The sequence below is a fragment of the Sturnira hondurensis genome, unplaced genomic scaffold (assembly GCF_014824575.4).
Source record: "Sturnira hondurensis isolate 20B ecotype Veracruz unplaced genomic scaffold, ASM1482457v3 Scaffold0023357, whole genome shotgun sequence".
NCBI lineage: Eukaryota > Metazoa > Chordata > Mammalia > Chiroptera > Phyllostomidae > Sturnira > Sturnira hondurensis.
This window is the reverse complement of record NW_028095988.1, coordinates 65,507-137,595: the sequence shown is the minus strand read 5'-3', so window position 1 is coordinate 137,595 and position 72,089 is coordinate 65,507. Positions and strand designations below refer to the sequence as shown.

Below are 72,089 nucleotides of genomic sequence, written 5' to 3'. Positions count from 1 at the left end.
TGGTTTGGTTGTTGTGATGAGTGATGCAGACAGTAACTTCAAAAATGTCTTATAACCACTCTATAGGCAAAGAAGAGAAAAACAGATGATGTTTGGCAGTTCATGGTGGTACAATGAAAAATGCCCTGACCAGAGAGTGAAGAGGGAGGGACTCTAGTCTCACTTTAGTCCCAACCATTTATTAGCCAATATATTTGAGATATTTATTTCATATTTCTGAGGCCATCTCAAGTGTAAAAAGGACATAATCTTTTCTGCCTCATTTACCTCATACACTCTTGGGAGAAATAATGTTCATTCAATAAAGACAAAGCACCTACTATGTGTGCCGGCATTATCTAGACACCAAGGACACACCATGAACCAACTGACAACATCCTTACCCTCATGGCGTTTGCATTCTAGAAGAAAGGAAGATTGATAAAAACCAAGCCATGTAAATAGGTAATTTCAAAAGTAATAAATGCTATTAAAAAAATAAGACAGTTTATACAGTGATGAGGGAGGAGGTAACATTAGATAGAGACTTAAATAAAGAGAACAAGCTCTACAGTAATCTAGAGAAAGGGCCATCCAGGCAGAGGAAACAGAATTTGTTAAGTTCCAGAGGTCAGAGTGAACTTGGGGTTCATATGTGAGGAATAGCAGAAGTGAGTTTAGGGGGAGAGTGGTTGACGATGCTGGAGAGATAGGCAGGAGCCAGGTCATGCATAGCCTTGCAGGCCATGGCCCAGAGCTTGGCTTTTGTTATGCATATGGTAAGAAGATAGAGGCAAACATATGTAAAGAGCAACACAAATAGTAGATGAAGGGGCTGTAACATGGACTAAGGCAGCAATATGGTTCCCCTGTTACGAGGAGGCTGAGCTCTCTAGAGACTGCCTGGGTTGGAATCTTGGATGTACTGCACACATTGTGTGTAGCCCTGTACAGGTCACTTAATTTGTCAGTATCTCAATTTCTTTATGTGTAACATAGCAAATATAGTGATAGTAATAGCATTTACCATGTGTGGATTTTTAAAAAATATTTTATTTATTTATTTATTTTTAGAGAGAGGGGAAGGGAGGGAGAAAGAGATGGAGAGAAACATTGATCAGTTGCCTCTCCAAGAACCTTGACTGGGACCAAACCCACAACCCTAGGTGTGTTCTCTGATCAGGAATCGAACTGGCAACATTTCGCTTTGCAGGATGATGCTCAATCAACTGAGCCGCACCAGTCAGGGCCATATTATGGTTGTTTTGAAGATTGAACATTACGTATATAATCCTTAAAATTTCTAGAACAAAAGTGCTCAATAAATGTTAGCCATTATTACTTTTAGTTAACAAGTACAAATCATTGAATTCCTTAATCTAAATTCTCCAATCTAGAATCTGTGATTAATTTTTGAAACAAAATTTACATATAAAAACACTTTTAAACAAAAAAACTAAACATAGTATTTCTTATACATAAAATATTATAGCATTCAACCCTGACTGGTGTGGCTCAATGGGTTGGGCATCATTTCTCTTCCTTTCTTTCTCCTTCCCTTCTCCTCTCTCTGAAAATAAAAAAGACATTGTAGAATTAGACAATAAACCAATTAGCTTCTCCCCCAAGTTCCGAGTGATATAAAAGTGTTTAAATGTAAAGGGTTTAAATAAGCATGTTGAAGGGCTTTATCTGCGCATTATTCCTTCCTTTAGGGGACAGGCCCTCCGTCATCTCTAGTGATTCTTCTTGGTCCATCTAGTCCTGGTGATGAGTAAAAATGAGATCCAGGTCTGCCCCAAGTTCTCCATCCACACTCTACCATCTGCATCCCCACCCTGCCTCTCAAACCTACACACACAGGATTGTTCTAAGAAAGAAGAGCATAAAACCCGGACTGAATCAAATCAGAATCTTCCTTGGGATTTCCACCAAACTGCACAGAAAAGTCTCTCTGTCTCTGTCTCTGCCTCTCTCCATCATCTCAAGTCTCTAAGAATATCCTAAAACAGGTACTAGCAGCCAACTCTACCACTTGGGGGAGAGGATGAGAAGATGGGGCCCAGACAGACAGCAGTGGAGTCACAATGTGGGGAGGAAGTTGACCAAGAATTCAGCTGTAACTAACATCAGCTCTTCCTCTGTTATATGAGCTACAAATTCCTACTTTTACGAAGAATTTGGTTTCTGTCACTTGCACCAAAAGTGACACTCTCAATATATGTACTTTCTATAAAAGATACTCTGCTTTCCTAAGGTACCTGTAATAGCCTTTGTCTATACAACATTCTTTATGGAATGCCTCAAGAACCTGACAAGTTTTTAAAAATCAATACTGATTTTACACATGGATAAAGATGAAAGTTAAAGAACAAATTTAGCTTTAGCTGAAAAACCAAGGCACAGACCTTGTCAGTATTGTTGTCAACCCATGTTTTCCAATTTACAGAGGACCTCATACTAGTGTTGAAGTCACCTTAGGCATGATTTATGTCATATGAAGCTTTCACTGTATTTGTTATTGTTCAGGAAAAGTGATTTCAATGTTAGAAAACCCTAAATACATGTAGTGCCACTGTGGGGCTATGTCTGCCATTCTGTGTGATCGTGAAAAGGCATCATCTGTTTTCAATCATGTAATGATTCCATATTCACAAATTCACCTTCGTTCATAGTTTTATAACTTCTCCCTTACTTTTATAATATTTAGCAAAACCTGTATTTTGCTGTTTGAATGTAGGAAGGACACTAGAGGAATGCGTAATTAAAGCAAAGCAGGTTAAGAAAAAAGCTATTCTAAAACCCGGCTGCGAGTCAGCTACTCGGTCACCCACCTTACTTAATTTGTTCTTTTGGAACTGAAGAGCAGCCAGAAACAAATTCTCTTCAAACTGGATCAAGATGCACAGGGATAACAAAATTTTATTAATTAAGTCTTCCCATATCAATAAATAGCTTAAAAGGAATGAGAAGAAAAATCCCTGGGGATTTATGAAAATTTGGCAAGATGTTTATCAGTTGGCTTCTGTAAGACGCCATCCTGATAATAAATAAACATACTGAAAACGTTCTTGGGTAAAGCACAACATATTTCACTACCATTTGAAAAGCATATAAAAATGTTTTTGATTTTTAACCTTTCTAAATTCAGGCACCAAGTGCCTTCAAGAAGCTATTTTGGTAATGATATATTGTTCTGACTACTCATCCCTGAGTAACATTGATAATTCTGTTGAAATTAGCACTTTCATCTCTATGGACCCACATGTCACTAAAAAGTATAAAATATCATTGTCTTTTTCTGCTAATCAGCATTTGGAAGCAGACAGCTGCTCAAGCCAAACCTACTCCAGTCCTCTGAGAGAGAGACTATGTCATTACTATTCCCTATCTACTTTGATGATTGTAAGACCTTGAGCAAGGTGGGTAAACTCAGCTCAATATAAACTGAATAGATGTGTTTGTGGTAGCACAAATCCACTTGTTGGAATCTGCATATAGATAACTACAAGTGTGCTTGGAGTCCAAGATCTAGAGAAGAGAGGAAGGAAGAACAATGCAACTGTAATAAAAAAAAACACATATATCCAATAGGAAAACGGGTTTCAGGCTTTTAAAAATTGTTGTTCAAGTACTTTTCTGCCTTTCCCCGACACCGCTCCCCATCACCCTAATCCTCCTCACCTCTTTTCCCTATTTCCACCACCCTCGTTATTTTCCATGTGTTCTTTATGCTTGTTCCTGCAAACTGTTCACCCTTTCCCCCCATTTCCCCTCCCCACTCCTCACTGATCACTGTCAGCCTGTTCTGTATTTCAGTGTCTTTGGTTATATTTTGCTTGCTTGTTTGTTTTGTTGTTTAAGTTCCTGTTAAAGGTGAGATCATATGGTATTTGCCTTTCATCGCCTGGCTTATTTCACTCAGCATAATGCTTTCCAGTTCCATCCATCCTGTTGCAAAGGCTAGGAGCTCCTTCTTTCTGCTTCATAGAATTCCATTGTGTAAATGTACCATAGTTTTTTATCCATTCATTTACTGATGGGCACCTAGGTTGCTTCCAACTCTTGGCTATTGTAAATTGTGGTGCTGTGAACCTTGGGGTGCATAGGTTCTTTTGGGTTGTTGTTTCAGGGTTCTTAGGATATAATCCTAGCAGCAGAATTGCTGGGTCAAAAGGCAGATTCATTTTTAGTTTTCTGAGGAAATTCCATACTGTTTTCCATAGTGGTTGTACCAGTCTGCAATCCCATCAACAATGAACTACGGTCCCCTTTTCCCCACAACCTCTACAACACCTGTTGTTTGTTGCTTTATGATGGCCATTCTGACTGGTGTAAAGTGGTATCTCATTGTGGTTTTAATTTTCATCTCTCTGATAGCTAGCAATATTGAGCATCTTTTCATGTGTCTCTGGGTGTTCTGTATGTCCCCCTTGGAGAAATGTCTGTTCAAGTCCTTTGCCCACTTTTTAATTGGGTTGCTTGTCTTCTTAGAGTAGAGTCATGTGTGTTCTTTATATATTTTGGAGATCAAACCCTTATTTGAGGTATCACTGGAAAATGTTTTCCCATATAGTTGATTCTCTTTTCATTTTAATGCTGTTTTTAGCTGTGCAGAAGCTTTTTATTTTGATGAGCTCTCATTTGTTTATTCTTTCTTTTATGTCCCTTGCTCTAGGGGACATATCAGTGAAAATATCGCTGTGTGGAATATCTGAGATTTTCCTGCCTGTATTTTTCTCTAGGACCTTTATGATGTCATGACTTATATTTAAAGCTTTTATCCACCTTGAATTTATTTTTGTGTATGGTGTAAATTGGTGATCGGGTTTCATTTTTTCTGCATGTAGCTGTCCAGATCTTCAACACTATTTGTTGAAGAGGCTATTTTTGCTCTATTTTATGCTTCTTCCTCCTTTGTCAAATATTAATTGACCATAGAGACTTGAGTTTATTTCTGGGCTCTCTGTTCTGTCCCATTGGTCTATGTGTCTGTTCTTATGCCAGTACCAGGCTGTTGTGATTACACTAGCTTTGTAATACGGTTTGATATCAGGTATTGGGATCCCTTTTACTTTGCTCTTCTTTCTCAAAATTGCAGCAGGTATTCAGGGTCATTTATGGTTCCATATAAATTTTTGAAGTGTTTGTTCTATATCTGTGAAATATGCTATTGGTACTTTAATAAGGGTTGCACTGAATGTATAAGTTACTTTGGGTAGTGTGGCATTTTGATGACGTTAATTCTTCCAACCCATGAACATGGTATATGTTTCCATTTCTTTGTCTTCCTTTATTTCTTTCTTCAGTGTTGGGTAGTTTTCTGAGCACAGGTCTTTTACCTCCTTGGTTAGGTCTATTCCAAGGTATTTTATTTTTCTTGTTGCTAATCAAGTGGGACTTTTTCCTGATTTGTGTTTCTAATATTTCATTGTTGGTATACAAAAATGACTTTGATTTCTGAATACTGACTTTGTATTCTGCTGTTTAGCCAATTTCATTTATTAGGTTGAGTGGTTTTTTGGTGGAATCTATAGGATTTTCTCTGTACACTGTCTTCTGTAAACAATGACAGTTTTGTTTCCTCTTTTCTAATTTGGATGCCTTCTATTTCTTTTTCTTGTCTGATTGCTGTGGCTAGGACTTCCAGTACTATGTTGAATTGAAGTGGTGAAAGTGGACATCCTTGTCTTGTTTCTGATCTTAGTGGGAAAGTTTTTAGTTTTTGCCTGTTGAGGTTGATGTTGGCTGTAGGTCTCTCATATATAGCCTTCCAACATTGTTATGTTGAGAAATGTTCCCTCTATTCTAATTTTGCTGAGTGTTTGTATTATAAATGGGTGCTGTACCTTATCAAATGCTTTTTCTACATATACTGCTATGATCATGTGATTTTTGTCTTTCTTTTTGCTTATGTGATGTATTACATTTATTGATTTGGAGATACTGTGCCACTCTTGCATCCCTGGGATGAATCCCACTTGGTGATGGTGTATGACCTTTTTAATGTATTGCTGGATGCAGTTGGCCAGTATTTTGTTGAGGGTTTTAGTGTCAATGTTCACAAACAATATTGGCCTTAAGTTTTCTTTCTTTATTGTGTATTTATGTAGTTTGGGGATTACGATGATGCTGTCTTCATTAAAAGAGTTTGGGAGTCTTCCATCTCCTTGGATTTTTTGGAATAGTCTGTGAAGGATAGGGGTTAGCTCTTCCTTAAATGCTTTGTAGAATTCTCCTGTGAAACTGTTCTGTCTAGGACTTTTGTGTTTTGGGAGTTTTTTTTATTACTGCTTCAATTTCATCAGTTGTTACTGGTCTGTTCAGGTTTTCTGCTTCTTCATTCAGTTTCGGAAGATTATATTTTTCTAGAAATTTGTCTGTTTCACCTAGGTTTTCCAATTTCTTGGCATATAGTTCTTTGTAGCAATTTCTTACAGTCCTTTGTATTTCTGTGGTATCAGTTGTAATCTCTCCTCTTTCATTTCTGATTGTGATTATTTGGGTCGTCTCTCATTTTTTCTTGACCAGTCTACTTAAAGGCTTGGCAATTTTATTTATCCTTTCAAAGAACAAACTCCTGGATTTATTGATCCTAGAATTGTGCTTTTAGTCTCTATGTCATTTAATTCTGCTCTGATCTTGGTTCTTTCTTTCCATCCATTTTCTCTGGGCTGTCTTTGTTGTTGTTCTTCTAGTTTTTGTAGATCTAGGGTTAGGTTATTTATTTGAAACATTTCTATCTTATTTAGGTAGGCCAGTGTCACTATAAACTTTCCTCTCAGGTCTGTCTTTGCTGTGTCCCGTAAGTTTTGGGTTGTTGTGAGTTCATTTTCATTTGTTTCCAGAAACTTTTTGATTTCTTCCTTGATCTTATTCTTGATTCATTGTTTAATAACATGCTATTCAATCTCCATGTGTTTGAGTGTTTTCAAAATTTTTCCTTGAGAATGGTTTCTAGTTTCAGTCCCTAGTGGTCAGAGAAAATGCTTGATGTGATTTCAATTTTCTTGAATTTGTTAAGGCTTGCTTTTTGTCCTATCATGTGGTCTACCTTTGAAAATATTCCATGTGCATTTGAAAAGAATGCATATTTTGTTTCTTTGGGATGAAAGGCTCTCTCTATGTAAGTTAAGTCCATTTGATCTAGGATGTTGTTCAATGCCACAATATCTTTGTTGATACTTTGTTTGGAAGATCTGTCCATTTCTGATGGTGGGGTGTTGAAATCCCCTAATTCTGTTGCTGTTAATACCTTTTTTGAAGTCCTCCAAGACTTTCCGTATGTATTTGGGTGCTCCTGTGTTGGGATGTGTGTGTGTGTGTGTGTGTGTGTGTATGAATGTGTATATATAATTTACAATGTTTATGTATATATATTTACAATGTTTATGTCTTCTTGATAGTTTCTTCCCTTGAGTATTATGAGGTGACCTTTTGGGACTCTTTTTATGGCCCTTTCTTTGAAGTCTATTTTATCTGATATGAGTATTGCTACCTTGGCTTTTTTTTTCCTCTGTCCGTTTACTTGGAAAATTTGTTTCCAGCCCTTCAATTTCAGTCTGTGTAGGTCTTTTATTCTGAGGTGGGTCTCCTGTAGGCAGCATATATGTGGGTCATGCTTTCTTATCCATTCAGCTATTCTATGTCTTTGTATTGGAGCTTTTAATCTGTTTACATTTAACTTATTATTGATAGGTACTTATTCATTGCCACTTTTTTGTATTTCTCTTTCTTCCTCTCTCACTTTTTCTTCCTTTTCTTAAATTAATCCCTTTAGCATCTCTTGCAGAGGTGGTTTGGTGGAGGTGTATTCTTTCAGGCTTCTTTTGTCTGGGAAACTCCTTATTTGGCCTTCCCTTTTCATTGAGAGCCTTGCTGGATAGAGTAGTCTTGGTTGTAGGCCCTTGGAATATTTCTTGCCATTCTCTTCTGGCTTGGAGCATTTCCATTGAGAAGTCAGCTGCTATTGGGGCTCCCTTGTAGGTTGCTTCCTGTTTCTCCCTTGTTGCCTTTAAGATTCTCTCTTTGGCCCTGGCTGGCGTAGCTCAGTGGATTGAGCACGGGCCTGCGAACCAGACGATCGTGGTTCGATTCCCAGTCAGGGCACATGCCTGGGTTGCAGACCGGTTCCTTGCAGGCTAACTACCAGCAGGGGATGCACAAAAGGCAACCATACATTGATGTTTCTCTCCCTCTCTCCTTCCCCTCTAAAAATAAATAAATAAATAAAATCTTTAAAAAAAAAGATTCTCTCTTTGTCTTGGAATTTTGCCGTTTTAATTATGTGTCTTACAGTGGGCCTCTTTGGGTTCCTCTTCATTGGGACTTTGTTTCCTGAATTTGTGTGACTTTTTCTCCCATCAAATTAGGGAAGTTTTCTATCATTACCTTTTCAAACAAGTTTTCTCTTTCTTGCTCTTCTTCTTTTCCTTCTAGCATCCCTATTATAGACATATTATTATGTTTTATGTTGTTCTGCAGCTCCCTTGCCACCTGTTCTTTTTCTGAGTCTCTGTTCCTTTTCTTGCTCTTTCTGGGTGTTTTTTCCACCTGTCCTCCAGCTCACTGATATGATACTCTGCTTCATCCAGCCTGCTTGTAATTCCTTCTAGTCTGTTTTTGATTTCCAAGATTTTATTGGTCATTCTTCCTGGTTTTGTTTGTAGTTTCTATTTCCTTTTTCATACTGTTGTAATTCTCAATTATCTATTTGTAGTTGTCTGTGAGTTCCTTGAGCATCTTTATAACCATTATTTTGAATTCTATTTCTGATAGTTTGGGTACCTCCATTTCATTTAGCTCATTTAGTGGGGAGTCTTCCATTCCTTTTGAATGCAGCTTCGTTTTTGTCTCCTCATTTTAGGTGACTCTTTTTGTTTCTGCACTTGCTGATGTTTCATTTTGCTAGCTGTCTTTGTAGGGTGAACTTCTATGGTAGGAATTCTATAGGGTTCAGTGGTGTGGTCTCTCTGATCTCCTTGTCTGGACGCTCTAGGTTTGCCCTTTCTTCCGTGTGTGGGCTGTCTTGTTGTACTTGGGTTTTCACCTGTTGGTGGTTTTTGTCCTCCAGCAAGTACACTGATGTTTGCAGATCCCACCTATTCTTGTTTGTGATTAGTGGCAGGGGGTAAACAAAATAGATTAAGATAGTGGGAGAGTATTTTGTGGGATTTAAAATACCAGTAAGTATGGCTGGTGTTGGGGTGGGGGAGGGGTGGGGAGAAAATGCATACAACTATAATGGAACAAAAATAAAATAATTAAAAAGTAAAGTAGTTCAAGGAATGTTACATTAGATCCTGTTTACCCTGATGTAAGCTTTTTGGCAATTACAGCCAGAATCAAAGACAGGAAGCTTGAAAACAAGCTTCTTGACATCACAAAGCCTACATTCAGAAGCTGGTAACTACCCAGAAGCCTTAACCAGCATGTGAAGGCTTGGGGAAAACTTCAATGGGCTCTTGAGGGTAAGACTGTATTTCAGACACTACAATAATAGTGTCTATAAGAACCAACTGGAGTCAATAAAGATTATGTATGGGGTCCTTGGTTTGTGAATAATGGAAGATGCACCATTCTTTAGCAAGACTTACATCAAAAATGCTTAAAAGTTAAGAGATTTGGTGCTTGGGCTGAGTTTGGAAAAATTTTACTTGGGTGAGATTTTCAGATGATTCTGAATATGAGTTCTTAACTACCTCCACCCTGAAAAAAATATAACAAACAAACCAAGAAAGGGCCATAGCTTTTCAATCCCAGGAGAGATTTATTATGAAAATAAGGAGTCAGAGAAACTAGACCACAGTCTTTCCTCTGCCAAAAACCAGTTGGGTAATCTTGACTTTTCTAGATTTTTTTGAAAAACAAGGATATTAGACTCCTTGATTTCTAAAATCCTTTCCAGTTCTAATATTCACACATTAAGTATATAAGGATGCTAAAAGGCAAGAAAACTGTATTTGAACAATTAAATAATTTTTTTAAAAGGCAATAGGAAGGAAAAAGTAATCACTTATGAACAATTATCTATCCTTTATTCATTTAACCAACATTTAATGAAGCTTCTGTTGAGCTGGCCCATACAAATCTTAAAAATACTGAAGTAAGAAAACTCTGGCCTTCATGGAGCTTTCTATTTAGTGAGGAAGTCAGGCAATAGCCAAGCAAATCAATCAGATAAGAAAATAAGACTCTGAGAAGAATAGGAAACACATCTTTTAAGATAGGGTGTGTAGGAAATGGTACCTCTGGAGAAGTTATGTCTGAATCTAAATGATGAGAAGAAAAACCCTATGAAGAATGAATGAGGAGCATTTCAGATAGAGAAACTTTAATGAGTCTAGGCCCTAAAAAAGGGAAAAAAACCCTTTTGTGATTGGAGAAACTGAAAAAACAAAGTATCATTGCAGTGATGAAGCAGATGAGTGGTACAAGAAGATCTGAAGAGGTAGGTGAGGGCCAGTACAGTTTTTTAAGCTATTCTAAGAAATTTGGACTCATTCTTGAGTGTGGTAGAGAGATCACTACAGGGCTTTAAATAGGGCAGCAACATTTGCTATTATGGAAAATGGATTGGAAAGGGATATATGAGAAATGGAGAAATCACTTAAGAGTTTGTGACAGGGGTATAGAGAGAGTGTAATGGTGGCTTGATACTGCAGTAGGGATTGAAGAAGGAAAGAGATTTAAGATATGTCATGGAGGTAGAGCCAAAAAGTTCATTAATGAACTATTTTTTTAAGCAATCAATGTTGACAAATAATATTGTACTAAGTTATTGATTTGGGGAGAATGTTTTGGTGGGGGATAGAACAGTTAAGACTACTTGGAGGAAAAACAGAGTTCAGTTTTTGGCAGTGTTTGATATCTGTGAGACATCCTGAATCCTCTGTTCTCCTATCTTATGTTTTGATTTTGGACACAGTAATTACACACCTTTTCTCCCAAGAAAATAATTTAGGGATTACTAATATGGCAGCAGTAGCTTAATTTGCAACAATTCACAAATATACTTCAAGCTCAACTTCTGAAAGTCAAGATTTTAGATTAGGTTTTTTGTTGTTGTTGTTTTTTTAAATCACTCAGTATTTCTGATTTCTGTGGAATCTATTTTGCCTAGTAAAAATCTTGTGGTAGATGACTACAGATATTTTCCTTTGGTTTTTAGGGAAACTATATAAAAATCTGCTAAATAACAGTTTTGCTTATTATAATTAGCCCAGCCTTCCATACCAGAAAAGCCCCCATAGAATGGCTGGAGAGGATAAGTGTATTGCTTACTTCTTCCTTGTTCCTCCAAAACAAGTACTCTCTGCTCTGTATGTACATGAAAGTTTGAAATCTCTAAAGGAGAGTCTTATATTCATCTCTCCCAGTTAGCTTGGCCTGGTGGCCTACAATAAAAGTTCTTTACACCTGGGCATCTCTTACATATAGGGAGATGAATATATATTTTGTCTTTTAAGTCTTACAGTCAGTTATGTAAGAGATACTCAGTTTCCAGGGAGTAAAACTAAACAAGAGTATAATTAAACCTTCTTCCTATGTTTGTTAGGTCTGTTATTGGTGACAAATTTTCAAGTTGAACAATTTTTTAGACCAAGGCATGCTGCAAAGCTTCTTATAATGTCCTTTACCTAAAAGTGAGGTCAAATTATGTTAAGATACAAAAGACTGGCCTGCACAATCCTCTTATATTTCTAGTCAACACTCTGTCATCAATTCAAGAATTAAACAGACAACAAAAATTTATAGATGTTCTCTTCCAATTCCAGTATTTCCCACTGGTAATACAACTGAAATGCTTAACCCTCACTTGGCAGACTTAACTGAAAAATATTTCAGATTGGGCAGTTGGGATAAAATCATGACTAAACACTTGCCAATTCCACCCTCACTTACCTACTCTCAGAATTACCTCCCCCAAATAATTCCTCAAATAAAAGACTACATGAGTCAAACCCATATTTAAAGTGTAGGAGCCAAACCCCCCCACCCCACAAGCCACTTTGGCTGGGGTAGCTATCCAAGGCTTGGGAGGTGTGATCCGGACCAAGCAGACTTGCTATCTGTTTTTATTTTCCCAAAGAGCAGCAGATGTACTCGTCTGCCAGTTTTGCAAGAGCTGATCGGGAAGACAAGGCCTTTTGGAAAACTGCTCAAAGCAGCAAGTCTTTGAGCAATACAGGCATACCTCAGGGATGTTGTGGGCTTGGTTTCAGATCACCACAATATATCGAGTCACAAAAATTTTTTAGTTTCCCAGTGTTGGTGCCAGGTCTAGCCTTCAATTTGTAAACAAACAAACAAAGCAGTTATCTGGAAAGCACAATAAAACAAAGCATGCCTATAGTCTTATCAATACTACATCAGCTTATACCAACCACATCAACCACACCCTCATCTGTCCTGGATGTATATTTTAGTTTCTTAAATACGGTAGCAAAAATCAAGGCCTTATGCTTAGTAAATCATGTATAATCCATAAATATTGTGCAGTTATTTCTACCACGTCTTCTCTCTTTCACTGGCAAACTCATCTCTTCTTTTAGGAAAAAGTCCAACTTCAATGAGATTTTGGAGACCCTAGTATACCTCCCCTATTCCCATTTGGGATGCTACTTGAGGGGCAAGTGGTGGGGGGAGGGATGATTATGGTGAAATATGTTCAAAAACTGCTAGGTTAAACCAAGCTTTAAACACGTTCTTTATGCAGGATTTCTCAGCCTTTTACAATGGTGTGCATTATTAAGTGGGTAGGAGGATAAAGTATATAGTTTTTGCAAAGCTTATTGTTTACGGATTCCTTTTCATGGAACATGCTGTGGGACTGAAAGTTTCATGGACACACTGGGAAATGCCTGTTAAGGGATATGTTAGTTTTTATAAGCTAGCTTCATATTTACAAAAAAAATGTTCTGAGTTTAAAGCATGTTGCTTAGAAACAAACTTGCAGAATGAAACCAAATTATATACACTTAGACATCTCAAGAGATTTTTTTCCTAAATGGCACATAATCCTGAAACAGATAGTTTCCAAATTTTCCTATTACCACCCCCAACCCCAAACTCAAAACATGTAAAAAATGTTACTCCTAGCCCCAAACAGGTGGTTCATTTTGTGGGAGCATTGTGTCATACGCCAAAAACGTTGCAGGTTAGACTCCCAGTCGGGGCACCAACTTCAGTTGGGGGTCCAATCTGTGGTCTGGGAGCATATGGGAGGCAACTGATTGATGTTTCTTTCTCTCTTTCCCTTCCTCTCTCTCTCAAATCAATAAACATAACCCTCAGGTGAGGCTAAAAAAGTGTTACCCCTTAAGCAAAGGACTGAATCAAGAATCCAAATACAATTTAATTTGTAATTTAATTAGAATTCATTTCATTCTAAAATGAATTTTCTGTACCTAAAAAAAACATTAAAGGCCAAGAAATTTAGTTAAAGCTAGAATTGAATCCTGTAATTTAGCATGTATGAGACAGATATTGGGTCTACGGCCATACCACCCTGAATGTGCCCAATCTCGTCTGATCTTGGAAGCTAAGCAGGGTCGGGCCTGGTTAGTACTTGGATGGGAGACAGATATTGGGACTAGATAATTCGGCCAAGAGCCTTTTCCTCATTTACAAAGGATAAGAATAATTGCTTTACATGGCTGGTTTGATCATATATTAGAGACCTAGCAAAATGCTGAGCAGGAGCAAATGAAAGGTTCCCAAAATTGTATCTCTTGCTATTACTTCTTTTTTAGTATATTTTATTGATTATGCTGTTACAGTTGTGGCAATTTTTCCTTTTGCCCTGCTCCACACAGTACCCCACTTCCCTCCAGCAATACCCTCTTAGTTCCTGTTCAAGGGTTGTGCATGTAAGTTCTTTTGCTTCTCCCTTTCCTACACTATTGACATCCCCCCATTTTCCCCTTCAATTATGGGTAATCCCTATACCATTTCTCTCATTCTCCCTCTCCACACTACCAGCTGATAAACCTCCAGATGATCTCCATACCTATGATTCTGTTCCTGTTCTAGTTGCTTAGTTTTTTTTAAAAATTCAGTTGTTGATAGTTGTGTTTGTTGTCACTTTACTGTCAAATGACATTTTGACAAAACTATGTCTAAAACATAGTTTTGACCTTCTTTTTCTTAAAAAAAAAGTCCCTTTAACATTTCATATAATAAGGGTTTGGTGACGATGAATTCCTTTAGCTCTACCTTGTTTGTGATGCACTTTATTTGCCTTTCTATTCTAAATGATAGCTTTGCTGGATAAAGTAATCTAGGTTGTAGGTACCTGATTTTCATCACTTTGAATACTTCTTGCCAGTCCCTTTTTGCCTGCAGTTTCTTTTGAGATATCAGCTTATGGGAACTCCTTTGCAGGTAACTGTCTTCTTTTTTCCTGCTGCTTTTAAGATTCTTATTCTTTAACCTTTGGCATTTTAATTATGATGTGTCTTCATGTAGACCTCTTTGGGTCCAACTTGTTTGGGACTGTGTTTCCTGGACTCATATGTCAATTTTCTTCACCAAATTAGGGAAGTTCCTTCAATATTCTTTCAAATGTTTTCAATCTCTTGCTCTTCCTCTTCTTATTCTGGCACCCCTTTGATTTGGATGTTGGTACATTTAAAGTTGTCCCAGAGGTTCCTAAACCTCTCCAATTTTTTTTTTTGAATTCTTGTTTCTTCTTTCTGTCCTGGTTGAATGTTTATTTCTCCCTTTTATTCCAAATTGTTGACTTGAATCCTAGTTTCCTGCCTGTCACTGTTGGTTCCCTGTGTTTTTTACTTCACTGTGTAATGTTCATTTTCTTCATTTTTTGCTGTACTCAGTGGGTTCTCCAAGCATCCTTATCACCAGTGTTTCAAACTCTGCATTGGATAGGTTGGCTACTTTAATTTCATTTAGTTCTTTTTCTGGGGTTTTGTTCTGTTCTTTCATTTGGGCCACATTTTTTTGCCTCCTCAATTTGGCAGCCTCCCTTGTTTGTTTCAGTGTACTAGGTAAAGCTGCTTTTACTCCGTCTTAGTAGTAGTGTAGCAAAGGCACCTGTAAATTGTGCAGAGACTTAGGTATTGCCAGGGCAGGGCAACCTACCTCACTGCTCTGTAGCTCCACTTGTCAGGGGGCAGGCTGTAGAGGGGACAATGCTGCTGTCTGGCTTCTGGAGGTACTCCCAGGACTCACCCTATTTCCAGTCATTTCACTCACTTCCTGTATGTGATTAGTCCCCTTCCAGCTGCTGCTTTGGTGTTTTTAAATTCACACAGGCCTTTTACTAGTTGAAAATCTAGCAGTTTCTTTCACCACCTTAACCCCCACTGGTTTTTACAGCCAGAAGTACTGGGGGTTTATTGTATGGGTGCTGCAACTCTGGGCTGTGTAATCTGGCCTGGGACCATATGCTCCCAGGGCATCCTTCACAATTTTTTAAAAAAAGATTTTCGACAAGAGGGGAAGGTATGGAGAGAGGGAAACATCAACGTGTGGTTGCCTCTCACATGCCCCCTATTGGGGACCTGACCTGGCCTACAACCCAGGCATGTGCCCTGATGGGGAATCGAACCAGAGACTCTTTGGTTCACAGGCTGACACTCAGTCCACGGAACCACACCAGCCAGGGCTGCTTCACAATTATCGATGATGAGTGCATGCAGAGCAGTCTGTTCCATCACTGCCGCCTCCACCGCTTGTCCACAACACACCACCTCTTAGCCCCATCTCTGTGACTCCACCCTTCCTACCCATCTGGATAAATGTGGCTTCCTTAAATCCTTGGTTGTCAGAATTAAATACTGCTCAATTTTCTGATGATTCTGGGTGTTGTTTTTGAGATCTAGTTGTATTTTTTTAAAGATTTTTATTTTTAAAGAGAGGGAAAGGAAGGGAGAAAGGGAGAGAGACATCAATGTCTGGTTGCCTCTAGCATGCCCCCATCTGGGGAACGGGCCTGCAAGCCAGGTTTGTGCCCTGACTGGGAATCAAACTTGCAACCCTTTGGTTTACAGGCTGGCATTTAATCCACTGAACCATACCAGCCAGGAATGGCTATAATTCTTCCAATGGTTGTGCAAGGAGGTGAAGTGTGTCCACCTATGCCTCCATCTTGACTGGAAGTCCTGTGTCTTTTGCTATTATTTCTATCACAACTCAACAAACTACCCTATCACAATGTAGTTCAAGATCTTCTGGTATCCAGAACACTTGGCCAATGGAACATAATCCTGAGATAGCTGCGTAGCAAAAAAGTAGAATCCACATACAGGCAACTGTCACATCACCATATTTTATTACAATACGTTCAGTGTACCAATTTAAAGGGAAAAATGTAAACAAAATAAAAGTCTAGCAATAAATGGCACTTCACTTTAATCTTCAATTTATTCTTAACAATCTATTTATTCTATTTTATTTTATCATTAGGTTTTAGAGAACATCACTACTGAATTTCAGACTAAAAAACAAATGAACAGAGATGGTGAGACCAAAAGAATTAAACAGAGGAAGTGATAATGATTAAAAAGTTGAATGAAAAATCTACCGTGGCTAGAACTGAATATTGATTGACAGGTAACTTTCTCCAAAGAAAAATGTGTTTTGAATCATAAAGGCTTTTTTAATGTAGTCCAATACTGTGTTAATTAGGAACTCATGATTTGATGAAAAGTTTTACTGAGTTATATTCAACTACCTAAAATCCAACTGGGCATGCTAGTGGCCATGACTTACTCCCCAGGGATAACTATCGATACTTCTTAACATGAGAAATGAGTTTTTCTGTGATTGAAGTTTTAGGAAGTTGTAGAAAACACCAAAAGCAGCAGCTTTTAAAGGGCTTACCTTTTCTTTACTGTATAGCAGATTTTTCTAAGAAGAGTGTGTAGTTAAAATGAGAAAACCAAAAAGAGATCTGTGTGCATGAATGTATGTACAAACATACGCATAAGCATAAATGCCCCTAAATAGGTTTAAATAGGTAAGAAAACCTTAACATTCTACATTTGAAAGGCAAAGATAAACAAACATTGCTTTGTGGTATTAATAGCTACCATGGTATACAGTTAGAATACTATACCTGCAGTTCATAAGCGCTTTGATTGGCTCCCATTTTTTTAAAAAGTCATTCAAAATAATAAAAATATTCTTTTAAAAGCAAAGATTTCCCCTACTTTTTATTTATTTTGACATATGGATATTTCCATAAACTTGTAACTGGAAGATAAGCTGTTCAATACAAGCCATTTTATATATATAATATATAGAAATTATTTAGAAAGTCTGTTCATATAATGGATTCTTTGGGTACCAACAAAAAATTAAGATACAAATAATTGACTAAAAATGAAACCATCCCTAAACCAAGATAAACAGGAACTGCATTTCATTTCTTTTTAGAAAAATATTGGTTTATTTACTTATTTATTTGAGAGAGGGAAAGGGAGGAAGGGAGGGGGAGAAACATCAATTGTTTGCCTCTTGTAAGTGCCCTGACCAGGGACTGAACCTGCCACCTAGGCATGTGCCCTGACTGGGAATGAGCCTGTAACCTTTTGTACTGTGGGACGACACCCCACCAACTGAGCCAAACTAGTCAGATCATGCACTTCATTTCAGGGGTAAAAAGATCTCAATCTTGCTGTGTTAGAAGAATAAAGTACATTTGTCATAGTACATACATTATCATATTCCCTTAAAGCAGGGATTAAAGTTTTTAAGTTAAAAATTGTTCAGGATTACCTCTGACTGTATATTTAGGAATTATCATCATATCACAGTTACATATACCTTTCTCATCATGGCAAAAAAATCTCTCTTGTTTTCTAAGGTTTATTTAAATCAAACAATAAAACTAGTAATAGCAATTTAATTAGCAAGCTGTAAATCAGAGCAATGTAGAAATTCTGCAGTTGAATCATATTTCCTATCTATAAGAACTGCTATTAAATCTATTTTCTCCATGTATTACAAGAAAAAAATCATCATTGATAGTCAAAAATAAGATTTTCATTTTTGTAGCAAGAGTTCCTAACATCATAACAATCTTTATGACCCTTTATAAAAGTAAAGGATTACTGTATGCATATATGTAGAAAGGGGTAGGAAACAAAAGCAGGCGGTTAGGAAAGAAATATAAAGGGAATGCTAAGAGTATATTAGAATTATATTTGTTTAAAAAACTGTTCTTAAGGTCTGCCAATCAAATAAACAGAAAAAGTGCAGATGTTAACCCAAGTTTAACCTGATAATTTATTTGTGAATAAAAAAACTAATTTTGGTGAGAAAAAGTTTAATCCTTTCCTTGTAAACATAAAGAAATTCAAAAGTAATTTAAAGGTAGTAGGGTAGAAAATGCTAACTCTTACAATCCTTTTCAATTAAACAGGTAAACCAAATTGAGATGTGTGTTAAAAAACTTTTCAGTCTATATAATCTGTTGTTACAATTGGATTTTGATTAAAAATGTTTATAAGAGTTATCACATCTAGAAGTGAAGAAAATAAATTAGATCTCCTCCCCAAGATACTGTTAAACCTCTAAGCATAAAAAGCTATATAACATCTTATACAAATTAACCAGTGTTCTTACAAGTGACTTGCAGTTTTGGACTGATGGTATTATGCTGTATTTGTGGTGAAGTACTAGGCACAATTAAAGTATCAATTAAGCAGTTTCAGTCTAATCAGTCTCTAAAGTTATTTAATTCTTGGCAACATATAATAAGTGGTATGCATTTTTGTACTAAGTCATGAGTGTAGAGAACAAGAAGAAATATTATATAGTAACAGGGTTTGTATCCCACAATTACAGCGTTGAACAAATCTCTTCTATGAACTCTGTGATTTGTTTTGCAGCTGGTCACCTGTAGCAGATCCTACAAAGATAAAAAAAATCAGCATAATTTGTTTATCGTGTATTGCCAACCTTGAAACTTCCCTGAGCTAAAGTTCCCTTCTACTGCCATTGATGGTAAACAAATATAAAGATCTAAAAAACAAATAAGGTGTTTTTCATGCAGGCAAATTAGTCTGACATGAAAGAATCTGGCATGCCCTCTAAATATTCTGAAGAGCAGAACTAAAGTGTCTACGTGGTGACAGGAACAATAGGTTTCAGACAGAACATTTCTGTGAACAAGTCACAGGTGGATAGCAGAATTTACTACAACTCAAATATCCAAAGCTATAAAGATTTATATTTATGGTATGAAAATTATTAAATATTTCCTCAGAGTCTAAACAAACCACTTTTCTTTTTATAAAAACAAATAAAACAGGTCAGGTAAGAGGAAAGACAGGAACAATGCTCAAAAAATAATGGGTTCCATAAAATTTGGAGATTTTAAAAGCTGGTAAGATTTTTTTTTTAAGAACCATAAAGGGTAGAGAATATATAGGGCACTTTCTTCCCTGTGCCTTGTTATGTAGTCTTTTCTATCCTTGTGGACTTTATGAAGCTGAGTAGAATACACTCCTATGTAAGGAGTACTTCATCTTCACTGAAGAAAAATCACTGTACTGAGAACTAATGCAAATTTTAATCATTATCTTTAAGCAAAAACAATTTATGTACTAAATGTGTGAAACCTAATGTCTTACAAGTAGAGATACATTAGGCCAGAGTTCTTTTCAAAAGTTTTGGGTTAAAAACAGAAATCCCTTTAACCTATGGCACAGAGTTGCTGGCGCAAATTTCCAGTGGTGAATAAGGGAAGTATTCCCAGGGTTTGGCCAAAGTCATTTAAGAATTTTTTAAATGTATTGATTTTTAGAGAGAGGAAGAGGGGTAAGAGAGGATGGGAGAAAGAGGGGATAGAAAGGGAGAGGAGGGGAGAGGGAGGGAGAGAGGGAGGGAGGGTAGAGAGAGAAAAAGATTGATTTGTTATTCCACTTATTTATGCATTCTTTGGCTGCTTCCACCAGAGATGGAACCTGCAACCTTGGCATATTGTAATGAAGCTCTAACCAACTGAGCTACCCAGCCTAGAGACCTCAGAGTCATTAAGAACTGAAAGTATGAGTAGAATCTAATAAAAACTTACAACCAAAGAAACATTTATTTTTGAGGACATCAAAATAAATCACCAAGATATAGGTAAATGGGAAACAAAGACCAATTAGGAGATAGGTCAACTAAAAATGGATAATAAACTTTAAAAGAAGAGACATATAATAATTATTCAAAATAAAGTCTGTTCAAATTAAATATAAGCTAAAGAGACTATGGTGTATAAAATGGAAATTAAGTGCCATATAAAACAAACTGCACGAAAGGGTAAAGCCTAATATGAAATATCAAAAATACTATAATATTTTTATTATAATGAGAGTCATCAGGTTTATCACAGAATCACTCATATTTCATATAAGCTTACCAAGACAATAATATAGTAAGTATTTACTTTTCTAAGAGCCATCAAAGGTACAACAAATAAAGTTACATCACCACTGAAAAGCACCTTCATGGAATATCAAACATAAGTTTATTAAAAATAAATAAATAAAATCTATTTCCTATGATTGATAAAGTTGATAGGCAGATTGAGACTTAAATAAAATAAAAATTAGCCAAATAACCTGCCAATCCAACAGTCAAAAGAATCAAACATTAGAAAGATATATTTTGTCCTGGGTGGTGTAGCTCAGTGGTGAGCACAGGATGCGAATTAAAGGGTTGCCAGTTTGACTGCCAGTCAGGGCACATGCCTGGGCTGCAGGCCAGGTCCCCAGTGGGGACCATGTGAGAGGCAACCACACATTGATGTTTCTCTCCTTCTCTTTCTCCCTCACTTCCCCCTCTCTAAAAATAAATAAATAAAATCTTTAAAAAAAAAGAAAGATATATTTTACACCCAAAGGGACATTAAACAAATTTTTCCTATTAAAAACATGTTTCTTTAAAACAGTTTAAAACTTAATTATAACAGAGCAAATGATATAAAACCAATATAGCTTAACATGAAAACAAAACATCATTGCTTAAAATGAAATAAACCAAAACACACAGCAATATAATATAACATATAGTCTTATATTAACTCTGGCCACAGGCGTTTAAATTTTAAAAACTTCTGGCATAATTGCATGCCAGCAAAATAAGTGTATTATTTAGGCACAAAGGATCACAGGAATCTCGGGAATATTTCTGAAAGATCTAACCTTGATTTGATTCTTCCATATTCATATTTTCTCCAGCTGCAGTCTCTGACATTTCTTCATCTTCCTCATCATCATGTAGGTCTTTTGAAATTAACTGCCTAGCTAATTTAATATTCAGTCCTTCATTGTAGTGAAGTTTCCTTTTCATTTCAAACTGGCGCTTTTTTTCTGTAAAATACAGAAAAATAGGCTTAGACAGTCTTTAGTTCAAAAACTATCCTGTGTTTGTTGGTAAATATTATGGGAACAGAGTTATGCTCATTTGCTTTTGTAAACTGCTTATGGTTGCTTTTGTGCTCAAAGGTAGAGTCGAGTAGTGGCAACAGAGGCCATTAAGATGCACAAAACTGAAATTATTTACTTTCTAGCCCTTAACATGGAAAGTTTGTCAACCTTTGTTTTAGATGGTTCAAGTACATCTTAACTGGATTATAAGAATAAAGCCATTAGTTTTTCCAGAAAGAGATGAATAGGAAAGAAAGCAAGCTATAATACTGTGTGTGTGTACTGACAGAGTAGAAACTGATGAATAGTATGTACAAATATTATATATAAAGCCTACATGCATACATACACACAAAAAGTAAGACTTCATAACTAACAGTAGTTAATTCTGCATCAAGAATCTATGGGATAATTTTAACATTTTTCAAGTTTTCTCTTTTTATAATTAAGAAAAATTCTTATAATTCATTAAGTAATTGCTATGATTTAAAACATTCTAGTTTAAAACATCTCATTCCCAGGTGTAATTTTAAGAAAAACGTGTTATAATAGTGAAGTAATTCTAGACTATTCTTTCATTTATATTCTTCACCACAAAAATATTAAACTAGCAGCAAATAAACATAGCTGATCACATTTAATAGATGGCATTTTAAAGATCAACCGCTTATAAAGAAATAATTTGAAGATTTTAAAATTTCTTAGATTAGTAAATTAAAAAACAAAAAAAAGGTTGGTATAAAATTGCCAACTATTTATTTTGTCAAACAAGAGAGCACTGAAAGTCATTCACCACAGCTTTATTATGGTATTCATAAAAATATCTTAATGTCAAAAAGACATAGAGAAGCAAAGAGTAGAAATCTCTCATAATAGACCTATTCAAAGTATGTTCTCAATGTCCTCTAATTGCCAGTTTTTATCATTATGTATACCTATGTTTTAAAACAGGTGTTTAAGTTCACATCATCACACATCAATCACTTTTCAGGAAAGTTCTGAGATCAACATCCATTTCAGCATCCCATAAAGATCTTGCCAGACATATTTCTTCTCCTCTGCTTACAGATTACTTTTGTGATTTGTTTTACTCTTTCAGAGTACAGTATTACAAAGAAGAGTAAAATTTAAAAGAAAAAAGGGAGCATTACAAAGGCCAAGACCTCATGACTAAATTTTTAGTTATGCCTTTAAAGTATTCAGGTAATGTACAAGGCAATATACACAAAAGGTTTTAATTGCCTCCAATACCAGATAAATTTACTAAAAACATAACACTTTTTCTCATTACAAAGTAACACAGTTTCATGAGAGAAACAAAAATAAAAAATCACTCTTAATTTCCTCAGATATCACCATTAATATTTTATGACTCTACACTTTTTCCTAGAAATGTATTTTTTAATAAAAATCAGTAATATACTATTTTATATGCTGGTTTTTTTTTCCATTAGGATAACCATAAAATCCCAGTATGTCCAGGGAAGTCTTAGTTTATGCCTAGGTCTGGTGGAAATGTAACAGTGATCTTTTCTTTCAACCTTAAAATGATGCAAAGTTTAAACAATAAAAGTATATAAAGACAGTAAAATTCTGCCATGTACCTAGCAGATTTATATAGTTTTTAAATGTTACAAAGGTACTAAGTTATAATTCAACCCCTCACTCTTAGACAATAAAAAGATAGTAAAATTCTGCCACACACACTGCAAATGAATGTAATTTTTAAATGGTTATAAAAATTAAATGATTATAATTTTATCCCATATTCTTAGTCAAGGATTCCTGTTTTCTTCCTTTATATTCTTAATGTTTTTATGACGTAATATATATACATGTTTGTGCATCTGCTCTATTTTCTTGGTATTAACTACTGTTTTTTCAAACTGTGCCTCATGACTTTTTAGTGAGCCACACCTAGCATTAAGAAAAAAATGAAATAAAACAGAATCAATGCATATCACATATGTGTTGGAAAGGTGAACGCTCTTTTGTGAAATGTTTGTAATTTTATGTGTACATGTATATTAAGCAGGATCTGGTTAAACACGTTTTAAAAACATTAGAATAAACTCTGGGAAACTGAATTACTAGATCAAAGAATACACTTTGTAATAAAGTTTTTGGCTTATATATTGCTATACTGTACTCCAGAAAAGCCAAACCATTTTTCATGCCCACTAACAGTATATGAGTAAACTATTTCTCTACATTCACACCAAGGGAGATATGATCATTCTTTTTAATCTTTGTTGATCTGAAAGGATAGGAAGTACATAGTAAAAAATTTAACACTTTTACTATGTAGTTTCTTGTTCCTAGGAGTTGATAGTACAGTATTTTTTGTGAATTATATTCATAGTCTTAAGAAAATTATTTCTTTTTAATTCTAACAGATATTAAACTCAGTTTTGTTTGTTATAAATACTGTCTAGTTTTGGAATACTCAAAATTATATAATTTAAAAACACTGAATGTATTCATTTTATTTACAATCCTTGTATGGTAGAGCAACATAATGCAAAGAGTACAAGGTCATTCAGGTTTCATGCCCAGCTATAATAATAATCTACAATACTAGACAAGTGAATTATCACTTTTATACTTTCTTTTACCATTTTACAAAATAATGAAGAATATACAAATTATTTTAGGTTCTTAAAAGTTAGTATTTACTGAGAACTTGTAATATGCCAAGAACCAATGCTGTTTTAAATTCTTTATCTAATTTAATACTTATCAATGACTGAAATATTATTATAGCTCCCCATTTAAAAATGAGGAAATGGAGGCTCAGAGAAATTAAGCATATTAGATAAGTGACACGCCTGGAATATAAACTTAGATCTGTCTGCTATAGCCAGTATCTTAATTGTTATGCTATCAGTTACAAGACCCTTTGTTCTAAGAATTTCTGTCAATAAATAAGGATTTTTAGACATGTAATTTGTTTAAAAGGAACAAACATTTATATATACATAGCAGTTACTACTAGGAAAAACCAAGCATGGGAAAATGTAACTAGTCAATGGTTCCCCCTGCTGGCTACTTCACAGAAGTACAATTTGAGGAAAAACTTATTAATGAATATTGTCAATATAGGTTAATAATTCATTGTTCTCAGTAGATCATGTTTTTAGAGAATAATAAAGAAACAATCATCTAGAAACAATTTATATTTGAAACCTACTTCTAGGGCCTTTTGGGGTATACTTTGGGAAAATATATGTCTGGAAGTTACTGAGGGAAGAAGAGATAGTAAGACTTGAGATTATACTATCTGTAAAATTTCTGTTATAAGACAATTAGGCTTGCACCATCATAATTTCATTAAATAAGCTATTTTCTAAAGATGAGAGGAAGAAATAGAAAATTATACCTTATCAGCTACATATCACAAAAATTCGGAATTTCTTTTACAATATAGGTAAGTCCCTGTATTTCAAAGCTTCAAGTTCCATACTACTCTTATTTCTCTCTTTTTTTTCCTGTAAGGGCGTGCATGTTTTTCTTGCCTCTTTTTCCCCCTACACAAAGGCTTGTTATTTTCCTTTTAAAAATAGTTTAAAATAAACTACATAATTTTTAATTCTTAAGATTATATATTCACATGGTTCAAAAAGTATAAAAAGCAACAAGGTGAAAGACCTATCTTCCTTCTCTTCATACTTCGTTACTTGCAAAAACAGAAACAATGAGTAAGTAGCAATGCCTTAACTGTGTATGTGCTATATTGGCTACAAGAGCTTTTTCTATCCTTGTTGAGAGGCTATCTTTACATCCTTTCCTATGACACTATTGTTTTTTTTGTTGTTGTTGTTTGATGGGAGCTAATAAAAATCTTCATACTATGTCTATCCTGGATCATTAATTTTCACCACTGTCTTAAAACAGGAAAAGCATAAGCAACTGGGAAATCAGCTTTTATTTTTACCCACTTCAAAAGCATTCAAACATTTGATGACTCTAATAGCATTAATTTAATAAATAAATACTGTAAAAAGTAAAAAGTACTTTTTTTCTAAAAAAAGTACAAAATAACACCAATAATTAAAGTCAGTAATATCATGGGGCGGGGTGGGGGGGAAGTTGTTCTGATAAACCCACATAAGTAGAATCTGAATTGTAAAATGTTGAGAGAGACTAGATATAATCTCTCTCTTTGCAAAAAGAAAAACCATTTCACAATCTCTCAAATAATAAGTTCATTTCAGCAAAAATTATTAACATAATGCTAAAAGCATAAAGGGAAATAAACTACCTTGTTCTTCAGGTGAAAGGTCACTGTCTTCATCTCCACTGCTTTCTTGTTCATGAACCTGATACTTTGGCTCCGAGCCTTCAGCAGCAGCTAATCTAAACAATCATTTACAAAGAAATCAACACTGTGATATTCTTTTATCAGCTGAGTTGACCTCTTCAACTTTGAGTGTCATAAACATAAACACCTAAATATTATTAATATACTAGCTGATCTAATATATAATCTGATGAAGAAAATAAAAAGCAAGTGTGTGGGCATGGATGTAGAAACCAATAACAAGAAGAGTGGAGAGTGACAAATCAATGGACAGCAACGAAGTAGAGCTTTTCTTTAGGAATTCATGTATTTTTGCCTTTTTCACTTTCATCTTTAAAACTCAGGAGGTAGGATATTTAAAAAATCAAAAAAACACAATCTAGACTCTGATAATCAGTACTAGACTCTGATATTCTAATCTTTCTAACAACTGCATATCTTGATTTTAATCTAGAAACAAGACTATAAAAAGTTATGAAAAAAATCCAGATAAATTTAGCACATTTTTTATTAACACTCATACAAGTAAATACCTTTAACTGTCCAACTAAAAACAGCATAAGTGAGCCCTGGGTGGTGTAGCTCAGTGGATTGAGCGCGGGCCTGTGAACCAAACAACCGTGGTTTGATTCCCAGTCAGGGCACACGCCTGAGTTGCAGGCCAGTTCCCAGCAGGGGACACACAAGAGGCAACCATACACTGATATTTCTCTCCCTCTCTCCCTCTAAAGATAAATAAATAAAATCTAAAACAAAACAAAACCAAAAAAAAACCAGCATAAGTGAAAATGCTTTACAGTCATCAGTACTTACTTCTTAGCTAACATTTCCGGGGTCAGGGCTTCAGTGGTTTCTGAATCACTGAATGCATCTTCATCATCACCTACCATACTAGGATGACAAGAAGATTATACTATAATTTTTCAAGCAGAAAAACAAGGTAACAAAATTCTACTGACCTACTTAAAATAGCAACACATTTATAGCTCTGCTGTCATCTTTGAAATTTTAGTTATATTCAATGAAAACACTCAAAAGTAAGTTAACACTAAAAAGCCACTACTGCAACCATAAATACTGAAAACTCAAATCATCTGCAGGGGGAACCTACTTCAATTATTCCATCCAGGTAGGGGGCAAATAATGCAAATCTCACCTCCCCTGAAAAAAACCCCTCACTACCTGGATTTAAAATATGTTTTGCCACATCAACCTGAAGATGAGAGAAGATGAGAGAAAGAAATCTATGCAGACATAAGGTTGGGTAAAAGCACAAAATTGGACCCTAAAGACCTCATTCAGAAGTTTAAAAACTATTTAGCTTTCCTCTTCTACCTTCTAATGAAAAATCTATTCCCCACTTAATTGCAAAAATGGGCATCTTTAATTCTCAAGCCACTCCAAGGTGTATAAATCAGAATTCAGTTATGTGTATAAAAACTGCTGGTTTATACCTTTTCTGGTTAGTTAAGGAGGTGAGTTAAATATATGCTATAGTTTAGGTGATGCTCTTTTTTCCAAGGGAAGTTGAAATAAACTCATTTATGTTACCAGATATAATTAAGCAGAGTAGGATAAAACAATCTATAAATCTGTAGAACTCTTCCACAGAAAACTCTAGGTTATGTTATAAAATTTACAGATTAAGTATGTTTGTGTATATGTGCACATGCATAAAAGAATATATACTATACACATACACAAATACATACAGGATGGGGGCAAAACTAGATTTAAAGTTTTGAGGAGGTAAAACCATTTATTCTTGTTATTATTTATTGTACTATTTTCCATATGAACAGTACACCTACTTTTGCCCCACCTTGTATATACATAAAAGAAATAACTTTTTATTATATTAGCCAGTGAGATTCTTCAGTAGTATAACCTGATCTTTCTATAAAAAGCATCTTTATTTTTTAATTTATTGATTACGCTCTTACAGTTGTCCCACTTTTTTCTCCTGTTGACTCCCCTCTGCTTTATACCGCCCCTCCTACCATCATTCCCCCAACTTAGTTCATATACATGGGTTGTACATATAAGTTCTTTGGCTACCCCATTTCCCATACTACTCAATCTCCCCCTGTCTATTTTGTACCTACCATTTATGCTTATTCCCTGTACCTTTTCCTCCATTTTCCCTTTTCCACTCCCCACTGATAACCCTCCATGTGGTCTCTATTTCTGTGAGTGGATTCCTGTTCTGTTTGCTTAGTTTGTTTTTGTTTTCTTTTTAGGTTTGAATGTTCAGAGTTGTGAGTCTGTCGTCATTTAACCGTTCATAGTTTTGATCATCTTTTCCTTAGATAAGTCCCTTAAACATTTCATATAAGGGCTTGGTGATGATGAACTTTAACTTGACCTTATCTGGCTGGGAAGCACTTTATCTGCCCTTCCATTCTAAATGATAGCTTTGCTGGATAGAGTAATCTTGGATGTAGATCCTTGCCTTTTATGACTTCAAATACTACTTTCCAGTCCCTTCTTGCCTGTAAGGTTTATTTAGAGAAATCAGCTGACAGTCTTATAGGTACTCCTTTGTAGGTAACTGTCTCCTTTTTCTTGCTTAAGATTCTCTCCTTTTCTTTAATCTTGGGTACTGTAATTATGATGTGCCTTGGTGTGTTCCTCCTTGGGTCCAAATTCTTTGGGACTCTCTGAGCTTCCTCGACCTTCTGGAAGTCTATTTCCTTTGCCAAATTAGGGAAGTTCTCCTTCATTATGTTTTCAAATAAGTTTTCAATTTCTTGGTCTTCCTCTTCCCCTTCTGGTACCCTTATGATCCGGATGTTGGAACATTTAGAGGTGTCCTGGAGGTTTCTAAGCCTCTCCTCATTTTTTTGAATTCTTGTTTCTTCATTCTGATCTGGTTGAATGTTTATTTCTTCCTTCTGAAAATCACACTGTTGATTTGGGTCCCGGTTTCCTTCCTGCCACTGTTGCTTCCTTGTACATTTTCCTTTATTTCACTATGCATAGCCTTTATTTTTTTCATCTAATTTGTGACCATGCTCAACCACTTCTATAAGTATTCTGATTACCAGTATTTTGAACTATGCATCTAACAGGTTGGCTATCCCTTCATCACTTACTTGTATTTGTTCTGGAGCTTTGATCTGTTCTTTTCATTTGGGCCATATATATATATATTTTTTTTTCTTGGTGTCTGCACACCTGTTATGTTCTAAGGGGTGGGGCCTTAGGTATTTGCCAGTGAGATTGGCAGGGCAACCCATGTTGATGCTTTGTGGCACTGTATGTGGGGGAGGAGTCCAAGAGGTAAGTAACAATGTCATTTGCTTGGCTCTCGGTTGGCTTGCAGTCACCTCCTCCACTACCCACAAGCAAATTGGGCCCTTCTGGCGCTGATTACCAGCTAGGTGGTTTCGTGTACATTCTAGGACCCTGTGGGTCTCTCCAATGAATTCTCCTGTGAGGCTGGGAGTTTCTCCCACCATCCCAACACCCACTGGTTTTTTCAGTCAGAGGTTTTGTGGCTTTATTTCCCCACACTAGAATCCTGGGTTGTGCGGTCTGTTTCACTCCCTAGTTGTTCCTCCCAGTTTATCCACATGCAAATGCAGGACCACCCACTCAGCCAGCCACTGCCTTGCGGTGAGTCCTCTCTGTATTGACTGCTGGTCTCTGCCCCTCCTACCGGTCTGGATGAATGTTTCTTTAACTCCTTGGTTGTAGGACTTCCAAGTTCGATTATTCTTTGTTTTTAAATTTGTTGTCCTTCTTTTGGTTGTGTGAGGAGCAAAGTGTATCTACCTATGCCTCCATATTGGCCGGAAGTTCCAAAAGATTTAAAAAGCATCTTTAAAAAAATTTATTTTCAAAGCTGGTAAAACCGAGCACTGAATTAATAAAAGTTGTATGCATATTTCTGTATATACATAATGCCCCAATCATTTAGAGACCAAATAACTTTAGAGACTCTCAGAGGAAGAATATGGTAAGGTAAAGAAAGGAGAAAGAGCAGAATTAAATAACTGTTCTCACCTATATTTTACACATAAAGCCTAAAAAAGACAACAGATCTATTTTTTTGAATCATGTTTGATCTAAATTCTTTCAGGTTACCTCCAATCAACACAGAAAAGAGATATCTACTACTTTTATTTATTTTTATCTTTTTACTGTTCAGTTATAGTTTACTTTCAATATTATTTTATATTGGTTTCAGGTACACAGCATAGTGGTTAGACAATCGATCACATTTTGCACTTTACAAAGTGTTCCCCCTAAAATTTCCAATACTCACTTGACACCATATACATGGACTACAGTCCCTATACTGGATTTTATATCCCTGTGAAAGAGGTACAGTAATTAAGTACAAATTGGTAGTTATGAAACAGTCTACTACTTTTATTGTAAAAAAAGAAAGTCCTGACTTTGGCTTCTGGTACAATAAACATTTAAACTATGTTTTAAAGTACATATCTGTAAGAATATAAACTTTTTATAAATATACATTAATTTCTTCCCTTCAGTTTATTAGTATTGGAGTTTGAATGTCTGTACTTCTGCCCTGGCTGGTCTGGCTCAGTGAATTGAGTGAATTGAGTACTGGCCTGCGAACCCAAAAGGTCGCTGGTTCGATTTGCAGTCAGGGCACATGCTTGTGTTGTGGACCAGGTCTCCAGTAGGGGTTGTGCAAGAGGCAACCACACATTGATGTTTCTCTCCCTCCCTGCCCCTTTCTCTAAAAATAAATAAATAAAAATTAAAAAAAAAATCTGTACTTCTTATTTCATTGTTTCTTTCTACCCTGCCACAATCTTCATGATTATTCTTGTTTTTACTGTTTCTGCTATTATCACAACTTATTTTCTTCTAAAGCTTTATTTAGCTCATTGATTTAAAAGAGAATTTAACTTTTTTTTAACAGTAACTTCTGGATTTATGTTTTACTTCAAATTATTTCAGTCTGAAAATATTTACTTTTCCAATATAAGTTTATGTCTAACCTGAATTAAGTGTTTCTACTTTTTAAAAAATTTTATTTACTGATTATGCTATTACAATGTCCTAATTTTCCCCTTAGTCCCCCTCCACCCAGTGCCCTCTTATTCCCTCAGTTAGTCCCCACAACATTGTTCATGTCCATGGGTCATGTGTATACGTTCTTTGGCTGGTCTACTTCCTATACTGTACTTTATATTCCCAAGGCTATTCTGTAGCTACCTATTTGTACTTCTTAATATCCTCACCTCTTCACCCATTCTCCCCCTCCCCCCTTCCATCTGGCAACTATCTGGTAACTAACTTCTTTTCCCTTACTGCTTTTAAACCTCTCTCTTTTTTTAAAGAAGATTTTATTTTATTTATTTTTAGACAGAGGGGAAGGGAGGGAGGAAGAGAGGGAGAGAAACATCAGTGTGGTTGCTTCTAATGTGTCCCCAACTGGGGACATGGCCTGCAACCCAGGAATGTGCCGATTGGGAATTTAACCAGCAACTCTTTGGTTTGTAGGTCAGCACTCAATCCACAGAATCATACCAGCCAGGGTGCATCTCTATCTTTAACATTTGGCCTCTTAATTATGATGTGTCTTAGAGTGGGTCTCTTTGCATCCATGATAATTGGGACTCTCCGTGCTTCCTGGAATCAGTTGCATGTGTATTTCCTTCACCAAATTAGGGAAGTTTTCTTTCACTATTTTTTCAGATAGAGTTCCAATTTCTTGCCTTCTCTCTTCTCCTTCTGGCACCACTATGATGAAAATGTTGGACCTCCTTAAGTTGTCCCAGAGACTGTTCATGTTTTCCTTATTTTTTTCAGTTCTTTTTTCTTCTCGTTGTTTTGTGTGGTTCTTTTTTTGCTTCTTATGATCCAAATCTTTGATTTGATTCTTGGCTTCATCCAATCTACTGTTGTTTCCTTGAAGACTGTTCTTTATTTAAATCAGTCTATCCTTTGTTTCTAGCTGGGTCTTTTTTTTATGCTGCTGAGATCCTCACCAAGTTTCTTGAGCATCCTCATAAACAGTATTTTGAACTCTGCATCTGATAGACTGCTTATTTCCATTTTGTTTAGACCTTTTTCTGGATTTTTGATCTCTTCTTTCATTAGGGCCATATTTCTTGCCTCCTCATTTTGGTAGCCTGTGTTTGTTTCTATATATCAGGTACAGTTGCTTTGACTCTGTGTTTTGATAGTAAGGTCTAATGTAATAGGTGTCCTATAGTGTCCAGTGGCACAGACCCCAACACCCAAGCTGAGTAATTGAGGTGCACCCTTCATGTGGGCTGAGTATACTCTCCTCTTGTAGTTGGAGCCTTGGTTGCTGTTAGCAAATCAGTGGGAGGGATTTACCCATGCCAGTCAGCTGCAAGGACTGGCTTTGACCAATGACCACCAAGTTCCGCCCTCTGTTGATGATCAGCTGTGCAGGGGCAGGGTAGTGGTGCTCCAATGTGGTCTACAGCTGTCCACTGGGTGCACTAGCCCTGGGCTTTCCCAGGAGGTACAGGCCAAGGTCAGCCCCCACCTGTGTTTTGTCCAGGGCACCCTGCCTGAGCTATAAAGCAATCTGAGATGGCTGCTATTTGTGCTAGGCTTGGAAATTTCTAGGCGCAGCCAAGCTTTGAATCTAATCTGGGTGCTGCTAGGGCTCACTGAAGCCAGCTATTGGTTGTCTGACAGGATTTAGGAGCCAAGACCAGCCATTCTTATGGAAAAGCAGCCTGCGTGGGCCTGTAAGTTGGGTGGAACAGAGCTTCTGGGAATCTCCAAAATGGGTCAAACACTGTTAGCTAGGTTGATGGAGTCTCATATATGACACCAGCTTGCCAGCTCTGTGGGGAGGGTTTAGCAAAGAGACAATGGCCTCTGCTCACCTTGATGCCAGACACTTCAGTTTCTCTCTACATACCACTGGTGCCTTTCAAGGTGTTACCATAGTGGGGGAGGCCAGAGGGAGTGAGTCTGAGTAGGTGAGCCCATGTGTGGGTTAAGAGGAACTGTTTGGGGCTCTAGCAGTTTCTTCTACTGACTATTGCCACAGGATTTTGTAGCCAAAAGTTGTGGGTACTTATCTTCCTGACACTGGATTCCTGGGCTACGGGGCCTGGTGTGGGGCTAGGACTCCTTGCTCCTCAGATATCCCTCCTGAATTTTTATCCACGTGCGTGTGAGGCCAACTCATTTTATGTTCACACCCCTTTTACCAGTCTGGATGGACGTGGTTTCTTTAATTCCATAGTTGTCAGACTTCCACTAAAGTTGATTTCTGATATTCCAGAGTAATGGCTGTTCTACATTTTAGTTGTAATTTTGATGTGGTTGTGTGAAGAGATGAGACCACGTTGCCATCTTGACCAGAAGTCTTCTGTCTTCCGACTCTGGGGTCTGGCAAAGGGAGGGGCAGAGTGGACCAGAGATGCTTGAGGAAAGACTGGGGACAACACTTTGGGGAGAGAATTGAGAGATTAGCCTCTGGGATCCTGGTACTGAGTCATCCACCATACTGCAGTAGCTATCTTGCACAGACAGACCAGTATTTCTCCATATTTAGAATGCCATCATCTCAAAATGCTTATTGATATATTATTTTTGTCTTTATACTAATCACTGCTACACACTATTATTTTAAAATTTTAGCAAAACTTAAAATTGTGAACAATCACAATTTAATTATCTAAAACTACAATATTACGTAATTCAAAAATAAGGACATCAAAAAGTAGTAATGACCACTTGTATTTGAATGGGTTAAAAATATAGTTACCATCTGTGAAGTTATTTTTTGCAAAGAGACTGAGTAAGCCTCTGATATCTATTTCAGAAACAAAGAAGGCCAATCCTCATTTTTCTTTTTATAAACACAGGGTCCAGCACAAGAAAATGCCCGTATTTTATTACATAAAAATATTTTGTCACAAAATCAGAAACATGAAATTTTGTAACATAACAATATCATACTCAAGCACACCATATGACATTTTAGGTGAACTATTCAAATTGCCATCTATCTTGTGTGAGACATTCACATACCCTACCAACTACACTCAATGGTATTACTTCTTTCGGACCCTGTAGATTATTTTAAGGAAGACAAAAATCACTGGCCTGTGAGCATCACTGACAGGAATAACTGAGGTACAACAAATAAACACTTACTACTAAAATTATAATGTGCAAAATATACCCCCAAACTTAAAAGTTACATAGTAGTTATGTTATTACACAAAAATATGCAGTGGGGTTATTAATTAGTGCTCCAGTAACAAATATGGAAATAAACACAAATTCAAATCAGCTGTTATCCAGAAGTTCTTATCCAATGAAAAATGTAAACAAGTAAAGAAAATGAGTAATGTCTATAAAACATTACCTATGGTATGGAGTGCTTGGTTCATCTATTTTCATTAAACCATAGTCTTTGTCTGCAGGATGGTATGTTGCCAGGATATTCATTTCATCCCACTTCTGGGATTTTTTACTAAAAAAGAAAACAATTTTTCCTCAATGCAATAAAAGATAAAAAATGTGCACATCTAAAATTCACAAACATCTACACCCAACAATGAGTTTTTCTAGTTGACTGCTACCTTCTATTTTTTCAGCTACTTTATTAGAATAGAAAGTGGTAAGATAAAAGCTGTTAAGAAATTAAAGTTAAATCTCAGTATTTTATAAAATACTGTGGTTTAAGTATTTTATAATACTTAAATATTACAGAATACTTAAACACATATTAAGTATTAATTTTAATGCTTAATTTAATAATTAATGTGTTAATAAACATGTATTAAAAGCATATTATTTAGAACCTTCACAAGGCATTCAAAACACTATATGACATACTTATATTATAGTCTTCATCATGTCTACAAAATTAAATCAGTAAAAACTGAAATTTATATATTGTTTGATCTCCATAGTTGAGGATTTTGACCTACTATTAGTAACAATTTGATTAAAAAACATAACAAAAATATTTCTTTGGCCCAATGTTTTCAGAGATATCCGTAACAATCAAAATATAAAACTATGAGAAAAACCTCATTAAATCCATATACCACTAAATATTTAGGTTATAAAACAATAAAATTATAGCTTAGTTTTTTTAATCTATAAAAATAAGGTTTTGGTAAGAAATGGTGTATACATCAGTTCCCCCTTATCTGTAGGAGATACATTAAGATGCCTGAAATCACTGATAATACTGAACCCTATATATACTATGTATTTCCCTATACATGCATACTTATGATCAAGTTTAATTTATACATTAAAAAATAGCAAAATTTTACTGTGATAAGAGTTATATGAATGTGGTTTTTCTAAAAATATTGTACTCATCACCTTTCTTGTGATGATGTAAGATGATATTATGCTAATGTAAAGAGACGAAGTGAGGTGAACGATGTAGGCTTTGTGGCATAGCATTAGGCTACTACTATAGAGGTTGTTTGAACAAACGTGCTGTGATACCTCAACAGTTGATATGATAACCAAATGGCTACAAAGTGACTAATCTGCAGGTAACCTATACAGTGTGGGTACACTGGACCAAGGGATGATATTCATATTAAGATTTCATCATGCTACTCAGAATGGTATACAATTTAAAACTTATAAAGTATTTCTGGAATTCTCCATTTAATACTTTTGTTTTCTTTTAAAATTTTATTTTTCAATTCCAATGTTTTCATTCAATATTACTTTGTATTAGTTTCAGGTATATAGCATAGCAGTTAAACAATTATATACTTTACAAAGATTTTTGCCCAATATTTCTAGTACCCACCTGGTACCATACATAGCAATTATTTATTGACTATATCCCATATGCAGTACTCTACATTCCCATGACTATTTTGTAACTACCAATTTGTACCCAGTAATCCCTTCAGTTTTCCAGCCAGAACCCTAAACCTCCCTCCTCTGTGGCAACCATCAGTCTGTTCTGTGTATCCAAGTCTGTTTCTAGTTTGTTTATTTTGCTCTTTAGAGTCCATATATAAGTGAAATCATATATTTATCTTTTTCTGAGTTATTCCACTTGGCATAAAGGGTTAAGATTTCATTCTTACTATATAGTATTCCACTATATGTTATGTACCAATGTTCTGGGTCCAATTATCTATTGATGGGCACTTGCATTGCTTCTATATCTTGGCTACTGTAAGTAACAGAGTAATAAACATAGAGGTGCATATATTCCTTCAAATCAGCATTTTGAGTTCCTCTAGATATATACCCAGAAGTAGAACTGTTAAGTCACAAGGCAGTTCTGTTTTTTGTTTGTTTGTTTTTTTTTGAGGATCCTCCATACTGTTTTCCATAGTGGCTACACCAATCTGCACAAGGGTTCCCTTTTCACTGCATCATCACCAACACTTGTTATTTGCCGATTTACTGATGATAGCCACTCTGACAGGTGTGAGGTAGTAGCACACTGTAGTTTTAATTACTGATTAGTGATATTAAGCATCTTTTCATATATCTTTCAGCAACTGTATGCCTTCTTTGGAGAAATGTCTATTCAGTCCTCTGCCCATTTTTAATTGGATTGTTTTTTGTTGTAATAGCAGTTCCTTACAATTTACGATATTAACCCCTTATCAGAGGGGAAGGACGGTGGGCGCAGAGTCCACTTCCCCTGCATGCAGCTTGAACACCTGGCTGATGTTCTGAGGAACAGAGTGAACGGCCAATGGTATCTCAGTATACATGAAGGTTGCAGGCCAAAACTGTAGAAGACACTGAAACATCAGATGGTAAGGAGATTGCTTTGGGACAATTAAGGTCCCTGGCTGCTGCTAGGCCTGTTGCAGGATTGTTAGAAGAAAGGCAGGTCAATGGCTCCCTTCCCTGACAAACAGGGACGTTTGAGCAGCACTAGGATGCCTGAAGTCACTGTGGTGAATAAAGAAGTAAACAAATGCACAGGGGAGATGTGCTCCCTCTTGGACTGTGGACACTGGTGGGGTCATTACAAAGAAATTGGGGAGCCAGTGACACCTGGAAAAGGAAGAAGAGTTGGGCTGTGATGGACCCCAACCTGGACAGTTTCCAGTCTTGTTGGAAAGTTGGGCTGTGTGAGAGGCCAGGAGATTGTTTGGAGCAGCAGGCTTGAAGAGGGCAATTGAAAAAAAAAAGGCTCTTGGTGGCTATTCAGAGAATGCTCCCTAACAGGTTGCCTGTGACTCCCCTGGCTGTGACCTTGCAGCCTCTGCAGCCTTGGCCATGGGACCATCCCTGCTGCCAGGACTGTGGCCACAGCAGGAAGGGTGCCTGCTCACACCCGAGGCCCCAGCCACACGTGCCCCACCCACTGCCACCACAACAGCAGAGGCCCTCCACCCCAGCAGCAGCAGAGAAGGCCATGCACAAGTCCACCCCACCACTGCAGGGCCAGACTGGTTCACTAAGAGGAAGGCGAAGGTCCCCCCCTCCCCTGTCCCCACAGAGCAGAGCAGCAGGACTCAGGGAGTCAGCAATCCCCAGAAAGACTTAACTCAATGGGGGAGCTGAACTACCCAGAGGAGACTCTGAGAGTTCCTAGCACCTAGGACAGCGAAGAGTGAGAAGGTGGCATGTGAGCTGCCCCTAACTGGTGCACCTCAAGGACAGCACAACTGGTGGACTGAAGATGTAGGCCTGGCGCAGAAGAGCACTGGGGGCCCAGCAGTGAGCTGAGGAACTGGGCTGGAGGTTGGGCAACTGTGAAGAGCAAGGCCCAGACCAGCTCCCATCAGCACAAAACCAAAGGAAGGGAGAAAAGCAAACTAAACCAGCCAGGAAGACAGCAGAACTGGCTTGGCTGTTTTAAAGGAGGCTTTTATTTTCTTTCTCTCCCCCTGTCCAAATGAGACAATCAGACATGGAGCTGTGAAAGGACCAAAGTCAGACCCAAAGTGGGGTATTCCCAACAAATGACAAACTGAGGCAAATTTCATTTTGCTATTCCAGAGAGCTTGCAAGTTATTGTTTATCTTCTTTATTATTATTTCATTATTTTTACTTCTTTCATTTTATTAGTTTTTTTTAATTGCTTTTCTTTCTGTTTAGTTTTCTTCGTTTGGTTTAATTGCATTGTTAGACTGGTTTTCCTTGTTCTCTCTTTCTCGGTTTATTTTTAATTTTCCTTCTTTCACTTCACCTGTATTCCAATAGCACACCACTCTGAGCCATGTCCTCCCTATTCTTGTTATTCAGATCACACAGATTGTGTCATATGATTTTTGTTCCATACAACTGTAAATACTATACAGCACCCCTCCTGGATCTTAGCTCATTTCACTGTCTCCTGGAACTTTATTACTGTTGTGGTTAACTCTAGTCTTTTGCACATTACACATATTTTCTATCCTTTACTCTCACTATATCTCACAATTGGACCTCCCATAAGCTCACTGTATTCTGGATTCAACTTACAATCCTTCCCCTCTCCTAACAAAAGTCTTATCTTTTTCCCACTCTGTCTAGTTGGGTGAAATATCACAGTTTCAGTATATAAGTCATAGTGTAAGTTTATACTATACTTATTCAAAGGATTTCCTATCTCTTCTCTATGGGTTGGTCCTTTATGTCCCATAGAACACAATTCTATTGTCTTAAACCATTTTGACTTCCCCCAGATGATCACATAAACAAGTAGGTGGAAGCTGTGAACACCAGTACACCTGCTGGAAGAGAGAACCCACCAACAAGGGAACCACCGACAGATAACAATGGAAGAAGGTGAAGAAATGAGTGGAAGCTACACTAACCCCTACCCAGAACGAATCTGGAACTACAAGTAAACAGTGCAGAAACTACCCAGAATAAACAGCTGAACAGTAGTTAGAGAGAGACCTCAAAACCTGGGACAGACACAAGAACCAACTTCAACACAACCTGTCTGCACCTGAACAACAGAATACAAGATGTGCTGGACAGGGTGACCCTCAGTTACCCAGATGGAGAGAAGGAACAACCAGAGAAAGACCCAACAATAATCAAAACCCAAAGACATCCGAAGAGCCCACATAAACGACAACCCAAGAGCAGCAAGTTCAGGAGATCAAGGAGACTGCACTCCTGAATCTCACTGGTCTCCTACCACAGAAGCTCACACCATAAACTCAGGGAGTGAGAACAGATCAATTTGAGAAGCCGAGGCTAACAAAACAGTCTCACAAAAATTGTAGAAAAACAAACAAACGACAAATGAAAGGAAAGGAGGAAACCTCAGAAAGAATGCTAATTGAAATAGAGGCAAGTCAACTGTCACATATTCAGTTCAAAGCAATGGTTACAAGGAAGTGCAGTAAGCTCACAGAGAAATACCAAAAACCAAAGGGAAACTACAATGAACTCACAGCAAATTATATCAACATGAAAAAGAAAACAGAAACTGTCTACAAGGGCCAAAAGGAAATGAAGAATACAATTTCTGTATTGAAGAACACTGCAGAAGAAATCAAAAGCAAGACTGATGAAGCAGAGGATCGAATCAGTGAGCTGGAGGACAAGGTAGAAAAAAACACCCAGAAAGAGCAAAAAAAGGAACAGAGACTCAGAAAGAATGAAGAGGTATTAAGGGAACTGCAGGAAAACATGAAATATAGTAATATCTGTTGTAATAGGGATACCAGAAGAAGAGGAGCAGCAAGGGAGAGGAAACTTGTTTGAAAAAGTAATGATGGAAAACTTCCCTAATTTGATGAGAGAAAAAGTCACACAAATCCAGGAAACTCACAGAGTCCCAATCAAGAAGAACCCAAAGAGGCCCACTGCAAGACACAAAATAAAATGGCAAAATTCCAATACAAAGAGAGAGTCTTACAGGCAATAAGGGAGAAACAGGAAGTATCATACAAGGGAGCCCTAATAAGACTAGCAGCTGACTTCTCAATGGAAACACTCCAATAGCAAGGAATATTGCAAGTAATGAAAAAAATGCCTACAATCAAGACTACTCTATCCAGCAAGGCTCTCAATTAAAATGGAAGGGCAAGTAAGGAGCTTTTCAGACAAAAGAAGCCTCAAGGAATACTCCTCCTCCAAACAAGCTCTGCAAGAGTTGCTAAAGGCACTGCTTTAGAAAAGGGAAAAACAAAAGAGTGAGAGAGAGAGGAACACAGACACGAAAAAATAGCAATGAATAAGTACTTATCCACAATAACCTTAAATGTAAACATTAAATGCTCCAATACAAAGACACAGAATAGCTGAATGGATCAGAAATCATAACCCACACATATGTGCCTACAAGACACCCACCTCCGAACATAAGATCTACAAAGACCGACAGTGAAGGGCTGGAAACAAATATTCCAAGCAAATGGACAGGGGAAAAAAAGCTGGATAGCAATACTCATATCAGACAAAATAAACTTCAAAAAGCCATATAAAGAGCCCCAAAAGGTCACTTCATAATACTCAAGGTCATTCATAATACTCTATCAAGAAACAGAAACAATGTACATATATATGAACTCAACATAGGAGCACCCAAATACATAAAGAAAATGTTGGAGGACTTCAAGAAGGGTGTTGACACGACTCCACTCTAAGACAAGCAACCCAATTAAAAAGTGGGCAAAGGACTTGAACAGACATTTCTCCAAGGGGGACATGTAGAACATCCAGAGACACATGAAAAGATGCTCAATATCGCTAGCTATCAGAGAGACACAAATTAAAAACACAATGAGATACCATTTTACACTGGTCAGAATGGCTATCATAAACAAAGAAACAAACAACAGGTGTTGGAGAGGTTGTAGGGAAAAGGAGACCCTAGTTCATTGTTGGTAGGATTGCAGACTGGTACAACCACTATGGAAAACAGTATGGAATTTCCTCAGAAAACTAAAAATGAATCTGCCTTTTGACCCAGAATTCCAATGCTAGGATTATATCCTAAGAACCCTGAAATACCAATCCAAAAGAACCTATCCACCCCAATGTTCACAGCACCACAATTTACAATGGCCAAGGGTTGGAAGCAACCTAGATGCCCATCAGTATATGAATGGATCAAAATCTATGGTACAATTACACAATGGAATTCTATGCAGCAGAAAAAAGAAGGAGCTCCTAGCCTTTGCAACAGGATGGATGGAACTAGAAAGCATTACACTGAGTGAAATAAGCCAGGCGGTGAAAGACAAATACCATATGATCTCACCTTTAACAGGAACTTAAACAACAAAACAAACAAGCAAGCAAAATATAACCAAAGACACTGAAATAGAGAACGGGCTGACAGGGACCAGAGGGGCGAGGGGAGGGAATTTCAGGGGAAAAGGGGAAGGATTTATAGGAACTAGTATAAAGGACACATGGACAAAAATTAAAGGGAGGTGGAATGGGAGGGAGGTGGGGAGCACTGGGGGGAAAGGGTTGGGATGGGAGTAAAAGACAAAATTACTTGAACAACAATTAAATTACAATAAAAAAGAAAACCTTAAAATAAATTTTTAAAAATTCTTTGTCTTTTAACATATATATATAGAAGGATGTTGACAGCAACATGGTTATAGTAGGAAATTTTAACACCCCACTGTCAAAAATAGATAGATGTTCCTAACAAAATATCAACAAAGATATTGTGGCATTGAACAATGCCCTAGATCAAATAGACTTAACTTATATATCTAGAACCTTTCATCCCAAGGAAGCAAAATACACATTCTTTTCAAACGTACATGGAATATTTTCAAAGACAGACCACATGATAGGACAAAAAGCAAGTCTCAACAAATTCAAGAAATCTGAAATCACGTCAAGCATTTTCTCTCACCACAAGGAATGAAACTAGAAACCAAACTCAAGGAAAAAGCTCAAAAACACTCAAATTCATGGAGAGTGAATAGCATGCTATAAAACAATGAATGGTTCAAGAATGAGATCAAAGAAGAAATCAAAAAGGTTCTGGAAACAAATAAAAATGAACTCACAAAAATGCCAAATCTATGGGACACCGTGAAGCCAGTGCTGAGAGGAAAGCTCTTAGTGATACAGGCCTACCTAGGAAAGATAGAAACATTTCAAGTAAACAAAGTTACACTGCACCTACAAGAATTTGTGGAACAACAACAAAGACAGCCCAGAGCAAGGAGAAGGGAGGAAATAACCAAGACCAGAAAAGAATTAAATTATATAGAGACTAAAAGCACAATTCTAGGATCAATAAATCCAGGAACTTGTTCTTTGAAAAGATAAACAAAACTGACAAGCCTTTAAGGAGACTGATCAAAGAGAGAGAAGACCCAAATAAATACAATAAGAAATGAAAGAGGAAAAATTACAACTGATACCACAGAAATACAAAGGATTATAAGAAATTACTAGGAAAAACTATATGCCAAGAAATTTGAAAACCTAGATGAAATGGACAAATTTCTAGAAAAATACAATCTTCCAAAACTGAACGAGGAAGCAGCAGAAAGCCCAAACAGACCAATAATAGCTGACGAAATGGAAGCAGTAATCAAAAAACTCCAAACACACAAAAGCCATGGACCGGACGGTTTCACAGGAGAATTTTACAAACCCTTTAAGGATGAGCTAACCGCTATCCATGACAGACTATTCCAAAAAATCCAAGAAGATGGAAGATTCCCAAACTTGTTTTATGAAGCCATCATCATCGTAATCCCCAAATTAGATAAAGACATAACAAAGAAAGAAAAGTTCAGGACAATATCACTGATGAACATAGATGCTAAAATCCTTATTACAATATTGGCAAAACGAATCCAGCTATACGTTAAAAAGATCATACACCATGATCAAGTGGGATTCATCCCAGGTTGGTACAATATTTGCAAATCAATAAATGTAATATATCATATAAACAACAGACAAAAATCACATGATCACAGCAATAGATGTAGAAAAATCATTTGATAAGGTACAGCACTCATTTATAATAAAGACACTCAGCAAAGTGGGAATAGAGCATTTCTCAACAGAATAAAGGGCATATACGAGAGACCTACAGCCAACATCATGCTCTACAGGGAGTTGTTCCTCGTGGTATGGGAATGTAGCTCAGCCCTCACTCAGAAATGCCAGTGGGGAGCAAGTTGCCACACAGGAGCCAGGCCGACAGACAGGTTTTCCTGTGGGGAATCAGACCTGCATTGACCTAGACTGCTATGAGACTTGCTTTTGCTAAAACTCCCTCACCCTAAATTGAGGCAGAAGTGCTTACTGTAACTTCCTAAAGTCTGTGCTAAACCTCCCAAGTATGGAGTGTAACTGTTTCAACCACTTTGCCCCTTGATCTATAACATCCTTCTCTTTGAAGTAATTAGCAACATTCTTTCCTTTGTTATCTGTAAAAGGTAATCACTTACAGGGAACCTGTGTATAGTAAATGAGGACCATCCTCAATATAATGTACAGAGCAAAGCAATACAACCTGTCCAGGTAGAAACTGGCCTACTCTCTCACTCAGAGAGCAGACATGCCGTCCCTTTTTCTCCACAGGACTTCTGTGGTCTGTGTGTATTTGTTCATAACCAGCACAACATGTGGATCCTGCTGGCCAGGATCCGCATCAATGCTCAATGGAGAAATATAGAGCTTTCCCATTAAGATCAGGAACAAGACAAGGATGTCAGCTTTCACCACTTTTATTCAACACAGTATTAAAAGTCCTAGCCTCAGCAATCAGACAAGAAAAAAAAAAGACATCCAAACTGTAAAGGAGAGAGCAAAACTGTCATTGTTTGCAGATGACATGATAATGTACATAAAAAATCCTACAGACTCCACCAAAAAACTACTTGACCTAGTAAGTAAATTTGGCAAAACAGCAGGATACAAAGTCAATACTCAGGAATCAAAGGCATTTTTGTATACCAACAATGAAATATCAGAAACAGAAGTCAGAAAAAAAAATCCCATTTCACATAGCAACAAGAAAAATAAAGTATCTAGAAATAAACCTAACCAAGGAGGTAAAAGACCTATACTCAGAAAACTACTCAACACTGAAGAAAGAAATTAAGGAAGACACACACAAAAAATGGAAGCATGCACCATGCTCATGGATTGAAAGAATTAACATCATCAAAATGTCTATACTACCCAGAGCAATTTATAGATTCAACAAAATCCCTATTAAAGTACCAATGGCATATGTCACGGATATAAAACACTTCAAAATTTTATATGGAACCATAAATAACCCTGAATAGCTGCAGCAATCTTGAGAAAGAAGAACAAAGTAGGAGGGATCCCAATACCTGCTATTAAGCTGTATTACAAGGCCATTATAATCAAAACAGCCTGGTACTGGCATAAGAACAGACACATAGACCAATAGAACAGAGTTCAGAAATACACCCAAGTCTCTAAGGTCAATTAATATTTGGCAATGGGGGAAGAAGCAGAAAATGGAGTAAAAACAGCCTGTTTAATAAATGGTGTTGGGGGATCTGGACAGCTAGATGCAAAAAATGAAACTCGATCACCAATATTGCAAGTAATGAAAAAAATGCCTACAATCAAGACTAGAAATCAACCTACACCACACACAAAAATAAATTTAAGGTGGATAAAAGACAAATATAAGTGTTTAAGACACCATAAAGAAATTTTATGTTTTCCTTTAGGAATTTTAAGACACTATAAAATTCTTATAGGAAAACATAGGCAGGAAAATCCCAGGCATTCCACAGAGTATTTTCAACAATATATCCCCTAGAGCAAGAGACATAAAGGAAAGAAGAAACAAATGGGACCTCATCAAATTAAGAAGCTTCCGCAGGGCTAAAAAAAAAAGCATTAAAATGAAGAGAACCAACCATACGGGAAAACATATTTGCCAATGATACCTCGTACAAGGGTTTGATCTTCAAAATATATAAAGAACTCACATGACTCCACTCCAGAAAGACAAACAACCAATTTAAAAATGGGCAAATGACTTGAACAGACATTTACTTCTCCAAGGAGGACATATAGAGGGCCCATAGACATATGAAAAGATGCTCACGATCACTAGCCATCAGAGAGATGCAAATTAAAAACACAATGAGATACCATCTCACATCAGTCAGAATGGCCATCGTACACAAGTCAACAAACAACAAGTGATGGAGAGGATGTGGATAAAACAGAACCCTAGTGCACTGTTGGTGGGAATGCAGACTGGTGCAGCCACTGTGGAAAACAGTATGGAATTTCCTCAGAAAAGTAAAATTGGATAAAAAATCATATGATTATGAAAGGAATTGCCTTTCGACTGGGCAATTACACTGCTGGCATTATATCCTAAGAGCCCTGAAACACCAATCCAAAAGAACCTATGCACCCCAATGTTCATAGCAGCATAATTTACAACAGCTAAGTGCTGGAAGCAATCTAAGTGCCCATCAGTAAATGAATGGATAAAAAAACAATGGTACATTTACACAATGGAGTACTACACAACAGAAAGAAAGAAGGAGCTCCTATCCTTTGTGACAGCAGGGATGAAACTGAGAGCATTATGCTAAGTGAAATAAGCCAGGTGGAGAGGGACATACCATCTCACCTTTAACAGCAACCTAAACAACAAAACAAGCAAGCAAGCAAAATATAACCAGAGATACTGAAATGAAGAACAATCTGACAGTAATCAGAGGGAGTTGGGAGAGCATAATGGGCAAAGGGTTTGCACAAACAACCATAAAAGACACATGGACAAAACCAAGGGGTAAAACCAAGGGGTAAAACCAAGGGGTAGAACCAAGGGGTGGGGGTGGAAGCAGAACAGGGAGATGGGGATGCCTGGGATGGGGGTTAAATGTGGCAACTGTAATTGAATAAAATAATAATAATTTAAAATCCTATCAGATGTTACCACTGGCAAGCATCTTCCATTTAGTAGGCTGTCTTTTCATTTTGTTTATGGCTTCCTTTCCTGTGCAAAACATTTTTAGTTTATTGTAGTCCCATTTAATCATTTTTCTTTCATTTCCCTTGCCTTAGAAGATATACCAGAAAATATACTGATATGTGAAATGCCCAAGATTCTAATTACTATGTTCTTTTCTAGGAGTTATGGGTTCAAATCTTACATTTAAGTCTTTAATACATTTTGAGTTTATTTTAGCATATGGTGTAAGAAGGTGGTCTAGTATCATTGTTTTGCATTGATCCGTCAAATTTTTCCAACACCATTTACTGAACAGACTATCTTTACCCCACTGTACTTCCCTCTTCTGTCATGTATTAATTGACATGGGTTTGTTTCTGGGCTCTCTATTCTGTTCCACTGACCTATGTGTCTGTTTTTATGCCAGTACTGTGCTTTTATGATTACTATAGCCTTATAGTATCGTTTGATATTAGGTAGCATGATATCTGCAACTGCTTTTTTCCCCTTAAGACTGCTGTAGTAATTCAAGGTCTCTTGTGGTTCCATATAAATTTTTGGATTACAGTGGTATGTCAGTACTCGTCATTAATTCATACTGATGAGTGATGAGTAAGTGGCAATTGAAACATTTTTTCTTGTGGGGTAGCACTGTGTCTCAGAGAAGTTATAGCAATTCCTATGAGTAGCCAGCACACGTAGAGGGTTGTAACATTTTTTTTCCTCTTATAATGCGACAAGTACGAGATTTGATGAGTTCTAAAGCTAGCGAGTACCAAGTATTTTTTATAGTTCTGTGGAAAATGCCATTGGCATTTAGACAGGAATTGCACTGAGTCTATAGATTGCTTTGGGTAATATGGACATATTAATAATGCTAATTCTTCCCATCCACGAGCACGGTATATGCTTTCATTTATTTGTATCTTCTTTATTTTCTTTCTTGAATGTTTTATAATTTTCTGAGCACAGATCTTTTAACTCCTTGGTTAAATTTATTCCTGGCTATTTTACTTTTTTGATACAATTATAAATAGGATTTCCTTAGTTTTCCTTTCTAATACTTCATTATTAGCATATAAACATGCAACTGATTTCTGAATATTAATTTTTGTATCTTGCTACTTTACTAGATTCATTTATCAGTTCCAGGAGCTTTTTGGTAGAACCTTTAGGATTTTCTGTATACAATATCATGTCATCTGCAAATAACGAGTTTTAGTTCCGTTTCAATTTGGATGCCTTTTATTTCTTCTTCTTCTTATCTGAGTGCTGTGGCTAGGACTTCCAGTACTATGTAGAATTGGTGAAAGTGCACATCCCTGTGTTCCTGATCTTAAGAGAAATGCTTTTAGTTTTTCCCCATTGTGTACAATGTTAGCTGGGAGTTGGCATTTATGTTGAGCTATGTTCCCTCTCTGCCCATTTTGCTGAGAGTTTTTATCATTTTGAGGTATGTCCACTCTATTCCCACTTTTCTGTGAGTTTTTATCATAAATGGGTGCTGGATTTTGTCAAATTCTTTCTCTGCCTCTACTGACATAATCATATGATTTTTTATCCTTCAGTTTGTTTATGTGGTATATCACGTTATTTGATTTGTGGATATTATACCAACCTTGTACTTCAGAAATAAATTCCACCTGATCATGGTGTATCATCTTTCTAAGGCAGTGCTGAATTGAGTTTGCTAATATTTTGTTGAGAATTTTAGCATCTATGTTCATCAGGGACATTAGCCTATAATTTTCTTTCTTTGCAATGTCTTTATCTGGTTTTGGAATCAGGATAACACTGGCTTCATAAAATGAGTTCAGGAATCTTTCCTCCTCTTGAATTTTTTGGAATAATTTGATTATTTCTGTAGGTAAATTATTTTTTCTTTTTTTAATTATTGTTCTATTACAGTTGTCCCAATTTTTCCCCATTGTTCTCCCCTGCTCTCCTGACCCCTGCTCCCACAGTCAATCCCCACCCTGTTGGCACTGTCCATGGGTCATTTAATACTTGCTCTTTTAACTTGGAATAATTTGAGAAAATTAGGAGTTTGTCTTTCTTTGGATGGTTAAATTCACCTGTGAAGCCATCTAGTCCAGGACTTTGCTTTTTGGGAGTTTTTTTGATATTGTTTCAATTTTGTAATCAGTTGGTTGTAATCAGTCTATTCAGATTTTCTCTTTATTCTAGATTCAGTTTTGGAAGACTGTAGGTTTCTAGGAACTTACCCATTTCTCCCACATTGTCAAATTTGTTGGCATATAGTTGTTCATATCCATTTAATATTTTTGGACCACAGGTAACTGAAACTGTGAGAAGCAAAACCATTGATAAGGGGATACACACATGGGACAAATCTACTTAAGAGAAAGGGAAATGCTTTATAAGTGCTTTATAAACACCCATTAACATCCACTCAACAAAATATTTGCACAACTACTTAGGTATTAAATAATTAATGTCTGATTGCAAACCTTTATCTACCCAATAAAAAGGACACCAAAGACTTCTCTGCCAGCCAACAATATGTTGTCACACGTACAGTTTATCACTTGATTATATATTTGAAAATAATACTACTTTAAAAATAATCAATGTAGATGTTATACAGATTCAAATCATATCTTCTGCATTTGGTCCACACTGTTGAGGTTTAAATGTAGTTAATTCCAGCTTTCCCAAATCTACCAATATCCCGATCCTGAAATGTTCTTTAAGAATGCCATACTTACATTTTAAAATTATATTCACTTCTCTATCCTTAGAGTAACCTTAAAAATTACATGTGTCCGCTCTTGGCAGGTGAGCCTGACTTTATGTTCTCTGCCTTTCTACCCCTAAAGGGCCCACAGTGTCCTCATTTCAGGATAAGTGCTTTTTTCCTTCATATTTTTATTGTGGTAAAATATACCTAAGATAAAATTCACTATTTTAACCATTTTTAAGCATGTAGTTCTGTGGCATTAAGTATATTCACATTGTCGTGCAAACATCACTACCATCCATCTCCCTAACTTTTTCACCTTCCCCAAATGAAACTCTGTACCCATGGAACACTAACTTTTCACCCTCACCTGCACCCCAGCCCCTGGCAATCACCATCCCATTTTCTATCTCCATGAATTAGACCATTCCAGGTACCTCATGTAAGTATATTCATAATCTGTCCTTTTGCAACAGGCTTATTTCACTTAATATCTTCAAAGTTCACCTATGTTGTGGCATGTGTCAAAACTTCCTTTCTTGCTATTTCCCTGTACACTAAAGTACTTTTGGCTACAACTTCCTTTCAAGATTACCTACCTTTTGTTTTATTAACAAACAAAGGTTGGTCCTGGCCCGTGTGGCTCAGTTGGTTAGAGCATTGGCCCACAAACTGAAAGGTGGTAAGTTCGATTCCTGGTCAGGGTACATGCCTGGGTTGCAAGTTCAGTCCCTAGTGGGGGCTCATACGAGAGGCAACTGATCGATGTTTCTCTCTCACAATGATAGTTTGCCAGGACAGACATATCTGGATTACATTTTACTAAGAGCTTTACAGTTTACTCCATGTTGCCAAATAGCTTTTTAAAAAGACGACTCTGTGTAAGGACCCCAATAATGACTAAAACTTTGCCAGGATTGGGTATTTGTACGTGTTTTCCAATACTGAAGTATAAATAACTATTTAAAAGCTTTTTTGTGTTTTTTTTGCTCATTACTTAATAAATAATATGAAAGATGCTTATTTTATTTTGTATAAGCTATGTTTAAATCCTTTGCCTATCTACCGGAAACCTCTTATAAACTTGTAAGAGGTTTAATCCATATTATATACAACCCAAAGGTATACATAAGGTATAGACCACTTCACATATAACACCAATTTTTCCCAGTTTGCTATTTAATTTACATTCCACAATAAACAGAGTTAGGTTTTATATATTTAAAGCTTCACTATTCTTTAACACAATACTAAGAGAAAAAGAAATCCTTAGAATTATTCAGTTCCAAAGATGGTAACAGTATCTTGCAAAAACATGAATTTAAATAAAGGCACAAAACAACGGGCTCCAAAGGATGCTGGGACTTCTTAGGTGGAAAGTAATGAAACAGAAAAAACAACAGAGTACAGTGGATATGGAAATTAGTATCTCCAAAGTTCTGGCAGAATTAATATTATTTGTGGAGTAATAAAACCCAAGGAATGAACTTGAGTTTAATTTCAACAGTATCAGGAACTGTTCCTATGACATTTGGGTTATTATCTCCACTTACCAAAAAAAAAGGGGGGGGGATCCACCACTTACATTGCAGATCACCCGTGAGAGTAAAAGTACCTGTTAGTTTTAGTTTCTCTCTTCATCTTGGATGAGTGGTTTTCCTACAGCCTACATCTGGTCCAGAAAAAGTCACCATTTCTTACTTCCATTTATGATAGCTCATATGATGCCATCTCAAAGACCTACTCATACTTCCTTGTTTTTTGTCACTTGTTCATTTTGATAACTTTAGCTGCTCTTGGAGTAGAAAGCATGATTTTGCTTCCAAGTATTAAACTTTAATTGCACATTTTAAGAAATGGTTCTTCCTTTTAATGAAGATGCAATTTATGTAGGTTGACAAATTACACGACTTTGATGCCTGACACCATTCCTGAACTATTAAGAGTAAGACTTAGCAATGAAAGTAATTTGTAAACAAAAAGTCACCTTTAGAAAGTTTTACTCAATGAGCCTTTGACTGTATGACATATCCTTTTAGAGGCAGAAAAAGACAAAGTTAAAGTGTGTTTCTATAAAATTTAAATACTAAAGGAAATTAATCCAAGTGCAATTTTTTTTCAGGCAGAATTTGCCTACATTACCCAAGACTCTATAGAATTTGAATTGAACACAGTGATTCCAAAGCATTTTGTGTAAAACCACTGAGATGTGCAAAAAATTAATTTTTATATTTATTTGCTGGAATAACACTAACATTTGAGGTTGAGATACTGAATTAAATATTTTGCTTTTTTAAAAACTCATTTAATAATTAAACTAGGCATGAACATAATGAATAACTCACTGGCAGTCACAGAACTTATAAGTAGCAGACAGGATCCACACCCAGGCAATTTGGCCCCTGATAAATTACTACCCTATACACTTCTCACAAAACAGCTTTAGTGACATTTAATATCATATTTTCAATAATCCAAAATATACACTGTCTTATTTTAATGTCTCTGAAAACAGTATATATCTTAAATAGATGTCATCTTATAATTGTTAGTATTTTTTTTCTTTCTTGGTGGTACATAAAAGCATGGTATAGCTTAGAGTCAACTTTATCAGTTGTTTTTGATAAAATGTACATACTTACTAGATCTGTTACATTAAGATCAGTGATTCCCAAATGTTTTTCATCTTATGGCATACACAAACTAATTATCAAAATTCTGCAGCACACCAAAATGATATATTTATTTTGTGGATCATCAAAAAGTAAGTATAATCTATTTACACTGGATGGCTATTACTGTGTTGGCTATTTTCATTTTTAATTTGACAATCTAAAGGAAAAGGGGTCAGTGCCCCTGACTAATCAGCTTTGAATGTTTTAAAATTCTGGCATACCAGTTGAAAAATCGCTGCATTAGATCTTTACCAGTTATGTACTATATTCAAGTTGTCTTGGTAGAATGGGAATCCACAGTCACAGGAGGTACAGTTCTAATTATCTGAACAGTATGTGGCAATACAGTGAAATTTATCTATGCCTAGTTATGTGGATCTGCAGATTCTATCAGTTTTTTTTAAAATATTTTATTTATTTATCTTTAGAGGGGGAGGGAAGGAGAGAGGAAGAGAAACATTAATGTATGGTTGCTTCTTGTGCATCTCCTGCTGGGAACTGGCCGGCAACCCAGGCATGTGCCCTGACTGGGAATCGAATCGCGATCGTCTGGTTCGCAGGCCCGCGCTCAGTGCACTGAGCTACACCAGCCAGGGCCTTCTATCAGTTTTTAATGGTACCTGACAAACAGTACCTGAAGAAACTAGTCACTAAAGATAACAGTACAAGTACAAAGTATAAAGAGAATAGAAAAGTAACAGCAGAACCTGACTAGTGTGGCTCAATGGATTGGACATCATAATGCAAACCAAAAGGCTGCAGGTTTGATTCCCAGTCAGGGAACATACCTGGGTTGTGGGCCAGGCCCCAAGTTGGGGGCATGCAAGAGGCAACCAATTGATGTTTCCTTCACACATAATGTTTCTCTCACTCTCTTTCTTCCTTCCTCTCTAAATTACTTACTTAACTTAATCAATAAATAAAGCAGAGACATAAGAATATGCTTTGACGAGAACTGTATTAAAAAAATTCTAAAAACCATCTGAAATATGGCATTATAAAAACCTCACTTTTAAGTGTATATTTAGATTTGAGATATTATCTAATAATAATATATGTATCTATACTATAAATAAACATTTGAACTTATTCCTACTAAAAAGGAGCACAATAAATGAATAAGACAATTGAACTCTAGCCTTAAAAAAAATCCTTTGGACCCTGGCCAGGTGGCTCAGTTGGCTAAAGCATTGTGTAGTACACCAAAAGGTTGCAGGTTCAATCCCTGGTCAGGGCACATAGGGGAGGCAACCTATCGATGTTACTCTCTTACATCATTGTTTCTCTTTCTCTCAAATCAATAAGCATATCCTTGGGAGAGGATTTATTAAAAAAACCCTTGGTAATGTCTCTTGTTAAATAAAATGTTATATTAAAATATTCTCTTACAATAGATGGCAGGGGGGAGCCTAGAATGGTGTGCACAGAAAAAAAAAGAAATTACCACTGCATTTTACATGATAAAAGCACCAATAAAAAGTATGGTTATTTGAATTTTCTGCATTTGCAAATAAGGGTACTTGCTGAAATTTATCTGTAATCACTTTCTCAGTCTCTCAAGGACGTGCACAGAGCAAAGAAAAATTTAAGTTGCTCAATGCACATTCACAGTTGAGGTTAAACAAGGAGATGCTTTATTTGTTGTTTCAGTTCTCATACTGTAAATAGCAGACTTTTTGAAGTATATTTAGTACCATGTTGTTTGTTTTTGGGGGGTGAACTTGCTATTTAAAACTGCTCCCAAGTGTAGTACTGAGGTGCTGTTTAGTGTTCCCAAACGCAAGAAGGCTGTGACGTACCTTATGGAGATAATATGTGTGTTGGATAAACTTCATTCAGGATGAGTGATAGTGCTGTTGGCCATATGTTGGATGTCTTTTTTAAAATTATATTTCACTGATTATGCTACTACAACTGTCCCAATTTACCCCCTCATTGCCTCCCTCCACCTAGTACCCCTACTCCCTCAGGCAATCCCAACAACTTTGTTCACGTCCATGGGTCATGTGTGTAAGTTTTCTGGCTACTCCATTTCCTATACTGTACTTTGCATCCCGTAGCTATTCTATGACTACCTATTTGTACACCTTAATCCCTTTAGTCTTCACATATCCCCAGAGCCCTTCTCATCTGTTAACCATCAAAAAACTCCATATCCATGCTTCCAATTCTGTTCTTATTTGCTTGTTTTTTTTAGATTCAACTGTTGATGGATATGTATTTATGCCATTTTATTGTTCAAAGTTCTGATCTTTTTCTTAAATAAGTCTCTTAACATTTCATATAGTGAACATATAACAAGGTGATGATGAACTCCTTTAATATTTTTTTGTCAGGGAAGCTCTTTACCTGCACTTCAATTTAAAATGGTATCTTTGCTGGGTAGCATCATTTTGGGTGTATGTCCCTACTTTTCATCGCTTAGAATATTTACCCTTCTACCCTGCAAATTTTCTTTTGAGAAATCCACTGATAATCTTATGGGAACTCGCCTGTAGGTAACTAACTGCTTTACTCTTGATGCTTTTAAGAGTCTCTCTTTATTTTTAAATTTGGCATTTTAATTATGACGTACCTTGGAGTGGGCCTCTTTGCATTCATAGTTTGGGACTCTCTGTGCTTCCTGGACTTGCATGTCTACTTCCTTCACCACATTAGGGAGGTTTTCCTTCATCGTTTTTTCAAACAGATTTCCAATTTCTTCCTCTTTCTCTTCTCCTTCTGGCACCCCATGATGAAAACATTGGAACACTTGACATTGTCCCAGGCTGCTTACACTTTCCTTGCTTTTTTGGATTCTTTTTTCTTCTTGTCCTGTTATTAGTTATTTTTTGCTTCCTTATATTCCAAATCATTGATATGATTCTCAGCTCCATCCTGTCTACTGTTGTATCCCTGTAAATTGTTTTTTATGTCAATTAGTGTATCCTTTATTTTGGGGGTTGGGGTGAACATATCCTCAAGATTTTATTGTCACATAATAAAACAAAAAATGAAGCTTAGCACTGGTTCAATTGGACCTTTCTCTTCTTATTTCTTCCCAGTTCAAAATGCTTGCATCTCTTAATACCAGCATTCTCTTAGATCTGCAGTTGGGTGCAACACATTCAAGCCTCAGCACAATCTTCTTTGTGGTTTTAGCCTTTTATTTGGAAATCGGCAGTCAGCCTGCCATAACCGCTCTGCTTCTGTCATAATGCTACTTTTCCCTGCACATACAGAGAATCCTTGCCCATCTTGTACTGTGTTATCTTGTAGGGTTAATGCTTGCTACACTTCTTAGAGAAAGTCCGACGGCTTTTAGGAATGTTCACCATGGTCGCAAGAGCACTAACCACATGGAAAGGAAGTGTATCCTTTGTTTCTGACTGGACCTTTTCTATGCTGTCTTTGATAAGTATCTTGAGCTCTGCATCTAAAAGGTTGCTTTTCTCCATTTTGTTTAGTTCTTTTTCTGGAGTTTTGATCTATTCTTTCATTTGGGCCATGATTCTTTGTCTCTTCATTTTGGCAGCCTCCCTGTTTGTTTCTATGTATTAGGTAGAACTACTACCTGTCTTGGTAGTATGGCCTGTGGTAGTAGGTGTCCTGTAGGCTCCAGTAGCACAGCTTCTCCTACCACCCAAAATTGGTCCTTGAGGTGCGCACTCCAGGTGGGTGAGTACTACCTCCTCTTATAGTTGGGCCTTGATTGCTGTTGGAGGGTCAATCAGAGGGACTTACCCATGCCAGTCAGCTGCAGGGGACTGGTTGTGACCACTGACCACCAACCTCGACTTTCCATGGAGGATCAGATGTGCAGGGGCAGGATAGTGGTGTCTGATGTGGTTTGTAGCTGTCCATGAGGTATGAAGGTTCTGGGATTTCTGGGTGGAGCAAGCCTAAGTCAGCCCCCACCTGTGTTCTGCCCAGGGTCTCTCAGCATGAGCTATAAAGTAATTTGCAGGTGGCTGCTATTTGTACAGAGTTGGAGGTTCCCGGTGGATCCAAGCTGTGAACTTAGACTGGTTGTTGCTAGTGCCAGACCTGGGGCAACTTAACAAGTGGTATGGGGGCTGGGGGACCATTGAGGCTGGTTGTTGCTTGTTTGAGAGGATTTAGGAAGATGTGTAGAATGAGCCAAGACCAGCCACTCACATGGAAAAACCACTGTTAACAGTTTGGGTGGGCTCCTAAGTTGGTAGAGCTGAGTCTAAGGCAAACACCAGGGTGAGGCAAAGAGTGCAAGTCATGTTGATGGAGTCCCAAATATGATATCTGCCTGCCAGCTCTGTGGGGGGGATGGTTCAGAAAAGGAACACTGGCCCCTGCCTGCCTTTATGTCTGAGAGAAAGCTGTCCCCTAGCTCTTGCCCTGATGCCAGATACTTCAGTTCCTCCTTGTATGCCACTGGTACCTTTCATGCTGCTACGCTGGGGCTGCAGATCAGAGGAAGTGAGTCTGAAGTCTGTGTGCAGGGCTTTTAAGAGGAACTTCCTGGGAATCCAGTAGTTTCTTCCACCTACTCAATCCCTGCTGGTTTTTATAGCCAAAAGTTATGGGGACTTATCCTCCTTGCACTGGTACCCTGGTGTGGGGCAGGGACTCCTTGCTTCCAACATATCCCTACTGTGAATTTTTATCTACCACATGTTGGGTGTGGAACAGCCTGTTCTGAACCTCCTGTCCTCCTACCAGTCTAGATGGATGTGGTTTCTTTAATTCCATAGTTGTCAGACTTTCATTCAACTTGATTTCTGACATTTCTGAGTAACAGCTGTTCTATATTTTAACGGTAATTTTGATCTGGTTGTGTGAGGAGGTGAGCTGTGTTTACCTACATCTCTTTTTGACTGAAAGTCAAAAAGACTTTTTCATTTTCACTGACTGAAAAGTCAATGTCTTAAACAGAAACTATTTTTAAAAAGTTATATGCTGACTGGTCGATGAAAATGCGAGCAGTGGCTTACAGAAACCTAATTTTTGCTTCCTAATCATTGCTTCCTCATGAACTTTCTAGAACATAACTACCAAAAATAACCAGAACTCATTGACAGCCCTGGTAAAGAACCAGTGCTAAGCACTTCCATCTCATTTTCATATTAACATGAGATTTTTTTTGCTTTATACTGTTTCAAGATTTAAAGTTAGACCTCTACACTTACTATTTTATGAATTTGAAGCACAATGTAATTGAAAGTTACTTATTTTCAGTTCTTTTATATAAAAGGAGAAATAGTAGTTATATTTAAATTAAAATTATACATTATGAAAAGTTTGTTTCAAATGTGCTCATCTATACTTTTATTGTTTGTGTTCAAAGAGGCTCATAAAATTGCTAATATTGTTTGTATGAGCCATGACATATATACATAATAATGTCTACTATACAGTTAACCCTTGAACAACACTGAAGTTGGGGTGCTGACTCCCCCAGAATTTAATTACTAATAGCTTACTGTGACCAGAAGCCTTATCTATAACAAAATGGTCAATTAACTTTCTTAGTATATTTAATATTATTACATACTGTATTCCTAAAGTAAGCTAGAGAAAATAAAGTATTATTAAGAAAATAACAGGAGAAAACACCCACATACAAGTGGAGCTGTGCAGTTCAAGCCCATGTTGTTCAAGGGTCACTGTATTACCAATAGAATTAGCTTTCCGCTTTACAGTCACATACAACTGATCATGGAAAAAGCCTATCTCCTTTTATTACGTGGAGCAAAACATCATGAACCTCAATGAATTAGGAAGTGGTAGCTCCCTTTAAAAACAGAACTAGCCCTGTCTGCATAGCTAAGTTGGCTAGAGCACTGATCTGATATACAGCAGGGTTGCAGGTTTGATCCCTGCTCAGGGTATGTACAAGAAACAACTGGTGAATGCATGAATAAGTGGAAGAACAATTTGATGTTTCTCTCCTTTTCTCTATCTCGCTCTAAGATCAATAAAAAATAAAATAAAATAAAAGACAGGACTATAACCCTCTAACTAGACAAATCAGTTGAAGTCACCAACCTTGTAAAAGGTCCCATTGGAGTGACACCTGCCTTGCTAGCAGCTCCTACAGAAGGAGCAGCCCTATGTAGGTGAGTCAGCCTAATACAGTGGCTTTCAAGGTAGAAAGATCTGGAGGTAAACCCTAATTATAGAGAGACCAAGCCATATGTAGAGTGAGGCCAGGTTTTTATGCCAGATCAATGTTGGGAATAAAAGAAGTTAAGAAAGCAGAGAAAAATGGAAGAAAACTCTAAGCTACTTGGTAGCCAAACAAAAATCAAAGTTCACACTGGAGAATTGCAAAAACATAAATGCTAGTGAGAACTGTACTCCTGCTGCCAAGACACCCTGAAGCTCCATAAAAGCCTTCAACAGTTTGTTTTGATTTTTAAAACTACCTCTGTCTTCCTGTTATACACTAGGTTCTGGAGAGATTCTGCTTTTTGAATCCCATGACCTACAACTATGGACCACCGCTCCATCCCCATTTGAAGTGGCTTATCCCATATAGAGGTTAGAAAATTGTGTTAGGGAATGTAAGATTCAAGCATTCAAAAGAGTAGGGGTGGGGGAGTTGCTAGATGAACTAGTCCTTTCCAACCCCCAAGGTCATGATTCTAAGTTGTGATCCTACTTATGTTTTCTTCAAGGTAATACAAATCCACATAAATTTACTATCACTGAGTAGGAGCTCCTTTTATAGACCTAAAATGGCTCTTCAAACAGGTGTGCCCTAGTTCCAATATTCTAGGGTTTCCTGAACATCCTCATTTTACCTTTATGACTACAGATTTCAGTAAGTTTTCTTAAGCCTTATTTTCAAAATGTAGAGTCCTTATATTTTTAGTATCTTATACCAAGTCCCATAGCACTGCTATTCCACTGGGTTATCAGTGCTATTTTTTTCATTGAGCATTCCTCCTTACATATCTTTCTCTGTATGTAAGCATCTAATTAATCTCACTCTTTTTAAAAGGCTGATATGTTGTTTCATTATACAGATGTACCACAATTAATATTTCACCAGTCTTACTAATGGACCTTGGGTTGCCTCCTGTATTTATTACATATAGTGCTATGGGGTCAATGTCTTTTTACATGTGTACCTGTAAGTATGTAAGAGTAACTAAATTATCACTGGATTATTTTCAATTGCTACTTTCTTAACTGTTTGAGATTAGATACGTCTTCCAAAAAGAACAAAGACTAGAAAGCACTCAAACTCTGGCTGCAGGCCCAAATATAATTAACAATAAGTAGTCTTCCATTAAATACGGATAAAAAAGGCTCCGGAAATTTTGGTTCCTCTTAGGTGTAGAAATAATGACAAGCCAGGACACGAGAGTGTAAGTGCAGCATGATGCTTTTGATAATGTTAACGTAAAAAGGAATGACTGTTGAAGGACAATTAGAAAAATGAAACTGTCTATTTTTTGGAAACTAGAGTTCCCAAGCCAAGGGTTCCCTAGCCAAGAAAATACTTTAATTATTGAAGAATTTTAGATCCCTCGGACACAAAGTTAAGAAATAAAAAAAGCTTAGCAAGTGAAGCTTTTAAACTTCAAATTGATTCTTAATGTTTCCAATACCCCAAAATACAAAGATTATGACGTGTGGTTTTAAAATATTATATATGCGTATATACTTAAAAAAGAGAGAGAGAGATGAACGCGTCATAGCTACTGCCTTCTTTAGAAACACTCCACCCCCCAGGATGGCCAGAGGAGGGGGACCGGGGTGGCATAGGAGCCACATCCACGCAGCCTCCCCGCACGCTCGCGCTCAGGATCCGGGGTCGAGGTCGGTAACCGCAGGGAGGGCGAGGGGCTTCCCAGGCTGACCAGGGCCGCGAGCGGCCATCCCTCGAGACTCACCTCAGGTCTTCGTCGACACTCCTGCCAGGCTGCTGCTGTTCCGCCGAGGCCACCATAGAGGAAGTCGTAGAGCTCTTATTCTTCAGGATTCCCTTTATGGGCCGGTGCGAGGCCGTCGAGGCCGCCATTGCCCGCCCCTCCGGCGGTCGGCTCAGGGTCGCTGCTTGGCGTCGGGTCCAGGAAGGAAAAGGTCTAGGCGCGAGCCGAGACTCGCCAGGCAGCCGCCAAGCCCGCTTGGGGCTAAAGCGCCCTCACCTGCTGTCGCAGAGACGGTTAGCGGGGTCGTTCTCACGACACAATGACCCCGACGCTTTGGCGTCCAGCCGGCGCGGCTGACCGCCCTACGCCCGCCTTCAGCCACCAGCACTTTAACCGCAGCTGGCGGAGAGAAGCCAGCTTATTGCCCAAGCGCGGGAGCGACGCCGACGCTGAAGCGGACGAACAGGTCCCGCCCTCTCGCGATATCTAGGGCGGGGGCGGGGCAGAACAAAGCCAACATTCTCGCCCCGCCCCTCCTGGCCCTCTCTGCAGGCTTGTCGGTACCATTGGTGCTGGGGCACAGGAGTGTTTTATAGAACATCCTGAGAGAGGGGTTCCTGGCTTGCTTCTGTATAGGGTTGTAAATATCCCCAAACACCCTCATCCCCACCACCTTATGAAGTCCATATTGCTATTTCTATGTTTTATAGAGGGGATAACTGTGACATATTTGAGCCTATAGAGGCTCAAAAGGTGACATCATTCCTCAAAGATATTAGCTGACTTTCACAGTAATAGGGCTCCTTTTTTCTTCCGTTTAACCCACATGAAGAGTTTAACTCTATTACTAAATTGTGGAACATCAGCATTGAAATGACCCTTGGAGATCTATTGTGAAATCATAGAATATTGACTTTTGTGAAAGCACAATATCAACATTGAAATTGTCTAATTTATTGTCAGAAATAAATTTTGGAGAAATTGAAGGACACAGGGGAAATGACCTGGCCACTATTGTCACACCATTCATCCATAGTGTGTGTTCATAGGACTTAAGATTTGTGTCTTCTAGTCTGATGTTTCTGCATTTTACCACAGTCTCCTTCTGTGCTGGTAACTCCATGGAAGGAATTACTGGCAGAAATTTCTAGAGTCGTGGTTTATAATGTCTTTCCCCCTAAATCTTGGAAATTCACTTAAGGTAACCATGTGTGCAACCCTGAGTGAAATAAGCCAGAGCCTTGGGAGCTCTGTAGGTCTTTGTGAGAATCTCAAAGAAGAAAAACAAAAAACAAAATCCTCAAACACACTTTCCAAGTTTTTCTGTGTCTGGGTGTAAATAAAAGATTCCAGGAAGGACTTTGATATAGAGAAGGAAAGAGCTTAAGGCTCTAGGGTGTTAGGATATATATGTGGGTGTCTGGGTTGGGAGTGCTGTGGATGTCATGAGGGGAACTGGTTCCATGGAGTATAGGGAAAGGCTGAATTCTGAAGCCCTGGGAACGAGCTCAGAACTCTGCTGTATCTAAAGTCAAGGGAGGGCCAGCAGAGGGAGTGGTGTCCACTGTAGCCACCCAGACTCTCTACATGAAGTGTCAGTCCTGGAGTTGTACAGATGGGAAAAGAGGAGGTCTCAGTGACTTAGCAAGTTGCTTCCTGTTATGTGTTGAATTGTGTCCCCCTAAAATTAAGCTATTTTGAAGTTCTAACTGCCAATACCTCAGAATGTAACCTTATTTGGAAATATTATAGTTGGAGATCAAATTAGTTAAATTAATATTAAGTCATACTGCAGTAGGGTGGGCCCCTAATCCAATATTACTAGTGTCCCTATAAGAAGGTAGACATGTGGAGACAGATGAGGAGGACTCCTTGTGATGACAGAAGATTTGAGTGATGTGTCTACAAGCCAAAGAATACCTGGGCTACCCAAGGCTGAGAGAGGCATGCAACAGATTCTCCTCTAGGACTCTCAGAAGGAAACAACTCTGCTGAAATCTTGAGTTTGGACTACAAGACATTGCATTTCCATTGTTTAAAGCCACCCAGTTTGTGGTATTTTGTTTTGGCAGCTCTAGAAATCCCATCCCCTCTACTCCTACCCCCAGTCCCCAACTACTTCATTATCAGGCTTTTGCCCTACCACTTATTCCTGAGCTGTCCTCTTCAACATCCTTATGACAGGCCAGAGCAGAGCAGACTAGTCCACCCAGAACTGGCCCTTTAGCAGACCAGCCCTCTGTGAATTCACAAACTATTAGGTCTGAAAAGGGCCTCGTCAATCCCACCAGATAGCTATCCAGTCCCTTCTCCAATAACCGCAGTGGCCCAGAGCTCACCACTGCATAATGTATTTCATTTTATCTTTGGACAGCTCTAACTAGGAAAGTTCTTCCTTCAGTTGAACTGACATCTGGTCCCCAGCAATGTATGGCCACTGGCATAGGGGGTGAGAGGAGAAAATGTGGATGGGTGAACAGCTATCTCTACCTTACCGCAGTGGCAATAATCTCACTCAAGTCTCCTTTCTCTGGGCTTCAAATCTCATCTTTCTTAACGTTCAGGAGCAACGTTCAGTTCATTGTCCTTAGAGAGCTTTTCCTCAAGAACAATTTCAGGATTCTTGAAAGCGATTCTGTTTTAATTGCCTGGCCCCAGTCTGTAGCTGAGTTCCCGTCATGGAAAGAAATGGAATGAATGCTGACTGGTGATAATGAAGGGGAAGTGAGCAGGCAGGACAGAAGAGCAACAACTGCCAGTTAGAGGCCTTCACAACTAACTACCCCATGGTACCTCCCTCTCCTGGCCTCACCCCTGTCCCTAGGCACAAGTTTCCCATTGTTTAGTTGATCTGACCATTCATTCTGACAGTCCTGCACAGCCCCTGAGGCAGAGACACGGTTCTCATTGTAGGGGAAGCAGATGGACACCTTCCTTCCTGGATCCTTTTTACTTTTTTACTGCAGGTTCCAACACTTGCTTCTCCTGCTCTCTCAGCAGGAGCTGTGGTGAGCGGTGGTAATCATGTCTTCAAGGGAATACATAAAACCTCCCTTCATGTTCTAAATTATTGGGCTGATTTGCTTTGTTCCTGCTTTGGCCCAGCTGTCACCTCCCTGAACCTAACTGTGACTGGGCCCTTAATTAAACACTGACTTGCTTTGAGACCCTCTTGTGAAAAGGGCTGCCACAGTATGATACAACGTGTTTTATTATAGTTAATAAAAAACACTGAACAGGAGGTGAGGAAGAAACTGAACAACCTTGAAAAATGTTTCCCTTATTAAAAGTTAAACTTTTGCTTCTTGTATTATTTCTTCTACTCCCAACCCCACTCAAAATGAATACAGAGGTAGAGGGCTTTCTTAGTGTTTAAAAAACTAATAAAATATAAGATTGTGAGTTTTGGTACAGCTTTTCTTTATATTATAGTCATTGAACCACTTCATTCTTAGTGTGGCCCAAAGAAGCTATTGCCAAATGCCTGTAAACAGAACTTACCCTCTACGCCTCTGCTGAGATCTGCTCTTGTTGGAAGTCATCTGGACCAAGCCCTAAATTTTGCTGTATTTGTGTTACATTTCTTGTATGTCCAAGAGATGAATTGTGCATGAAATCTTCCACTCTGCTTTCAGTTTTTGGAGGTAGCTACTGAGCTCAAGACAAATAGTGTATATTTAAACACATCTGACTATTATTTCTGTTTTCTTCTTGAAGATTTCATCAGTTGTCTGATTCAAGGCTATTTATAGGGAAGAGGAGAGAAGGCACTTTTAACATATTCCCTGAAGTGCCTGAGCCAGTTGACTCCCTGCTCATCAGCATAGGCTACTGAGGTCAACAGTACTTGGTTTCTCACCAATAACAGAACTCCAAAGCTGAAAATAGCTTCTATGGCTGGCTCCACTCCACCTGCCTAAGTCATCAATCAGAGTTCACAGAGCAGAAATTTGTCTACCCCCCACCTCTGGAAAAATACCCAAAGGTTGTGACTTAATGACCTCTGAGTCAGCGACATCTCTTTCCTTGCTAAGAATAATAGCATGGGGTTCTACTCTTTTCTTTATCAGATAGTCCCTCTATGGGACAAGAAAAATCACAGATTTAGTAGGACAAGATAGAAATTCACAGTAAAAGGGGCCAGATTATTCATTTATTTATTTATTATTTTTTAACTAGCATTTTTCTTTTTTTAATATTTCATTTATTTTACTTTTAGTGAGAGGGGAAGGGAGGGAGAAAGAGAGGGAGAGAAAATCAAATGGTTGCTTCTCATATGCCTCCAACTGACAACCTGGTCTGCAACCCAGGCATGTGCTCTGACCGGGAATAGAACCAGTGACCTTTCAGTTTTCAAGCAGACACTCAGTCCACACTGAGCCACACCAGTCCGGGGGTGGGGGGGCAGATTATTTGAACAAAATACAGAAAGTATTAAAAAGAGAGAAAGAGAAAGCCAAGGACAAATATGAATCATTTTTTGTTGACAAAATGGCTTTGGTTTGCAACTGTGGTTGTCTATCTCTTTTCTTCAGAGGTATCTACCAGGATTCCTGGGCCTCACCACAAAAGCCTTCAAGTTACCAAATTCTTTTCTGAGGAGATTGCACATTTCTAGGGTACACAAAGATTTCATTAGCTCCTAAGTGTTTCCCACCATTTAAAAACTAGTTAAATCAAGGGAAGCTAGAGAAGTAGTTACTTTGTTCCCAAAGCCTATCTGACGAAAATTCAAAGAAAAAAGAAGGCAAGGTACATAGTATGAAGGGCCTTGGAATGATAAATAGGAAATGTTTGTTATTTTCTTGGCTAAACTGCAAGTTTCTCTTGTGGTTGGCAGAAATCACTCTGTTTTTCTTCTTTTTGTGTGTGTGACTGTAAATTTTCTGTAAGTGTCAGCTGATCTGGTTTGTAAACTTTGTGAGAAATGAGAAATGCTCTTTATTGTAATTTTATTCTGCTAATTTTGGCTGATTCTAGTGCATTTTATTATTCTGTGAACTCATAATGGAATAAGGAGTACAAACTTTTAATTCAGAATATGTGTGCTGTTAAAACCCATGTAGTCATTGTTTACAATAGGAAGACTTTTTGCTTTAATATTGTGTTTATGAACCTTATATTTGTTTTAGTTTGAAATTTCTCAAATATGTAATATTAGTATTATTGGTCATAGAACCAATCTCCATTTTCTTTACTGTCTATTCATCTTCATAATGCTCTCTTACTACAAAAAAATTGCTTAAGTAATGAACTTTCATTTAAAATTCAGTTCCACTTTGCCAGGTAAGGTGTTAGGCACAGTGCAAACAATTAGCCCCTTTTCTCCTTTTGTCTTTTGCTCCAGGAACTCACTCTTCAGTGACTGCTCATTGCGTAGCATGAAGTCCAAACTCCTTGGGTCTTCACAAACTGGCACCATCTGTTTTTCTAGGCTCCCTGTCTTTTCACACCCATTTTCTTTCTCCCTATGTTCTTCGCACCAGTCAAACTACCCTTGTAAAGGGCCAGAGCACACCATGGTCTTTTTTTTATGCCTTTACTAATCTGTACAAAATGCCACCGCTTATTCTTGCCCTGGAGTTACCCCACATCAAAGGTTGCCTCCTTCCTTATTTCACTAAGGCAGTTAGTCTTTGGCTCCACTGAGACCCTAAGGAACAGTGTGCATTCCTCTATCTCATAGTATCATAATTCCCTAGGTATCTGTCTCCCACTGTGGCCTCTTTGGGAGCAGACACAATTCTTCCCAATAGCATAACTTAATGAATGCAGTGCCTGTCTATGAGAAGCCCTTGATAAGTGTTCGTTGAATCAGTGAATAAAAGAATAAGCAGTTGTAAAATTTCATCCCCAAATAATGGTGTCCTTAGGCATTAAAAAAGGAAGTTACGTCAATAGTCAGTCAAAAATCTTTTATTGAAGGCTTTCTGTGTGCCAGGCTCTTTTCTTGGTCTTGACTATTCCTTGGTTCCATAAATTGAGCTACAGCAGGTATTTTCTTTCTTTTCATTCTAAGTTCAAAGCACTTACTGAAAAACAATGCTGTGTTACTACACACACACACACAACACATACATCTAGTTTTAATTAGGGTCTCTCTGAGTTGTGGTTCTGTGCTCTCTGAGAGCGATGTTGCTGTTTTCATGAAGAATATCATCCTATTTGTGTCAGTCAGGTGTTCAGAATTCTTAAGTGTGCCTATGCTCTGGATAGGATTTCAGACCCTCCGTGTTTTCCTATGTTGAAGGCAGGTGTGGGAGGTCTAGAATTCCTTAGGAGGAACCACAAAGCGCTCATAAGAGCGATTGGCATCCAGTTGTTTTTTTCTCCATGGACTGAAAGTCGGGAGAGAGCAAGGTACTGGAGCCTGTGGAGAGAAGCCCATGCTTGGAAACAAGCACCTGGGGCCAAGTGGGTCAGTGGAATGTGCAAACATTTCTATCTGTGAAACACAAGGTAGAAAATGCTGAAGTATTCTGGTTATTTTAAAATATATCTTCGATCAGGAACACTCAAGAGCACAAAGAAATTTGTTTCTCACTATTTCTAAATATGGGGTTTTCTAGGCAGCATCATAAACCGAATTGAATTAAAAATGAAACCAAAATGAAAACTAGCTTTGTCTCTAGAATTTTTTAACACTGGCTCCAATGATGTTGCAGTTGTAAGTTAATAACTAGAGTGTTCTTTCCTTTTTAAGTATTTTTTTTACATTTTATCTATTTATATTCAGAAAGAGGACAAGGGAAAAAAATCAATATGCAAGAGAGAAAGGTTACCTGTTGCACACCCCCAACTGGGAACCTGGCCCGCAACCCCAGCATGTGCCCTGACTGGGAATCAAACCGGTGACTTTTTAGTCAACAGGCCAGCCCTCAGTCCACCGAACCACACCAACAAGGGGTGGAATGTTCTTTCTAATTGCCTGCCAATAAGAGTTACCTACTTGGAAACCCAACTCTGTCCAAGATAGGCCTTAGTCTATATTAATTTTATCTTAATTTTATGAAGGTCTGTCCTACCCCTAATATTCTGACATTTTAAAATACACTGCACAGCTCTGCTTGCCAAAGGCAATTGCATTCGCCACATTTCAGGTTAGAGTCCAGTAACATGTCTGATTCTGTCCTAGGAATGACTCAGTCCAGGATGGTGGAGCTTTATGTGTGACCAAAGCTGAAACTCACTTCGATTTTACTAGATCCCTTCAAATAGGAAATAATGAATAAGGGATATAATCCCTCATACTCTTCCAAGGTCAAAGAGAACATATTTTAAAAAGTTAACTGCTTTTGTTTCATGTTTCCTCTCCTTTTATAGAGGGACATAGAAACAAAGAAAATTTATAGAAAGTGGTCATGGAGAAAATCTTCCGATTAATCAAGTTAGCACACATATTAAGTATGATATTATATTTCTTGAGGGATTAGAATAAAATAAAATTAAGTCAATACTAAAATAACTCTAAGCAGAATTGCACACAGATGTGGTTTGTTTCCCCTGTATAAGCATTGAACTTTATTTTTAATCTTCCCAGGGTCTGGGACCTGGCCAAGCCCTTTCCTCCAGGGACAGCAGCTTTCAGGAGCCAATTAAGCCAGTGGAGCTTCTTTCCTACCTCAGCTAGTTTTCAGAGAGTTCCAATGGCCTGGCGGACAAGCCCTTTCACACCCCAATGCCAGTTTCACTTACCGGGGCTCCCATTCCTGTCATCGTCAGCCTCCCTGGATACCTAGCCTCTTTCTCCAGTGTCATCTTCAGGCATCCCAGTGTTTTTCTCCTCAGCCCTGTCTGCTGGGCACTCCAGCACCCATTCCTTACTAACAAACCACTTTTACTCTAGGCATAATCAGATTATTTCATAACCAAAATGATGTGGGCTGATTTCAACAAAGCAGAAAGGAAAAAGGCCAGCAAAACGGTACAGGTTCATATAGTTCACAGAGTCCTCTGACATACCAAATGCCACCCCTTTCTGGGCTCACTGGGGTGGACCTCAGGGTGCTCAATGGACAGGGAACACTCTAGAGGCTCTGAGGAGTAGCTGCTTACCAAGTGGTGTTATTGTGCTGGTGTAGGCCTGCTGAGTCTAGCCCGTCTGAGACCCCAGATGACTTTCCAGAATGTCGCCTGTGCTCTTCTGGTTTTTCTCTCCCACATGGCTGGCAGTTCATCCCTGTGCCATGGAGCACAGGAATGGGAGGGGGGTGGGCTTTGTTCTTGATTCTCAAGGCTGCTTCCTTCATCATCACTCCCCCTATCCTGACCTTTTGGGAACTTCCCTGCCTGGTTTCTGAAGCTATAACTGTCCCCCTGCCCCCTGACTAAGGCTGACTGAACCACTTTCAGACCATAAGCCACTCAGCTTATCTCCCTGGCAAGGGCACTGCCTCTGCCCCTTTTACTTCACCCTGCCTGGTCCCCAGTGCATGATAGGTTAGCCAATGACAGGTAAGATGCCTCAAGGGAGGGATGACCTCAGACACGCACGATAATGAAGGGAAGGACTTGGGGCACTATAGCAAAAGGGGATGATGGACCCTCACCCCTTGGCTTTGACATAGCCTGAGTACTCATTCTGTCTGCAAGAAGTCTCCTAATCTCTTGCTGCCTTACTTCCCCTGCCTGATTTAAGCCTGAAGCAATGACAGAGGGTGGTACAGCCATGTGCTGGAAAGGACAGGTTTCCCAGGGTGATCAGGCCTAAGAAAGAATACATAAAATCCTGTGAAACCTGCTTTGATAAGAATGCTTTCAGTTTTCTGGTAAGGATCCAAGCAGGAAATTAGTTTGTTTCCCAAAGTTTTATAGCCCCTTAGCTAACTGACCCTGACTCAGAATAATTCCTTGTAGTTCTTTGTACGCTATCTGTTGTTAGATCCTTACTGCCTGACAATGATTGATGAGCTTTACCTGTATTCCTGTGAAAACTGAACCCAATAAAAGTCCATGGAGGAAAAGGTTCCTGGCCCTTCTTCTGTGAGAGATTGGCCACCTTTCCTCCCCAAGCAGACCATGTCTTGGTAGACTTACTCTCATCCGTGGCAGCCAGTGGGGCCCTGTGGGTGGAGACCTCCCACATCGACCCACGCTCACCAAGATAAAACTCCTTCTTGAGGCACATGTGAGCTACTGTGCATCCCTATCAGCCCCTTTCAGTCCCCTCCATTTGTAAGCTCCTGCCAATCTCCACATTTCATCAAGAACTTTGGCTTATTTTTTCTCATTTGAGAAATATTTATTAAGCATCACTGTGCCAAACAGTACACTGTATGCACAGTGATGTATTGTGCATACAATCGTGGAAGACACGATTCTTGTCCTTAATGATAAGCTCATAGAAATGAAGAAATATAAAACAAAGAGTTACCAGACAAAGCTTTGCTCCTGTGGCTCAAAGGATTGAGTGCCAGCCTGCAAACTGAAAGCTTGACGGATTGGTTCCCAGTCAGGGCATATGCCTGGGTTGAGGGCCAGGTCCCCAGTTGGAGGCAAGCAAGAGGCAGCCAATCAATATTTCTCTCACACATAGATGTTTCTCTCCTTTTCTTCCTTTCTCCCTAAAAACAAATAAAATATTTTTTAAAAAAGAATTACCAGACTAGAAAGTGCCTTAAATGCACATACAGTATGATTTCTAAGCATGAAAACATGAACACAGGGAAATGGTTGGAAATGGCCACAATTTTCTGTGGCCTCTGTAATAAAGTACCATCAACAGAAATGTATTAAAACAACAGAAATGTATTCTCTCACAATTATTGGGCTAGAAGTCTAAAATCAAGGTGTCAGCAGGGCCATGCTCCCTCTGAGACTCTGGGTAGAATTCTTTCTTCCTCTTTCTGACTTCTATTGCAGGCCACCAGGTCTTTGGTATTCTTTAGCTTGCAGCTGCCTCCAGTGGCATATGGTGTTCTTCTTGCGTGTTTCTGTCTTCATATGGCATTTTCTTCTTGTAAGGACACCAGTCATATTGGATTAGGATCTACCCTAGTCACTATATCTGAACTTGATTAAATATGCAAATATTTATGGGTATTTATAAAGTCACATTCACAGGTAACAAGGGTTAAGACTTCAACATATCTTTTTGGGGCACACAATTCAACCCATAACTTTTGGGCAGGAAGGAAAGCAGGAGAATGGCCAGAGAAGGCAGGCTGGACAGAACTGGTGAGCTGGAGTTTTTCAGCTAGAACAGGGGAGGGAGAAGAGTCATGTAATTTGGAGTGATGTATATGGACTGAGACCAGAGAGGAAGGCATCTTTGAGAAAGTGCATGTGGTTTCTCTGGCAGAGGTAAAGGATCTGTGCTCTGTCATGGCAAGAGATGATCCTAAGATGTAGTAGAAGCCAGGTCCTAAATCTAGTCGTCTTCCCACACATATGTGCCTTCACTCCCTTACTTCCCCGTGTGGCTTCCCCACCACTTTCCACATCTAGTTGGTTCCTAAGTCCACCTGATTCTGCCTCTTACAAATATCTTAAAACTGCCTAATCCTTTGCATTCAGGTCCTCATTATCAACTGTGGGTCCTCCCACTCTCATGCTCACCCATTCCCTCTCCATCCTCTTCTGTTGCCAGAGTCATTGCTTAATATTATCAGCTCCACCCAGAGGAAAGGTGTTGGGCAGGTGGTAAGGGAATCCCTACTGTATAAAGAATGAGGTTGCCTTGGCCTGCTGCCTGAGCCTCACAAACCCTTTCTTCACCAGACCCTGGAATCCCCTGCAGCCACCTGAAGGCAGAGCATTTGCTTCCAGGAGGATTTGCTTCAGCCTCTGATCTGCTCTTTAGGGAAAATTTTCACTGTGAATTAATAAGTAGGTATTCTAATTATACTTTTTAAATGCAGCTTAAATTACTTCTTAGATTTAAATCCTTCAGCCACTCCCCTTCACTTTCAGATTGAAGTCTAGACACCTGGTCAACGTTAACAAGGCTGTCGGGGATCTGACCCTTCGCTCCTACACAGACCCTGGACCCCAGATGCTGCTGAATTCTTTGAGTTCTCTTGTGTGAGTCTTTTTTCTGCTTAATGCTGTCTTCTCGCACTCCTATTTCTAGCTAACTCCAGTTTGCTCTTTCAAATGCAGCTCAGAATTTGCTTCTGAGTGAAACTCCCTCACTCTTCAGGTAACCTTCTTCTGTGTTCCTATAATGACCCATTCTAATATCAATTACAGCTTCCCAATCCTATGTGGTCTCTGAATCCTACACTGTTACGGTTGATTTTCTTGTTTATCTTTCTCTCTAGACTGTGAGCAATTCAAGCAGTTTCCAGGTCAATCCCAAAAGCAGGGTTCCTGAAATGTTACAGTTTTGGCATCTGTAGGGGTATCCTGTGCCTTTTTTTAATCCTAATTTTTGCTCTTTTTCTTTTGTATTTTTTTCCTTGATGGAATTGCTGGATTTACAGAGACATTAGATGTGAACTGTAAGACACCTCCCTTGAAGGAGGTAATGTTTGCAGTTACTCATGATGGAGGCTGAGCAGCAAAGCCTGAATGAGGTGCAGATGAAGACATTAGCAGGCAGGGGAAGCATTTCTGTGGATGGATGTTGAGGTTATATGGAGACTCTGAAAACTATCATCTGTTGGTGGATCCTTATTATAAATTCTTGAAATAACTTGCTTTCAGTCACCCATAATGTTTGCTACAAATTAATGTTTATAATTGATAGTATTTAAATTAACACTTTAGAATCCAGTATATTATTTAGTGATTTTGAGATATTGAGATATTGGTAAACAGTAAGTCAAAGGAAAATGACAGCCACATGGTGAACTAACAAAACTATTTATATGATGTTGCAAATCTATCATGAGCTAATTAGAAATACAAAGTAAGAGATACTTTTGGCCAAATAATTTTTTTAAAGTGTTTCAAATTCCAAAAAGATAGGAATAATGACTAAGACAGCTTTAAATAATATGTACTCAAAAGGGGATTGACTGTTGGGCTAGGCTCCACACCTAATTATGTGTTAATTTCATTCCTCCCTCTGTGCTAGAAACTGGGAAACAAAAATTAGTAAGACAGGGTTTCTGCCCTTAATGCCCTTACCATCTAATGAAAGAGACAGGCTGGCCAACCAACAGCTAAGAGTCAAGGAGATAATTTAAAGTTGACACATTGGATTTGTTTTTGTAGGCAGTAATTCTAAGAATGAGAATAGCTGTCTTCCTGCCAAAGCTAATATGTGAGCTGTTGGTGCTCTTAGGCATAATTCAAATAGTAAATAAAACCAATTCTCAGACAGATAACTGAAAACACTGCATTGGTTACCAATCCTTGTTCCTCAGGCAGAAAACTACTGTACTATTTCTTGAATGTATTGAATTTGGTGGCTTAAAATGATGTTTTCCAGGTTGTTCTATTGATTCTGTTCTCAGAAAGTTGTTCTACTGCCTGAATAGTTTCCTTTTATTATTCTGAAATAATATTCTTTATTTTAAATTGCTTTGTTTCGTGATTTTTTCAGTTTTGTGTTTAACATTTAGGGAACTATTATTCTGTATTGAAAATTGTCTGTTAGGAAGCTACCCATTCATTGCTCTTTGTGACTTTAAAGGGAGATATCTTTCTTTAAGATGGTGATGGAAGTAGACACTACAACACTAGACATAATTAATATCAGTTAATAATGAGGTTAGTTTGAGAACTAAGAAAGATTCTCTAAGATAGGCTGTTCTTTAATAAATCACTGATCCTCATAAAATCACCCATTACTGTGATCATTCTTTCACTGTTGGTTGGCACTAAATTTACTTATGAGAAAATATGTCACCTCAGGGCTTTTATTTGTTTGAGCTGAAAAAATTCTTTCTCTTTTCAGTGACAGACAGTGATACTTTGCTATAATAATTCAAATCAGCTTTCAGAATCAACATTTTCAAGGAGAAAGAAGTGAAAAAGGATGAATGAATGAGCTGGGGTATACTTTTTGTAACATACAAAGAGAAAATGAGAACTGGACACAGGTAAAACATTCAGACTTATTAAGAAATTAGGAAAGTTTCTCAATGTATTTGTGGAGAGGAGGACCAATAAAATGGCATTGGCTTGATCAAGATAGTATAACATATATATAAAACAAAGTGGAGCCACTCTTGTCAAACAAAATGGCTGTCAGTCAGCCATGACACTTTGGTTCAAGAGGGAAGCTACCTAAGCCAGAGCAGATGCTTGACATTTGCACACATGATCAGAAGAGTGGAACCATGTCTGCAGAGTGGAACCACTCATAGATAGACTCCTGGGGAAATTCCACACTTGCCACCAGTGATGCCAAGACATTTATCAAAAAGACCCAGAAGAGTGGAGTACACCACTCTCAAGGTATAAGAGAGTTAAGCTCCACACACCAGAGTGCTGCT

The 72,089-nt window shown here is 37.9% G+C and overlaps 1 protein-coding gene, 1 long non-coding RNA gene and 1 pseudogene across 3 annotated transcripts; 1 reads left to right on the top strand and 2 right to left on the bottom strand.

The window, feature by feature from the left end:
- Positions 1-16,251: 16,251 nt before the first annotated feature.
- On the bottom strand, positions 16,252-59,164 carry PPP1R2 (protein phosphatase 1 regulatory inhibitor subunit 2). 2 transcript variants are annotated; one of them, XM_037037495.1, is made up of 6 exons: positions 58,726-59,164; positions 34,013-34,120; positions 26,479-26,556; positions 25,624-25,721; positions 21,141-21,308; positions 16,252-18,856 (listed from the first exon to the last, which is right to left on the bottom strand). In XM_037037495.1, exons 1-6 carry the CDS (start codon positions 58,851-58,853, stop codon positions 18,810-18,812), a joined length of 627 nt encoding a protein of 208 aa, XP_036893390.1. In that variant the 5' UTR covers positions 58,854-59,164; the 3' UTR covers positions 16,252-18,809. The 2 variants fall into 2 exon arrangements, with proteins under 2 accessions (XP_036893390.1, XP_036893391.1); XM_037037496.1 differs by having other exon boundaries at positions 25,627-25,721; positions 58,726-59,163.
- Positions 25,053-25,161, bottom strand: LOC118981008 (uncharacterized; annotated as a pseudogene).
- On the top strand, positions 58,568-69,717 carry LOC118980844 (uncharacterized). The gene is made up of 3 exons (XR_005065229.1): positions 58,568-58,651; positions 69,424-69,531; positions 69,616-69,717. It is a non-coding gene; the product is annotated as an uncharacterized LOC118980844 (long non-coding RNA).
- Positions 69,718-72,089: the final 2,372 nt, after the last annotated feature.

Excerpts from the sequence above, each read along its gene's own strand:
- PPP1R2 (XM_037037495.1), bottom strand. The coding sequence starts at position 58,853 with ATGGCGGCCTCGACGGCCTCGCACCGGCCCATAAAGGGAATCCTGAAG. Across the intron at positions 34,121-58,725 it reads AGTGTCGACGAAGACCTGAG|TAAAAAATCCCAGAAGTGGG; the intron begins GTGAGTCTCGAG and ends TTTCTTTTTTAG. Across the intron at positions 26,557-34,012 it reads CCAAGCACTCCATACCATAG|TATGGTAGGTGATGATGAAG; the intron begins GTAATGTTTTAT and ends TTGTCATCCTAG.